Below are 60,948 nucleotides of genomic sequence, written 5' to 3'. Positions count from 1 at the left end.
CGAGCACTTATTCTCTTCTAGCGCTGTTTAGTCCTGTCAGTGTGAATGACGGAACCTGGTGGCTTTGGTGTAGTGAAATAACATATAAAAACTCGACATTGATCACATTTTTTAGAAATAAACCAATGTATAATGCAGTACGATCAACAAATGCCACGGAAATTGGAAAAGACAAAGTTGGATACGTTATGCTGGATAACTAGGGCAACAGTTTTCCAATATGCCCTAAGTACAGGCTCTCAGGCGACAATTTGGTTCAAATTGCAGGTATATTCCACTTAATTCTGGCACATCCAGCCGTCAACCATAGCTTCAGCGCTAAATTGCCTTCCTCGCCACATTGTTGCCACAGCCATTTATAAATCTAGGTTATTCTGGAGTTTATTGAGTATGTAAAACTGTAAAGGCACTGCCTGAAATACCCAACTCAGGGCAAAACAACTATCTGTGACGACATTCTACATCCGCTTGCTGATTTTCGCCCGCTGTCTTGGCGCGAGACTTGTCCGATTTTGTTAGACAGCAGCCTGACACCAACGTTATACTCATAAAGAAACTCTTATTTTAATTCACCACCTGTTAAAGAATACGACACCTGTAGAATAAACACATTTGAACGGTCTGGTAAGTTGTCGGTCAGAATTGTTTTTCTGTTCCTTAAACGAAACTCTGTTACTTAAACGAAAAGTAATTGCGGGACAAGGCTGCTTTAAACTGAAGCTAACTGCCCCAGCTACATAACATTAGCAATATGTGTAAGAAAGCTTCCTGTAAAGAATTGCCAGCTAGGTACCGTGGTTTACATGAACATCAGAAACTTATACATTGTAATGTCTGTTGACAAGTTTGAATTTAATGCAAACAAAAATGTTTGTAAGCGTAGATAACAAGCTATACCTAGAACCCACCAACAGTGCTCATACGTCGTAAAGCCAGGGCGTTAATAGATTGAACAGTTTTAAGACTAAACAGTTTGAGATAATCTCTACAGATGACTCAGATTCAGATACACCGTTCACATCTATGGTTCATATCATGTCATGTGCAGGTGAACGCCCATTAGTAAATATAAGTTAGATTGATCTGGTCCTAAAGAATAGGACACACACATCTGGTTCTCTTATTAAAACTACTGTTAATCTTTATCATCTGCTTTTCCCATATCATTATTTTTGATAAATAGACTGAACCTTCACCTTTAAGCTGTCTGATGGTGCATGGACTTACTCAGAATGAATTGTGAGCTTTTGGCAACGTGCAGCGCTCTTGGCTATCTTGAGGGAGACACCTATCACAAGGAAGCTGATTGCTTAGGTGAGTGTTTTTTTTTTTTTAGAAAGTACACTTATTTAGTTATTACAATAAATCAAGGGTTTTCTTGCATTATCAGAGGAAAGGTTGATACATTGATGCGGTTACATTAGGTCATCCTCTTACTGGTCTGTCTTTGTTCTGCAGAGAGTGTGAAAGACTTGATCAGGTATTTACGCCACGAAGATGACACCCGTGATGTCCGCCAGCAGCTGGGTGCAGGCCAGATTGTGCAGAACGACCTCCTACCTATTATCATTCAGCATGGACAAGACAAGGCTTTATTTGACACCTGCATTAGGTATAAATCCTGTTGAACTTAAAATGTATGCTTATGTGAATTTATATTATGGCTGGAATAAATAATCAGGGGGTCATATACATCACAATGCCAAAACAATGATATATCATCTCAAATCTGGAACCAAGTATCGCTTTATTTAACATTCTCATTAGACTATCCATTAAAATAATTGTACCTTAAAGTTTCTAATAAAGCTGTAGAACTTTGTAAGTAAGATTCACTGTTGCTGATATGACTCCTCTCTTTATTATTGTCAGGCTCATGGTCAACCTTACCCAGCCTGCCATGCTTTGCTTTGGGAAAGTCCCCGATGACCCCGTCTTTAGGCATCACTTTTTGCAAGTGACATCTCATTTACAGGCCTATAAAGAGGTACGGTGAGCTCATTATGATTGCAATATTAACTTGGACGTTAACGTGTACAATAATGTAAGTGTTGGATAAGATTTTCCTTTACTATAGTTACAAAAGTACTTCATGTTCAAAATGTATTGATTGTATAATATTGAATATTTTTTGTGTTCTGCTTCTATTTTTAGGCATTTGCCAGTGAGAGGGTGTTTGGCATTTTAAGTGAGATATTATACAACCTTCTACAACTGGTGAGTGTTTCACTGGTAAAAATTCACCATTAACATGACCTCCCCTGTTTTCTACATGATATCAGTAAACTGTGTTTAATGGTTATGTGTCTCTTTCAGGACTGGGAGCAGAGGCAGGAGGAGGATAACCTGCTGATAGAGAGGATTCTGCTGCTGGTCAGGAATGTACTTCACGTACCGGCAGACCCCTGTGAAGAGAAGGTTTGACTTTAACATGAATATCAGTGTGATCATACAAGTGACAGTGCTGAATATTTCCTATAGTAGAGATATCATACAGGCAGCTTATCTCTTCACTTTGCCTCTCCTGTAGAAAGTGGACGATGACGCCAGCGTCCATGACCGGTTGCTCTGGGCCATTCACATGAGCGGCTTCGATGACCTGGTCAAGTTCCTGGCGTCGGCTCAAAGTGAGCAGCAGTGGAGTATGCATGTGTTGGAGATAATCTCCCTCATGTTCAGAGACCAGGTTAGTGTAAAGAACACCTTTCAGTTACACATATAAATCTTCTGGTGTCTTGTGTCTGAGCCTTTTTTGTTGCCATGCAGACGCCTGAAGCTTTGGTGAGCGCCGGTCAGGCTCGTTCAGCAGAAGAGAAGCAGAGAGACTCTCAGGAGTTGGAGGCTCTGAGGCAGAAGGAGCACGCAGAGAAACGTTCTCGCACATTACAAAGAGGAACAAGGTACAGTCTAGCTGATGTAGAGTCACTGCTTGTACAAATGCTTCAAATAAATGGAATCATACCACGTAATTAATTTTCATTCTATGCCTGTACAACACAAGCAAAGAGCAGACCAGTGTTTAAACTCAGAAACCCTTGATCAGAGTTTCACGACTTACATAATACATAAGAATGTGTATCACATGTGAATCACAAATCTACTGACACCATTTGTTTGACATATTTGTGATATATTGGTGCTTTTTTTAAAACTTTCAGACACTCTCGTTTTGGAGGCTCATATGTTGTTCAAGGCCTCAAGTCTATCGCGGACAAAGATGTGATTTATCACAGAAATATTCATCATGTGAGTAGTGAACTCCTCTCAGCCTAGATTTCAGAGCAAGTAATCTTGGAACAGTTTTATCCGTATGAATCTCACTATTTTTTTTTCCTTTTTGTTTTAGTTCAAAAATTACACTCATGACACCGGCAAAGCAGTGAGACGCGTTCCTAAGAGGAATCGCCAGGCTCAGGAGTGTAAGGACAAGCGCCGCTCCGCCTTAAATGTGCGACTCTTCCTGCGAGAGTTTTGTGTGGACTTCTTAGAGAACTGCTACAATCACCTCATGTACCTTGTCAAGGTCAGCTGCTGTAACATTAATGTCAAATGTTTTTAGCAAAGAGTTACAGACCCAACAGCATTTTTTTCCCGCACTTGTTGAGAGTTACAGACGGAAAAAAAAAGATGCCCTTAACCACTGGTCAACAAATATTTCTCACTGTGATTATTGATTTTTGTATTTATTAAATGTTTTAGTAATAGTTTGAATAAGAAGCAAGAGACAAACTAAGGCTAAGAAAGGCAATCCTGTATGATCCAAATAATTTGGAAGAATAGAAAAAAGTAAAAAACGATTTTGCACATCTGATGTTACGATGCACTGAAGGGGTTACAAATTAAAATCACCTCAGTTCTTTCAAAGAGAATGTCTGATACTGTTCAATACATTCAACCCTTTCTTTGATTCCTCTACAGGAGAATTTAATTCGAGAGCAATCTCAGCAGCATGACGAGACGTACTACCTCTGGGCGCTCAGCTTTTTCATGGCCTTCAACCGTGGCAACGGCTTCCGTGCCGACTTTGTTTCTGAGACCGTGTCGATCCGGGCTTTCCATTTTATTGAGCGCAACATCACCAACTACTATGAGATGATTCTCACTGATCGCAAAGAGGCCACGTCCTGGTCGCGCAGGTAAGAAGGTTGTTGGGATGAGGGTTAATAGAGAATCTGTGTTGGTCACAGACTGATGATCTCTCATGTACTTTAAAGGATGCACCTGGCACTTAAGGCGTACCAGGAACTGCTGCTTACTGTGAATGAGATGGACCGCTCGCAAGATGAAAGCATCCGTCAGAGTTCCAACGTTATTAAAAGTAAGATGCTCATGGCTCTTGTTCAGAAGGAGAGCTTTTTTCAGATATAGAATTTAAATGATGGCCTTTTAAATGTTAAGATCAGATGTATGTGGTTTGCATGTAACTTTATTGCTAGTTGTCATAATCAGTTTACCTTCACTTTCTAGGTAACATATTTTACCTGATGGAGTACAGGGAGATTTTCTTGACCCTGTTGAGGAAGTACGATGAAACCAGACAGCCTCAGTCCTACCTCAAAGATTTGGTGGAGTCAACTCATCTCTACTTACGCATGTTAGAACGCTTCTGCAAAGGGCGCTCAAACTTGATGGTTCAGGTAATTTTTTGTGTCAAATATGTACAGATGCAAAGTGTTGCCAATAGTAGGTTCTTCAAAATTAATGTGTGGCTTTTTTAACTGCAGAAAAAGAAGGTGAGGCGGAAACAGTCGAGAGGTGGAAAAAAGCCGCCAGCTGTAGAAACTAGTCCAGAGGCCCTTGAAGAGACCTGGAAGATAGTGGAGGAAGATCTGAAGGCAATAGGGTTTCAGGTAAGTGTGAAAATCATCCTCTGCTCAGTAGTGTTTGGTTAAAAGTGCGCTATCAGGATTCTCTCTAAAAGATATGAATACCACTTTTCTGTGTGCAGCTGTCGGAGTCTATAACTGAAAGCATCGTGCCATTCGATGCCACATCTGAAACTCCACTCGAGGAGCAGCGGACTGAGGCCGTGGTGCGAGTGCAGGATGCCCTGCTGGCTCGACTGGGACCAGAAGCGCTGGGACTGCTGCGTGCTGCCAGGTCAGCCAGTCTCAACACCCCATCAATCCCCCAGACTAATCACTCACATTTTTTAAGAGTATTTACCATCTCCTTATCTCACTCAGGGAGGTGTGGCCGGAGGGGGATGTGTTTGGTTCAGCCGATGTGGAACCTGACGAGGAACTAGAACTCCTTAAGCAGATCCTGCATGCCGACCTGCCAAGTGAGATTATAAAATGTATATTTACACAACCGTTTTGTGTCACTGCATATGTGCAAGCATCCAAACCATGCCTTTTCATTCCAGGGTCCTCTGCTCCTGAGCCTGTGGTAGAGGAGGAGGATGATGCTGCAGAGTTAGAAGAAGAAGAGTTGGAGACCATCCAGGTTTCTGAAAAAGAGTTCAACTTTCTCGACTTTATCAAGAGGTGAGGTAAACAGTCAGGGGACCTTAAAAAATAACATTCAAGACCTGCTACTGCATGTCAAATAGAACTTTTAAAACCATCCTTATGAGGCATGTAACCCTTCTCCTACCCCTCACAGGTTTGCCAGTCCCGGCATTGTGCGTCCGTACCTTCTCTTATTAAAATCCTACTCAAAAAACACTCCACACACAAACCACTGCATCGCTCGATTGCTGCACCGCTTGGCTGTCGACCTAAAAATGGACGCCCTGCTTTTCCAGCTGTCAGTTTTCAACCTTTTCAACAAAATCCTGAGTGACCCTGCTGCAGCTGCTTACAAGGTACAGCAATGTCACGAGCAAACCTGCCTCTGTTAATACATATCAGTGTAGATTATACAAATGAGCTTCACTTTATTCTCTCGTTCGCAGGAACTGGTGACCTTTGCCAAATTTGTGGTGAGCAGGTTCTTTTCAGTGGCAGCGCAAAACAACAAGGCCTATGTTGAACTGCTGTTCTGGAAGAATGTGGGAGCTGTACGAGAGATGACTGAAGGCTACAGCAGAGACGGGTTGGTGCTTGTTTGTGTGTGTCATGTTAGGCTGACTATTGTCACCAAGTTACAGGCATCAGATGCACTACAGGCATTATCATTTATGGTGTTATATAACAGAATCTTGTTCTGAGTTCTGCAGTGTGAAATTGTATGTTACATTGTCCTTAATATTTCAGAGAGGGAAAGAAACCAACATGGACTGAAGAGGAGGAAGAGGAGTTGCGCAAGCTCTATGAGGAGCACCGTCACTCTGAAGGTCTGCTTTCTTTTGCTCTCATCTTTTCCGTTTCTTGTTTTATACGTTACAAGATTCCGTTACACATCATGTACTCAGATCAAGCTTATTTCTTTTAATGTTGATTCTTATTTTTAGTGCCAGATATAGTGGAGACCCTGCTGCCGTTACTGAGCAACAGCACCCGCACACGTCGCCAGGTAGTGACGCAGCTGGTGCACATGGGTCTGGTGGACAACGCTAAAGAGCTGAAGAAACAGAAGTACGTACTCATGGCAGAATGATTAATATTTTGACGTTGCGGAATGAATCTATAAACTGCAAACTTTAAAAGAAAACTAATTATATATATTTTTTAACAGGATAGGTACTCGGATTGTGCTTTGGACCGAGGAGCAGGAGCAGGAGCTGCAGATGCTCTACGAGGAGTACAAAGACTCTGATGGTACTGGACTCAAAATTGTCATGGTGTAGCCTTTCATTGTACCTCTGACCTCAGCTCCAGTCCATTTAGTATCAGGAACGCATGGTTGTGTGATGACTCTCTTTGATGATAAAACTGTATTCTCACAGATGTGCTGGGTAACATCCTGAAGAAGCTAACCGCTAAGCGCTCCCGTGCACGTGTGGTTGATAAGCTGCTCAGTCTGGGCCTGGTGTCTGAGAGACGAGAGCTTTATAAGAAGAGGAGTCGCAGCGCTCACAGGAAGAGCTCTGGGAATGGAATGGTAAAGTTCATTCAGATGTACCTTCATCTTTTGCAATAACCCTCTGGGTAAGATTGTGGGTTGGGAAATAAAAACAATTCAGGTAATAAAAGAATAAGTAAACATAATATCCAAGTAATGTTAATTTATACATTTTACGTTTATATAAGAACGGTTTAACCTTTTCTGCCACAGACCGAAGAAGAGTTCCTCGAAGGTCTAACACAAGGTTTCCAAGATGATCCTGTGGACAGAGATGATGAAGATGGTGGAGAGGATGAATCTGATGCGAGTGAGGAAGAAGATGAAGAAGAGGAAAGGGAAAAATCACAAAGTGGAGGAAGGCGGAGCCAAAGCCTGCAATCCCCAGTGGAGAAGAGAGCTGATGTGGGCACCATGGTGTGGGCTCTACAACAGGAAGGTGGATATTTTCAATATTAATAAGTCAGACGTAATATTCTAAATATATTATTACCAATACAACAATAAATCTTCTTCCAGTATGTTTCATGCTGCTGTCTTTTTAAACAGGCATGTCTGGACCCCTGTTGTGGCTACAGAATTGTCTGAACAGAACAGCAGATCACCGTAAAGAAGATGGTAAGTGCAATTGCCAAAAAAATCAAACAACAATCATGTTGCATGCAATTTTTTTAATTCTGTTGGAAGTGGTTTAAGCTCTGTGGCAAGTTATGGTTTGTGTAAAGAACACATCTTAATAAATATTTGCTCTGTGAATGAAACTATAAATAATCCATTCACCAGGTTTGTCCCAGGCTGTGCCTCTTGTTCCTCTCACTGAGGCAAATGAAGAAGCCATGGACAACAAGAGTTTCCGGAGGCTGTTGCGCAAACTGGGAATGCGAGCACCTGCAAATGAACAGGTGTGTGTGGGGGGTTTTTTCACACCAGTGACAGAAATGGCTGAAGACATTTTCCATTTGCGTTTGAATTTTCTCGGCCCCATTCATTCTCCAAGAGGGAATACGTTGGGATTGTCCACAAGGATTAAACAATGAACTGACAAGAATTTAGTAATCAAAGGTAAAGGTCATCTAGATAGTACATACGACACAATTTTACGCCAATGTCTAACAGAATAAAATTGTGATGGGACATCACAAACATTTTCTAGCCATTTCCCGCCCACTCTCTAGAATGCCATATCTAATGAAGTTTTTGAAGGAATATTTTCAAATTTAAACTGATTTGATTTTGGTGATAAAGGGTTCAGGTGAAAAGATGAATTTTAACTACTATTTGTTGTTTTCTTGTGTGCTTTAATCCATCTGAGAGGACTATGCTACCAGTGATTTTTATTGCAAAAATAAAGATTTAAATTGATTGAACGCCCTTTCGTAAAATATTCTACAACTGTTAGTTTACATAGACATTAGTAGTAGTTATTTTTTTTCCTCTTCTGTCACTAGGAGTCTTTTTGGAGGATCCCAGCAGAGATAAGTGTGTCCCAGCTGCGGAGTGCAGCTGGAGCTCTCAGTCCAAGAGAGGAAGAACCCAAAGGAGAAGAGGAGCAAAACGGTTTGATAACTCCAACTGAAGAAAATCTGGAGAAGGAGGGGGTGGTGGTGGAGGAGGAGGAAGAGGTCTCTGGTGAACAGAGAGCTCAGGCTCTGAGAGCTCTGCTGCTCACACGCAAGAGGAAACACCACACCTCAGGGCAGACAGGTAAGTGTGGGAGTTCTCTATTCTTGTCTCAGATTACAGCAGGTAATTACAGCTCTGTCCTAAAGGTAAGCCTTAAGTTACATAGTGCACATGAAACATGCCTCCATAGCCTGTTGTGGCTAAACTAGTGGCCAAGAATTCATGTTTAGTCTTCAGTTTCTGGATAATTTCTAGCAATTTTATTACATCAAATCTGTTAGTTTGGCCGGGAAAAGCAGCAAAGTTATTTTAATTTGCGTCTTAAAATGCTGGGCAGAAGGAACGATAAAAAGCACTTATACGTAGCCAGAAGCTAAGATTGGAAATTGAAAATCACTCCTATAATAAGATTTCTCTGTTATGCCAGTTTAAAAAACATTTCCACTGCCTTAGAAGTGAGACGGGAAGCTACTACAGGACTGAAACTGCTGATACACATTCACTTTTTTAGGCTTTGGTGAAACACCAAAGGTGCAGCATTTTACAGCCGTTGCCATCTGATGGTTTAAAGCTGAGGCTAATGAAAGATGGGTCAAGGATTAAGACAACCTTGTTTTTCTTTGTTTTATTTTTAGCTCCTGTGCCAGAATCCACTCCTGTTGAGGATACAGAAAGTACACCTGAGAGGTGAGAGATTGCCACATGTTTTTGTTAATCCAAGCCCCAGCAGAGAAATGTCTGAGTGCTCTAAATGCTTAATCTATTTCTGTTCACATCAGGTCGCGGGGGAAGATCTCAACTAAAAGAAGCCGAGTTTTGGACGATGATGAGGAGAATGGTATTACATTTCTTTAGTGTGTTAGTTTTTAAATGACTAGGTGGGCAGCCATTTAGAAAGCATGTAAAAATATAGGTTTATAAAGGAGGTTTAGGTAAAGGAGGTACAGTAACAAAACTCTGATAATGGAGGTGTTTAAGTTTGACTGAACTGCAGCATTCCTGTCTTTACAGAGGATGAGTCCACTAATGCAATGGATGTGGAGACCAACGGTGATGCGGATTCAGACGGGGAGGATGTCTCTGCTCCTGTGAAGCGCAGACGGAAGATGGTCTTAATCGATGAAGAGGAAGATGAGGATTAGTGAATTTCATTAATGGACTGTGAAAACTTAAGACAGGGGAGACATAAAAGGTGGATGCAGCCCTCTGGAGGTCAGCAGTCTGAGAGTCTGTTAATGGAACACCAAAACAACCCAAAGAAATACACCTTAGACCTGTCCCTGTGGATACATAGGTCCTGTTAAGGAATTTCCTTTTGACATCTCTTTAGTGAGCAATAGATTTGTGTTTTCGTCTAGTTATGATAAAAAAAGCTCTGCCTTTCTTCCCTTTGCATTTCCAGCATGAACATCATACAGATATTTCTGCCTGAGAAAGTTTTACATCAGATCAAATAATTTCATCTTAGATCTGAAACCTGTTGGCTAATTGTGTGATTGTTTTGATAAAATTATATTCATACAAAAGTTTTGTACTTAATCATTTAAAAGTTTCCAGGTTGACTGGATTTCACAGTATAGTTTGTGGCTTCTCATTGATAAAAAAGCACTGTTGTCAAAATATGGGCTCAGCTGTGGCTTTTGTTTGGTCGCTTTATTGCACTGTCTTGCTTTAAACACAAGGGGGCACATCGGTGTTAAACTAATATCTTTATGGGTTATTTAAAACATTTGAATATGTAGAATTATATTTGATCTCCAGTATATATTAAAAAGCAAAAATAGCATTTTTCTAAACACAACTTAAATGGTATTCTACCTCTATTGTGAGTGAGATCAGGCTTAATGAAAACAAGAACAGATCTTTGTACTTCTCTAACACTATTAACTGAACAATCTTTTTATTGACCGTCACAGAGATCCTATTTGTGTCTGCAGTCGCTGCCTGTAGAGTCGACCATGTTGTGCAGCTGTGTCGGAGGTGGTCTCTCGTCCCTACATCTGGACCATGTTAGTAACTTCCTGTCACAGCATCTGCTCTGCCCCCATCCCACACAGCCAGAAACAAACCTGACAATCCACAGATACTGCTGTGAGTGAAGCATGTGAGCACAATGGTGGGTTAGAGTAGTGCATGAATCTAAAAAGGTTAGAGGTGTATCACTTTCTCATCACAAAAAAAGACTGTCTCCATGTATCAACTTAAAGCAGGCTTGGACTGTCTGGCTATTACATATACAGTGATGACTCATTGTTTTGTAACCACAACTTGAAAGCAGACGCCTGGAGGCTGCATTGCATAAATGTTAGGAACAGATGCATTATACAGGCATTAAATTGAAGCCATGCATGTGTTGGTGAAAATAAAGAGCCAACTTTACATTTAAAAGCCAAAGAAAGCACTCTTGACTGGTATATTTTTATGGGTTGAAAGAATTGGCAAGGCATAAGAAATGTGATGTTTCAAGCATATCTAAACATCGCAGAAGCTCAGCAATGAACAGAACTAATGTCATTGGTTTTCCACATTAATAGTTAAATCCAGTACAACTTGAAAAAGGCCTGGGCAGCGTTTCTCCTGCTGTAGGTCACTTTAGGTCACTGTATAATCCTTAGGTAAATTCTCTGGATGGTGTACTCGTCTGTGTATTTGTTGGGGGTTGGAAAAACTACCCGATTTGTTTGTGACGTAGTTTCTTTTCCAAGAACACGATTGGATTGGAGCTTACCTTTGAGTCACAACATAACAATTTCATGACAGCCTTTTATCTTTACTTGATTTTCCTTTATTTATTTATGGGCAGGTTTTTACCATGTCATAATCAATAATGTGCACAAACTGCACAGTCGAATCGAACCTGACTAAACAGATCATAAAATGCTCTCCATATGTTCTACATATATAAATGTGGACTGTGAACACCTGTATGTAGCAGTTGAACTGCTAAATGGCTTTAAATTAAAAAAAAGTCCATGTCCATGCCACACACACACACACACGCACACACACACACACACACACACACACAACCACCTCTTCCTCTGGTAGACCCTGTGGTGAGAATAAAGTGCTCCTACAGTCTCAGCACTCACAGCTGTAGCTCATTCCCTCTGAATGTATCAACACAAGCCACAGGGTCCTGTGTCACCAGTTGTGTCACCATCACTCTCTGGACACAGCAAATTGCCAATTCCCTCTTCAGAGAGTAACTGTATAAATACAAGTGTCTTTGGTTAGAAATATTTTAAAATTTGTGATTAATTGCTATCTGGTTCCTTTTTGTACTATAGATCAATTATAAGCCATTTAATAGAACCAAGGTTGGGTTTTTCATGTTGTAAAAAGTCATTATTAGAAGATGATCTAAGCCAATATTTTAATATCAGTGACCTTTTACTGTCTGTGTTTGTTTTTGTTATGTGTAAGTTTACCCAAGACTCATTGGAAAGTAATATTAACACTGATTAAATAAGCCTGGCGTAGTAAATACATTGAACTGATTTAATCTAAAGTTGTACATCTGAACTACTTTTAAATAAATGGATATTGGCTTAGATGTTCTGTAACTCTTTCCCAGAAGTCAGGTCCTTTTGAGTGGTTTAGGTAATTGATACACTAAAGAGAAATGACCACAAATGTATCCTGCTGAATAGAGAAAAATGGCAACCCAAAATAAGTGGTACTGTTGTAGCTTGTTAGCACCACAAGTTATCCTTAAGCTTTATCAAACATAATCTCTTGAACAGCCGCTACAGTTACTTAAGAGTTGGCCAATTAGCTAACCTATGTTGTGCTTTCATATGGGAGGTTTGGGGGGTGCAAACATGGGCCAATATCATTGTTTGTGCAACACTACAGTTAGCCTGTTAGCATGGAGGAGATTCGACTTGTGCTGTTTTTGACTGTGCTTTATTACATTGCAATAAAGGTGTTCTTCTCCGACTCCATCTCAAAGCACGGTGATAAACAATCACGACGCACGTTGATAACAGTGAGGTTGCAGCTGCAGTCTTTCAAACATGGCGGGTGAAATAAAACGCTGCGAGTACTCGCTCAATCACAAACGATCAGCACTGCACGCCCCCCCCTGAAAGTTCCTGGACCTGTACTGACAGGGGGTAAATCAATTACCGCGGAACTAAATTGAGTCCCTGGTTTCTGCTATTGAGTTCCCCAAATGGTTCCTAGTTCCTGGGGAATGTTCCTGCTGTCGAAAAGCACTTACAGAATTATATTACAAGGTTTGCTGTAAATGGGCTGCTGTGACTGATATCATTTTATAATTCACTTTTATGTCCAACTGAGCACACCAATTTAAGGTAACCCCCACATATTGTAGTAGTTTATAGCCCTTTGAGCTCAGGTATAGCTAGCTAGCTCATTAAAGCAGTGGCCTCATCTGTTGCTGTGCCCCCTCACCCCTCCCCTCTCTACTCCCTCCCAACGGTCCAACTGACGACGCTGCTGGATGGAGATAGAGAAAGGATTGCCTCGGAGGAAGAGAGGGGAAAACTTTTCCTCCTTTGTGTTTTTAAGTGCCATTTACTCCAGCGGAGAGAAAGGGAGAGGGGAGGCGTTTGAGGAGGGTGGTTAAGATTTTCCAGAGAGGTGGAAGTTTTTTTGGTGTACAGTCACATACGAGAACTTTAACTGTTAACTGAAGTTAAGAGAGTGACCCGCGGAGAATGGAAACTAGCTAACTCTCCTCACATCTGTGGTCAGTCAGAGCTAGCTTCGTTTTCTAAACATTTGCATTGGAGATGTTTAAGTGAAAAAACGATGGACTTGTTGTCGCTGTAATTTAGTGCCGCCTTTGAGTTGAAAAAGGGACAAGTTGGGAGAAAACCGGTTTTCCCTGGTACCCTAGCGGCGCTTTTGTGTTTGTGAATGGTGGGGTGTTTTTCCTGTTTGACAGGGCCGATTGTCGATGAGACGTTAACATTACAACCGCCGAACGCACGCGCTCATCGGTAAGTCCTTCAATCACTTTTATTAAATGAAAAACATCTTGTGTTACGAATGTCTAGATCTCTTGAATAGTTTTTGTTTCTGACCCCGATGTTTGGTTGTCTGTTTGCTATTCTCTGCCAGTGAACATTTGAGTTAACATAAGTCTATCACTGTATTTATTACACTGTACTGATTATATTGATCATTGGTGATTGATTCTATTTGAGCGATTCCACCTCAGATCCTGACTGATCAGTGCCAAACTCCACAGCTGGAAATGTTTGTAATAACACGTAGCAACCCAGTCTGCCTCAATGGCTGCTCCCTTTTAAAGCATTTTACACTGTAGACTGTAGACACATAATGCAACTTTTCCCTCAGCCTTTGAGGACAAAGACATAATCATCCAGGACAATAAAGGCTTTATTTGTGTGCACTGAACCAAACATTTTCCCCAGAGCTGGCTTATAACTTCAGGTTTTAAGTTAATTCTTTCAAGAGTTGTGCTTGTAGAAGATGGAAGGTAGCCCACAGCTCTTAACATAAAAAAAAAATCAACAATTATTTGTGATTTCTTTCATTTTTATTTTATGTGTTTTGCACATTTCACAGGTTGTTTGACAAATCTGAGGAACAGAACTCTGACTTATTTTGTTATCATACATAGTAGTCCATAAGAACTATCCATATGTTATCATACTTTATCTTGTGAAGTAAACATTTCATGTCCCTCTATGGCCCACGTAGCGTGCAAAAAGCCCTGCGGTTCTGCTGTGTGATCCAGGGTGGGAGTGCCTCTTGGTTCTTTGGGCAGTGTGATGACAGCCTACAGGTCCTGTCTTTACTGGGGAGTGCACTATGTAGTTACACCCCCTCAATGCACCCCCCATCTACTTGACCTATACTCTGTCAGACTGCACCAGATGGTTTTGCCTCTTTGAAAAAGCAGAGAGAGGAAGCCCTTCCCAGCTTTGGGGAAAAAAAGAGGGCAGGAAAGAAAGCATGAAGAGCAGAGGGTGATGAAAGTTAGATTGCACATGTTGTTTTGCTGGTACCTTTTCATTTGCACACACAGGCAAGGGTCTCATTTTTTCTTTTCTCTGTTATTAGAGTATACTAACATCACAGTGACTTATCTTCAACAATGAAACACATGCAGATTTAAAAGTTGCACAAACATTTAGTATTGTAAAACATTGTAAGCAGCTTTCAGGAGATTTTTTGGGGAGGGAGTGAGCATGGTAAGAGCAGAGTCACACAGCAGAGTCAGACTTCCCATTTTTAGAGGATAACCTTTCATTTGAAGTTAGGGCAATCATTGTGTAAGATCTTCTTTCCTCTTTTAAAACAAGCAGTCTTTTTGATCTCAGATGGCCACATTGGTTACTCTGTTGTAGTAGTAATGAACAAGAATATAATACACAAGTCTTACTTTGTAGTCATTTTAAAAATAGTTCTGTCAAAAGTGCATATAGACATCTTGGGAATTATTTGATTTACCTTCTGCTTTTGCACCAGCTGAAAAGAGATGTTTAAATGAGTAGTACTGTATGGTCTACGTCGGAGTACTCACTATGAATCAATGAGACAATCATGTTTACTAAGCTTCTCCTCTGTTGTCAATCGTTGTCTCATATTGGGACATTTAAAGATGTGAAGAATTTAAGCTGTCACAATCGCTCGTTATTGTTGAGTTAGCGTTCCAGCTCTGTAGGGCCACATGCTCAGGCCTCCTGCATCTGTCCATATGCACGGCACATGGTACAAATCTGTACACAGTGGAGTGGCTCTAAGCTTGTCATTATGAATAACAGCAGTGTTAAAGAAGAGATGTGCTGTTGTAATCTTTACAAGACTCATAGCTGGGGTTCATCTATTCAGGAGACCACTGTGCCCTGTGCCTGTGACTCTCTCCACTCAAAGGGCCTAATTGTTTGGTTAATTCAGTCAGCTCTGGGAGGCAAATCCTTTAATACTTTAACTGCATAAAATCAAAGGTTTGGGTACTGCAGGATTAAAAATATGTGGATGATGTAGACACCTCATGTTAACCTTTTAAAGTAGGGACTAAAAACTTAGAGGACTATTCAAAATGCGCCAGATGTAATGTTTTATGTCTGTTGTTTAAAGGTAAGTAACTGAATACATTTTATTTGCCAACCATAGGTGCAATCACTTTGGTCATCTAATGCAAAAAGGAGTACTGACACTGGTGACAGGCCACCGAAGTTTGTTTTTAACTCCGAGACAGAAGGTTCTCCAGGGTGCAAGAAAAGCCCCATTGTCACACGGAGACCACATAAAAACTGTCATTTTGAAACATCCATCCATAGGCTACTTATAGCACTTTAAACACTGGTTATAGTTGTGACATGAGAGCGCCTTTCAGTTGACTTCGAAAGCGAAGCACAAGCGTGATATTTTAGGATCGTGAGATCGCTGTAGGAGGTACAATTATTGTCGACTGGAATTTGACAAAGAGGGTTAAACGGCTGCTCGAAATGACAGAGCTGCAGACATATATAGGAACTACACGGAGGTCTGAACCACCACTGTGTTCTTACTCCCCTTCTGCCACTAAAGCAATCCTATCTAAAAATTATCCCAATTTAATCACTGGCCTATGTGACTTTACTTTGGCAGGCTGCCTAAACAGCTCTATTACTGCTACACCCGTTTGATTAGAGATTAGCAACGTTCTAATAATAAGATCATACCAGGCTGAAGTTTCATACAGAGGTCAGGACAGCCCTTGGGACTGGTCAGGCGTTGGCGTCTTGCTCAAGGACACTTCTGCACAATGGGTGGTTACATTTAGGTTCTCCACGCCAACGTAGTGTTTATCAGCAGCATATATTATCTCATACACAGGGCCATACTGTCATGCTCTCACTAGCATATGGACATCAGACTCCTCCACACCGCCTACCAAACCCTGCTCTCCACCACAAACCCCTAATAGAGGGTTGTGGGACTGCCCCTCCTTGCTGCACATACTGTAAACTCTTTCCTCTGCTGCTGGATCAAAACTCCCGACTTACTGCAGCACACACTTTGAACTTTGAGTATGGATAGTAGTCCTTAGCATGGATTTTATCATGTTAATGACCATGAGTTTTTCTTGATGTACTTTATGCACGCATGCACAATTGACATGTGACTCTCTTCAAAAGGCTCCACATTGTGTTTCTGATCTTTGCGTGCCTCTCTATAAGAGGATCTCTGCGGTCTTAAGTTTGAAGGCCTCTATTGTTTACACTTAAGTCAGGCAGGAATGAGAGAATTGAGAGATTATGAGGGCAAAAGAAGTATGATGCTGCTAATAGAATATTAGATTGTGAAGGGGTTTTGTGGCGAGAGGGCAAAACATTTAGCAGTGAAATGATAAACTTTGACATATAAGTGATCTTTAATTGGAAATAAAGAGATTGCTGCTGAAGTTTCACAACTGGTAGTGAGATTGCTGCTGTCATATTGTTGCTTGAACAGTTGTCAATCCTGTGTCTGCTTATAAAAAGCTACTGAGAACAGAAAAATATTAAATTGATTTGAATTTGAACAATATGATAGTAAGCATTATCTTGGAAAATCCTATATATGCTGGAAATAGTTTTTAGTCAGGCAGTTGATAGCAAGGGAAAGACCATGTGAAACCCTGCAACGGCAGCTTTACAAGAGACTAGACCTGTTTATAACTACAATAAAAGCAATAGTTACATCCTAGATCTGAACAGGCGTAAATAAGTCCTGTTGATGTTCCCGATTACACGTGACCCCGAAATTACACTTTAGTGATGTAATGGGATGTGACGAAAGCTGTTTATACGAGTCATGAATGCAAGCCACGTGCAAAGAAGGTTGCCAGAGACACACGTCCATGTGAGTTTTGTGCATGCAAAACACTCCCATGTGTCGCTTATAGTCATCTTTTGAAAATACACAATCTGTGTTGAGTTTTTCAGCTGTATGACAGTGAGTGTAGGAACATAAAGCTTGATGAAAAAAAAGGTGTAGACGTGTTTGAGACCGGACCCACTGGCAGTGTATTGATTGACCTTCCAGGATAAAGTCTTCAGTGCTCAATGGCTTTAAAGGAGTTCAGACCCACAGCGAATGAATAAGAATTAGAAAACAACACAGCGCATTCAACGTCTGTAAAAACATGTAAACAATACAGCACGGCCATGCTGTAAACATTACTAATCACGCAGAGGCACATGTTGACACAATGGAAAGTGTTATATGTGGATTAACCTGCAAGCCAGACGGAGTACAAGCTGATTTTCATCTCACTTTAAGTCTCATATTCCTGCTTTTTCTTTTGCTTGGCCAGATTGTTCAGTTGTTTGTATTGCCTAAGCTCAATCATTCAGCAGTGCAGAGTCAGAGCAAGCGGCCTCGTGTTTTCCAGCCTGGAAGTTGAAATCTTTGGAGTGGTGTTGAGCGATGGTTAAGTGTGGATGATCCAACTTTTTGTTCGTGTCTCTGCTTTCTTGCCACAAACACAGGAGTCAGTTCCTGCTGAAACATGATGTTCCACTTCCTCATCTGGTCCTAAGCGTCCTCTTCCTGTTACGGAGGGGCAGGATGCTCAATATTAGCCCATATGATGTCTTGCTCAGTATGATCCAGAGTGAAAGCAGATGTTATTGTTATGATGAGAATGCATTCATCCATGTTTATCTAATTTTATCCTTAGCACAATATTGCATCCGTTACTAACCCCCCCTGTGGCAGTTAGCATTATCACCATGGTGCCGCTTGTCTGGACTTGATCAGTCTTTCAGCTGGTCGGGGTGTTCAGCTGAAGGTGGTTGACATTATTTATGGCTACAACTGCACAGCGCAGACCCTGATGCATCTCATTCTTGGTAGACTCTTCCAGTTGAAGTTGTCAGAATGCCAAGTCATAATAACACTGCAGGTTTTCAGCCTCTCAGCTGTCCATGGTCATCAAGTCTAAGGAGAATGAAGAATCCTTGGCTGGGATCACGCACTTCCACCCATACTTTAAACACACCCAAATTAGCTATGTGGGGAACTCGTAGTCGGCCTGTCCTGTTTCTCAGCAGCTGAGCACTCAAACCTGTGCTGCTCAACCCCCTGCTGTGTTTGTTCAGGGGGAGTATACTCCTGTAAGTTTTTGTTTCAAGGGCAACATGATATTCCAATAGGTCATCTGTGGCTGATGCTTATTGTTTGCTAGCGCTCAGTTTCAAACTGTTGCCTCGTAAGAAATGTAAGTGATACTTCTGGAAACCATTATATCTGCTTTTTCTCATTGTTCAAGTACAATTTCCAGACTAAAAACTTTGGCCTGAGTTGGTCAATCAATTGGTCCATCCAGGACTTTGGTCCAGTCTGAAATACAACAGTTATACAATGGGTTTTATATCTGTTTGATAGACCATTGTGCTTCCCAGAGGATTATTTGCACTGACTCTGAGTTTCTCAAACTGTGGCTCTGGCATTATCATGAAGCTGACCTTTCTGTTTCCGAGTGAAATACTTTGATGGATATGTAAAGTCCCTCGATAACAGAAATCTGATCACTTTGTTAATCCTCTGAGCTTTTAACTACCACTGTGATCAGGTGGGAACTTGAATGATTTTCTTTATCAACCAAAGCCTGAATAACGTAAGACATTCCCATCAGCCTCAGTTGCACTTTATGTCAATGCTAATAAGCTAATTTTAGCGTACAAAGAGGCTTAAGCTTTTGAACCTGTTAAAAATTACTTACCAAACTGTAGCATGTTAGCATCTACCAACAGCTAAGTACAGCCTCGCGTAGCTGCTAGCATGGCTGTGGGCTCTAAAGCTGCTTGCCCACTGGCCAAACACTAACACCCGGCTTTTTTGCTCAATGGGAAAGGTTACAATCGGTATTTAGACTCAGGTCAAATGACTCTGCAGTAGACCCTGGTAATTATTGCCTGGTAATTGGCATTGATGGGAACACAAAACCCATGTCAAAGCGCTAATCTCCTACCCCTTTCCGGCGCGATGCTATGCTCTGTCTGTAACTTCTGCCACTCCTTGTCATCTCGGCTACGAATTCCGCTCATCTCCGTTCAAGCAGCGCTCGAACATCGTTCCAAATTTGTTGGTGCTGAGTTTGATAAATAGACTGAATGAGTAATAGAGTAACAGCAGAAAAGACACCAAAAGGAGTATACTCCACTGTCAGTGGGAACGGAGACAATCGGCATTTATAAGCGGGTCTTCCCGGGTCTGAAAAACCTGTGTCAACACACTAAATTTAGGTGGGAAAGGGGTATAACTCTTGTTGACTTTAGTTGAACTAGTTACCAGGCGACTTTAGCTTGTAGCAAATTCAGCTAGGAACTATTGGGATCTTTTTGGGGCCTCCAGAGAGTTCAGTCATTAAGATAGATAGCTGTGTTTCCAGTTAGGACCCCCTCCCTCCATCACTCACCAACCCCCTGAAGGCAAATACTTGGCACCCATCTAAAAGCAAACACTAGGGGATCTACCAGTTTCCTTGGTGCTCTCAGCCGTCTCTATGTGGTCTCCTTTTCCGTCCGCATGGTTTCCTCTGAGTGCCACTAGAGGTCACAGCATGGGCCTCAGAGTCTTTGTCTGGCCCCATAATGGCTCTATTCTCCCACAGCAGCAAGGACTTCCAAGCCTGATAGACATAGGACACCATTGTGGCTCAGGGAGAGGAAACATGAGGGAGATGCACACATATATGGGAGTGTAAAATGGTGTTAAAATATTAACTAGTTCACATTACAAATGATAGCAACACTGGTTAACCAAAAAAAAAATAGCAGAAGGTCTCCGAGCAAGGAGAAGGTGTTTCATATCCAAACCAACCAGATGGCCTTATTCCTACGGCCAGCTGGGGCAAACCAATTACTCAATAAGAGACGGAAAGTTTAACCTATACTGAAATTCAGGAGTGAAACTGTACCTACCATATTTTTTGGGTTGTAACTCAAACCAACATAGAAGCAGTCACAGTGAGAGATCAAAGAACGAGACAAAAGACCATAACAATGAGGTTGCTGTGTTTGTCAGTCCATTTTCTAACCTCCTTTTCTGGGTCACTTGCAGCTTGAGCCCTGGCTTATTTGGCAAGAGAAGTTAGTCTCTCACAAAACAAAGACAAACACATTAACCCCTTTTAAACAGCCTTTTTAAGGCGGGGATGTAATGCCTTTATTCTGCCTTGCTGTTCTCTATAAAAGGTAGGAAGACAGAATGGTGGGCGATGTTGTTCAACCATTAATCCGGCAGCGTAGGTTTGTGCTTGTTTGAAGTTGCTCATATGAATTTCTGTACACAAAATCGAGGTCTGTGTTAACGGAAGAGATGGCAGGACAGGGCTGTGTGTGTGTGTGTGAGTGAGGCCGAAGCAGTTGTTTATAAGTCATGCAAATTCACAAACTGGGTAAGCAACATGTGGGCGTTGTTTAGTTTAGTGTCAAAAAGCAAAAAGGGCGTTATGGCGGGGCTTCTTTACGGCCTGTAGCAGGATCTCTGCATAAAAAGGACACTCAGTTTTCTAAGAAATTTTACCTGCTTATCTGAAGGTGTAGAGGTAACCCTGACAGATATTAAGAGATTGAAAACAACACAGAAAACCCTCAGCCAGCCAGTCATATTCAAACGTTTCTTACTTGAAGGCGACAGTGCTAACCACTAAGCTGTCACTCTGCCCGGACCCCCTGTGTGTAGTTATATTATCCCCCAATCGTGTTTGGTTTTTCATCTGAAGTTGGCTGGTGTTAATGTGAAGATTATAGTCCTGATTGTAAAATGAGATCTCTCCAGCAGTGCTCATTTTGTCAGAAAAGTTTGGGGTTTTAGGGGGGATCTGTCTCATTCTACCCTGCTCACTTTTTTATGATTAAAAATGTCTGTACAGTTTTCCTCATATTACCTTTAGAGACTTTTCCAGCGTTTTATTTAGCTGAATAGTCATTCTATTAGTGACAATATTAAGCTTGTGTCCCTTAGTGTGTGGAAATATTATATGAAGAGCGATGGCAGTTTGCAGTGTGATGTTTTATTAGATTTTAACCACGTAACTCCACTCACATTGTATATATTTATATGAAAATGTAATCTCAGTGTTAACATTCATTTTATGCTTATCCTGAAGTTTGAATGCTTTTCCTTAAACCTCGTGGCTTCTCTTTCACAAAGAAATGACACAGTACAGCTGTCACTGATGCAAAGCAGAAAGAGAGAGAGATAGGTACGGGAGAAGTGCAAGTGACTAAAGAAGAAAAGAAAACTTTCCACCAGGCTCTCATTTTTTCCATGTAAAGTCATTCATAGGCAGGACAAAATTACAGAGCTCTCTGTCTGAGAGAAAGGCCAAACACATGAGGCACATTTCAGTCAGAGAAAATAGATTGGAGTACAGTTCCAGGTTAAGACGCATAGAAAGGTTGGAAAGAGAAAGATCTGGAAAGGAGGAAAGAGTAAAGGCAGGGCCGACTGTTCCCGACTGTTTGTCTCAAGTAGAAAACGTGAGTTCGCTGTAATCGGATCTCAGCTGTGGTGAGATCATGCAGGAGGCCTGCCAGCAGCCTCCCAGACAGAAGTCCACCCATGAGCCTTTAGCACCGCTGCAGCCCTCTGTGGCTCTCCACAGGCCTGCCAGCTTAAATATCATGTATGATTTTCAAGAGTACAAGTCTGGGAAGAAATTACTAAGACAGTGGTGGTGAAATGTAAAAATTTTGAAGCATAAAGTTCAATAAAAAGATCGATTTGATTCTTTTAGATATGATCTTGCTATCCAGTGAAAAGCATGTATTTCTCCATTTATTACTTTAAACAGGATTACGTGTTTCTTTATGAATAAGGTTCATTTTGTATATACATTTAGTATATGTTTGTATATTATGGAAATGTTTTTAAATAAAAACACAGTTCATTTAACTTGAAACTTGACTGTTTCCTCCTCCCTGTGTAATTCTGATAGGGCATTTAGAATGAGGTTATTTTAACTGTGTTTAAAACCGATAAAGCAAAGCTAATTACTATGACCGACCACTCACGACTGTCAGAGTTAATGAGTGATCCTCATGGACTATAGTCAGTGAATGAGCTGCCTGTGTGTGTGTGCCCGGCACACGAGATTGCACTGAGTTGCATAGCTGTGTGTATGGAGTTAGTGACAGCTGCACACACAGAGCAGCTAAGAAGAAGTCACAGTTGACCTGAAGATTTCACACTTCACCCCTGGAGTATTCAGGTTTTCTTTGTTGATCAGGACAGATATATTTAAATTCTACTTTTCCATGGCTAATCAACATTTTTTCTTCTCTTTCAGTCGCCAAACCTGCCCAGATGGACTTGAGATAAGGCTAAAAGAAGTCCTACCCTTGTCCCGAACTCCAGCCTCCCACATCCACCCAGAATGGCAGATCTCACGGGGCCAAGCTCTGAAGGGGTCGGGGCAGGCGTAGCCGAGGTCGACGCCTGTAGTTTGGAGATAGAGAGGAAGTATGATGTCATCCCCGCCGTCATCTGCTCCATGTGTTGCCTGTTTGGCATCATCTATTGCTTCTTTGGTGAGGAACAGACCTTGACATAAGCAAGCTGATACTTTTTGAACATTACATAACAGATCACTAATTTCTTCTACAAACGAGTTCTAGTGGACGTCTTCTGTTTGTTGTTAAAAGTTTGACATTGTGTCTCCTCTTGTAGGTTACCGCTGTTTCAAGGCCGTCATGTTCCTGTCTGGTCTGATGTTCGGCTCGGTCATCATCTTCCTGCTCTGTCACAAGGAGCACGTGTTGGACACACAGCTGAGCGTTGAGGCCAGCGCGGGCATCGGCCTCGGTATAGGCTTGCTGTGCGGTCTGGTCACCATGCTGGTGCGAAGCGTCGGCCTCTTCATGACCGGCCTGCTGCTGGGCCTCCTCCTGGCTCTCGCTGCCCTGCTGGTCACTCACCAGTTCTACACTCCCACCACGGTCTGGGTCCCCCTGGGTGCTCTTCTGGGGACGGGCATGCTGTTTGCAGTGCTGACACTGCAATGGCAGAAAATCTTCACCATGGTCTCCACGGCCGTGTTCGGGGCAGCCATCATGACAGTGTGTGCTGATTACTTTGTGGAGATGCTGGCTTTGGCCGCGCATGTGTATGACTGCCTGCGACTCACACCCGGACCTCCTCTCTGCTGGTACAGCTGGGTCATACTGGGCATCTGGCCCGCCCTCAGCCTCATAGGAGTGCTGGTTCAGTGGAAACTGACAGATGACAGCTTCTCACACACTGAGGGTAAGAAGAAGATGTCATGAAGCTTTAATTCTGAGTCATGTAAAGGTGTATGAATCTGAAAGATTTAAAAAAAGTTATCCTCACTCAAAAAGCAACCTAAGTCTTTTCGGAGTAATTTCTACTTCTTCTATATCTCATAGTCTGACCAGAATAACTGTAACTCATTAAATGATGACTTGAATTTATTTTAAAAGCTTCCCATGGCTTTTTCCTCTCTCCTCATAGTCGTTCTTAGTCGAAGACAGAAGAGAGTCCAGCTGATGCGGATTCGCGAGAAGGACGCCAAGAAGCGACAGCAGGCAGGTGGGCAGGAAGGCACGTACCGCCGTAAACCCACCCCAGTGAAACGTTACGCTGGGGATCTACTGGCACCGGTCAGTGTCACCCAACATGGCGTGTGCTGTGAAACTGATGCCACAAAAGTCTTTATAACCCCTCTTCTATGCACCTCACTCATCTCTCTTTATGTGTTGTTGTCCTCAGAGCTACCTGCAAAGTCTGCGGGACAGACAGATGGGCACCGGCACTTCCCTTAGCAGCCTGGGAACAGCCAACCACACCATGATCGACATGGACTTTGACACCGGGTCCACTGCGCCCCTCACAGCTACGACCCCGGTCATCAGGGTCTGAGCAACAAATGGATTAGAAGGGACAACTTGGTGCTCTCTGGTTCTCCAGCTGTGTCTTCCTAGCGTAGAACAAATAAACTGCTTCGCTCAGCTAAGGATTTTATTCAGCCTTCAAATGGACCTGGAGCGACGACGTGTGTTCGCCTCGATGTTCAATGAAAGAGGATGCTGCTTTGTGGGAAGCACCATGTGTGAAGCTCCTGATTGGTGAAAGCTATAACCACTGAAACCCTGTGTTTCTTAAAGAAACACTTACGAACAGAACTTAATACAGTAGGGTCCTCCATTTCCTCTCATGTATTAAATACAAAACAAGCAAGTACGAGCCTCAAGAACGGATGTGTTTCTGTTTTAGTTGTGAATATGACAAAGCATTTTGTTTGACATTACATGTACTGTACTTAAAAAGTTTGTCATTGCCATGAAGTGTTGTGTTATTATACCTGTCGGACGTTTTAACTGCGTGGTCGTAGAGTTTGGAAGGTTAATCATTAGAATGACTTTAATTTGTGTTTTTTTAAGTGAGTGTGGTTCGAGCGTACAATATGACATGTGGAAGTATGAAAAGTGAAGCAAAAACTAGATGATGCAATAGAAATAACAGTTAGTATTTAAGAGCTCTTTCTCTGAGCTTTAAGCAGGATCCTCTCCAGCAGCACTCTAAATTCTGTGACCTTGTGTGTTTTTGTGTGTCAGATACAGTAGGTGAAGACTTGTGTATGCTTGTGGAGTACACTTTTTATAATTTAATTTATAATATGAGCAAGTACATGGTAGTGCTGAAAAAGGACAAAAAAACGAGCATGTTTGTTGGTAATTTGTAGATTTTTAAATAATTATCCGTTCTGTGGTTCGCGGGGACTCCTTGTTACCTGAATCTGTACATACCTGTTGATAGAAATTTCACAGATAAATAAATTTGTTTGATACAAAACAAGTTTTGTGCTCTTGGTTGAGTTTGTCTCTTTGGGCTCTCAGCAACACTGGCAGGATTACTCCTCAGATTTTAGTGGGCAAGAAGGAGGTCATGGGGAGGATTTCCTACTCTGTGACTGTTTGGGGTTGCCATGGCACTTCAATGTTTTTTTTCTCTGCAGACAGTTCAGGACAGACTGGCCTTTCATCACAGTGATTTTGGCTGGTTTTTAAATAAAAAAAAGATGCTTTAACACAATTTTCTGTCTTGTTTTATTGTAGAAAACGTTTCACTTAAAAACGTGATTTGTCACAGACCAGTGTGAGTCATGAGATAATGGTTCAGTAACATTTAAAAGTGTTGCATAATAAAGGCTGAACAGAAAGTGCACACTCCCACCATCATATTACATCTTACAGAAAGTATTAAGACATAATCCAACACATATGTGAGAGAAAAACTGAAGGCCTCCTTTGATTTCTCCCTGAGATCATTCATAAACTTATATAACACACATGCTCACAAAAACATACACACACACTTCAGCTCAGGAAAAAAAAAGCTGCCTGCTCTGGAAGGCAGGGAGTCGCTTATTTAAATCAAATCCAGTGAAATTAAATCAATTCTATGAATCACTGCTGTTGAGGTTGCATGGTTGTCAATGCCCCTGGAGTGGAACCAGCACCCCCTGCTGGCTGTACACCTCTCGGTCCCTGATGCCCCCTGGTGGTGGACCCCTAGCATTGCATCCAGCGCTCCTTCTTGCTCAGTGGGTATCCTCTGTCGGCCCGCAGCAGCTCGTTCATGCGCCAGTACTCGTCTCCCTTAAAGAAGAACACCTTCCCGTTGGTCCAGGTGAAGGCTGCGTCCGGACTGGAGGGGACCCCGGAGAAGAGCATGGAGAGCGGTTTGGGGTAGTGAGATAAGTTGTTGTACTTCATCTCATCCCACTGCCAGTGCTCTGAACCCTAAGCACAGCAACGAGAGGGGGATAAAAAAAAAAAAATACGTTAAAAGGAATTTTATTGTATTTTTGTGTGTTTTGTGTTAAGATGCTGTTTCTTCCTCATGTTTTGATCATAAATACCTTGATGAAGACCAGCTTCTTGTTCTTCTCCAGGTACAAGGCTGCATCGATGTTATGAGCGATCCGCTTGACCTCTTTGGGGTAGCCCCAGTCCAGACTGAATCTGGTGTACCTCCACACTTTACTGCCTGCCACCAGAAACAGCACGAACATTTAGGTGGAGAAAAGAAGGTGAACCCAAGACAGGAAGTAAAGGAGGACAACAAGTGTACCTTTGAAAAAGTAGGTCTTGTTGGTTCTTGGAGAGTGAACAGCAGTATCCAGGTTCCCTGGGAGAGTCGTCCACAGCCGGTTGATCTTTATCGGCGCGTTGTATCCCAGATCAGAGATGGTCCACACGTAATCACCGCTGAAGGCAAAGGTTTTCCTCCATGGACCTGGTTTAACAAACACTAAGCTACTAAACTGTTTGGGACACATTTTATTATCCTGCTGTTGTCCTAAAAATAAAGTCTTTGTGCGGTGGTATGGAGAAATATTGATATCTTGATGCCTTGATTAACACAATCATGCATAATAATGTCCACATGTTATTAGTATGCACTTATCCATATATGTAACAGAATTATTAGTTAGTGTGTTGTGATCTAACCTAAAGTCAGGTTACAGTGCAATCAGATGGAGCTTATCCAGTAATAACTTAAACATAACTCACCCAACATGATGGCGTCCAGGTTAGCAGTGCAGGGGTCAGGCTTACTCTCAGTCACTGTGCTCTCTGTGGGAATCAGACTGTCCGAGTTTGTCGGACCCGCTAGAGAGCCGCTCATGCGTTTGCCTGTAAGTTACAGCGTTTTAGGATTCAATGATTTATGTTTTAATGCAGACCATAAATGTGCACTTATCAGATACACTGTGGATCAAAGAGTGGTACTAAAACACTCAACAGTAGTGGGCCACAGAACAGATAATGAGGAACAATAGAAATATTTCTATATATAAAGTCTTTGATGATATATTTAAAGCATACTCTAACATCAGACATCATTGTGAATTAATGATAAAGAATATGTTTGTCGCTGACAGCTCGATGTTGGAGTTTTTGCAGCCGATATCAGGGTCAATATCTGAGTTATAAAAAGTGCACTCACAATGTATCTACATGTATGTATTTGATTACTATGTAATGTCATCATTGTTTTTAAAACTACCCTTATACATATCTTTCTCTTATGTGAAATGCTATATCTAATATGTATCGATTGACATATGTATACAGTATCAGTTATTCCGATAGAGAGGCTCACATCAACCAGCTGTCGGACTCTAGTCACAAACCACCATACTACGAACAACACCAAATGTACGGCTCTGATCCTGCCTCACTCATGCACTCACCGTATAACGCCTGGATGCCTTTAACGTCATCGAAATGCAGCCTGAAGTTTGCTTGGTAGCCAGTGTAGACGGGAGCCATCAGAGCTCTTCTGTACTCAGAGTGAGCGAGGCCGAGGGCGTGTCCGATTTCATGAGCAGCTACAATACGCAGATTAGAGCCATAATACGTCCCCTCAGTCCAGAACTCATCGTCATCAAAGTGGACAATACCAGATTCTGGTGACTCAGCATGGGCCAGCACACGACCTGTATGTGGTAAAAAAAAAAACATTTAAAGCTACAGTCGTTTTTATTTCACATTGAAAAATGTTTTTTAAGAAAACCTCCTAACCAGGGCCATCGAATGGGACCGGGCAGCCGTCTCTCTTGTGGAAGGAGATTTTAATGTCAGCTCGGCCGTAGTGGACCTCTCTGAAGGTCAAAGGGGTCAGGTCACTCCAGTACCTGAAGGCAGAGCGGATGGCTGCGTCCACATCTGCCTTCTTCATGTCAGGTGTGTAGTTGTAGATGAGGTAAGTCAGACTCTTCTTCCTCCAACGACCTGGAGGAGAAGAAAAACTCGTCTGACATCTGACAGTAAGAACACATCTTGTGAAGAAAACATTTGTACAATTAAAATTTCCTCCTAACACACAAAAATCCTGGTTTATCTGAGGCTTAGATGAGGCTACAGGCATCACATTCACAGTAAAAAGTTTTGGTCTTAATAAGTTGTGATTTTAATTTGATACATTCATATTGTAAGAGTCTCAAAAATTTTCATTGCTTTAGAAAGGGGTCTGTTGGCCAGTTTGACCTTGAGGAATGAATACACAGAGAAAAAAACTGACTGAAAAACTGAAAAAAAATTACTTATAGACTACTACTATTTTAGTTGTTTTATAATCTCAGGTGGCAAAGGTCATTGCCTTCAGATATAAAACTATTTCTGTTAAGCTTTAGAAAAGTCTAAAAAATGTATAGAACATAAAATATAACAGATAAATTCTGGTTATTGATCCAGACTTTCCCCTTTTGTGTCTGCAGTAGTCAAAGCTGACAGTTTGGTTGACTTGTGCTGTTTAGCTCTATTACAGCATCAAAGTTAATGGCAAATAAACACTTTGTTGATCGTCTTTTAAGAGAGAAAATTACCATTTCTTCCTTGACTCACCGTTCACTCTGTATTTGTGATGTTTCTTGTTGAAGTCGTCCTCCAGGCCACAGCGCGGCTGTCTCATCACACTCAGAGTAGCTTCATCTAACTCTCCAGTAGGTGGCAGATCGTTCACCCTCTGGAAAACCCTGCAGACAAAAAAAAAAGGAACATCTGCAACCTGATTTTGAAACACAAGGCGGGCTGCTCATCTCCTCCTCCTTTGAGTTACAACAGGCGGCATACAAACTTAACACGTGCTTTGAATTCAACTCATTGTCTGTCTTTCTTCTTGTTAACACAGCTGTGAATTTACCTGAGAGCTTCAATGACCTGCTCCAGGTTATCAGGGCCCTGTGAGTCAGCGGCGTCACTCAGGTAGCCAAACTGCCTCAAGTAGGCCTGTGAATGAAGAGGCAGATGATGAAGCTCTGACTGTAAGCTGATCTATATTGACACTAAACATTTTGAAAAGCATCACCTTACCTTTGCTTGATTTAATTCGGCCCACTGCACCGCCGCACACATAGCTCCACTCAGGTTGAGCAGCAGCAGCAGCAGCCCTGTGGTCTCCATGCTGAAGTTTTCACAAAGAGTTTTCTGTCAGTATTTTCCAGGGCAGATGTTCACAGTCTGAGAAGTGTTCGGAGGACTCACACAGCAGACTCTGTTTGTTCTCTGAGTCTGCAGCAGCTTTAAACTCAGCCCGGGGCGTATGAGTCAGTCCTGTGGCTATGATGATCCACCTCTAAAGAATGAGGATGACAAGAACAGCCAGCTGACCACAAGCCAAAACGTCTGCTGTTAAACTGTACAGCTGCTCTGAGGGAAGAGGAGCTCCAGCAGGGGTCTACACATTGCTACTGTAAACTCTTGAAAAGGAGGTCAGTCACCCTGAACCAAACTATCCCTATCAGATCAACATTGAACTCCCTCAGGCTGAAAGACTATTATTGTTGTTGAAACAGTCCTGCATGTCCTTAAGTCTGTGTTACGGTTCAATTATGGGCCTAAACCACCAATCTCACCTGGGACAAATATTTATTACTCAAACACAACTTAATCCACGATTAGACCTATCCTTGCCTACAGGTAACAAAGGAAGGATGAGACATAGGTTTGGTATGTTGTCAACAACATAGATCTCATTTTGTGTGATAAAAAATGTGCTTTCAATAGTAAACAAAATTATGAACTCACCACCAAAGTACATAATACAGAAGAAGAATGACGTGGCATCTAGCATCAGTTAGCAGGATGAAACCAACTGAGCCCCTAACCCTCCATTTCCAAGCGTAGAGATCATACAGATAGCTAGATAGATAGCTATCTATCTTTATCTATCTATCTATCTATCTATCTATCTATCTATCTATCTATCGATTATCTGTATGATCAGTGACCACTTAACAAGCAAAAAATGCTCAAGGCCATCTTTAGAGCCAGCTTTTTTATTTGTCCCTGCTGGGCTCCTGTTGAGACAGCTGATCTACTTGGCAGACTCCATGGATGGGGACTGTTCCCTCTGTAGATAAAAACAGTCCATTCTAAGGTAGAGACTTATTTTTGTCAGGTACATGCATGCATACGTCTCCCTAAATCTTACAAACTGGTCCTTAAAGCCCCTTTGAGCTCACTGCTTTGGATTTAAATCCATTAATTTACTGTAATTTAGTCTTAAAAACCCAGTTTCCATCAGCTGCAGCCCTAGCTAGCACCACCTAACGCTAGCTGCCTAGCATTAAAGACGGACTAGCAACTACCTTTAAATATGACGGACACCAGAAGTGAGTGATTGTGTGAGTTATGTTTATCAAGAGGCTAGACACATGAGTCCAATAAGAAGTTTCCGCTGGAGGTGTAAATAACTCTGGACTATTGTGTTGTTAAAGCGTTAGCTGTTGTGATCGGGGTGGGGAACAGAGAGGGGCTAAGAAATATACAAGCAGCCTTAATAAATACATGAAGCAGTAGAATTAAAAGATAAAAAGTTAAAAAATAACTAAAGTTATAATTCTTTTGTAAACATGTAACTGCTTTCAGCTAAATGGTGATGTTTTCTGGACCAGAAGAGTCCGCTGAGTGCGTTTGGTTTTCATGTCTGTATGGCTTTAAGTTTGAGCACAGGTGCAGATTAAAAAGGTGTTTTCAAACGGTTTATTCATGAAATGTCTCGTCTCATTAAACATTTGGAGCAGAAGGGGCAGTTGGCGGGTGCTCCTGTTGCTTTGAAGCTCTTCATTCCGAAACTGTAAATCTATTTTGCTTCAAAATCACATGTCTGCTGGCAGAGATATTTTCCTACATTTTGAGGGAATCATGAGTGTGGAGTGAGAATTACGGGCTAGAGGAGAATGTTTAGAAGGTTTTAAAGCTCCTCTCCACTCTAGCGATGACATCACCCACCCTAGACACAAACAGAGCTCATGACCAGAGGTGAGGGTTGGAACAAGGATTGACTGGTTCGCCTTCCAGCTCAGCTCCCTCCTAACCACGACAGTCCGGTACAATACCCTCAGCTGACACTGCACCAATCCTTCTGCCAATCTTGCGATCCATTTTAGTTTCATTCTTTGAGATGCTTGAACTCCTTCATTTGGGACAGTTACTCACTCCCCATCTGGATGGAGCAATCCACCCTTTTCCGGCAGGGAACCATGGCCTCAGACTCTGCGGTGCTGACTCTCATCCCAGCCGCTTCACACTCCGCTGTAAACTGCCCCAGTGCCTGCTGGAGCTAACAGTTTGATGAGGCCAACAGAACCACATCATCTGCAAAAAGCAGAGATGCAATTCTGAGGTCCCCAGATTGGACACTCTCCTCCCCCCGGTTATGCCTTGATATCCTGTCCATGAAAATCACAAACAGGATTGTGACAAGGGGCAGCCTTGGCAGAGGCCAACACCCACTGGGATTGTGTTTCACTTTGAACTAAGGATGCGGACAAAGCAAAGTTATACAGGTACCCCATATTCCTGCAGCACCCCCAATATGACTCCTCGGGGGAAAATGTTAGTAGGCCTTTTTCAAGTCCATAAAACACATGCAGACCAGATGAGCATACTTCTGTGACCTCCCTTGCAAGCTGCCCCTCCAAGAAATGCCACCTTAATATTGAGTTGATGATCATCATTTTTTCCCTTCTCAGATGAATAATATAAATTCAGATTAGTTTGCAGTTGTGTCGACTGAAATGTTGCTTTAAACCCAAAGAAATGTAAGAATCTACTAACTGAATGACGTTGTCGTAAAAGGTAACTAATAAAACTTGATTGCAACAGGATCACTGCAGACTGTTCTGGAAAGTCCTGGCATAAATGTTTCACTAGAATTATGTGAGAAAACAGCTGGTGTCAAGATGTATGGTGGAAACTTCAATAAAAACTTTCAAGTAAGGAGAGAAGTTACCTTTTATATACTGTCTATAATACAGCAGCCCGAATCAAAACCTGAAGACTTACACATACAGATGTTTTTTATTTTAAATACTTCTTTACTCCTTTAATTATTTTCAGACAGTCCTCTAACAGACATCGCCTGGCCATCCACATGCTGCACATTCCTCACTGCATCACAACAGAGATTAAAGCAAAGCTTTGCACTGCTTTGCATTTAGCACCAATGTGACACGATTCTCTGTCTTTGCTCACAAAGAAAGGCATGAAACCAAGAGTCAGCTTCATCTTCTTCCTTCGTACTGTGTATGTCATTTCTGTGACACAATCTTTGTTACTGACAATAAAATAAGGAACAGAAAGAAGGAACAACTTAGAAGTGGAATTAGTAAAGTCTATTTTTATGAGGTTGTTTCCGGCGTGTGACCAGCTCTCTGTATCCCAAACATCAAACCACTCTGAGCTTTAAATTGTCCGGTTTGACTCCACAAATGTTGTTTCTAAAGAGATTTTTGTTTTTTCCCTTTGCTTCTCGTCATTCCCTGCAGACACATTTACTCAAAGACGCATCGCCTAAAACCAACAGAATACATCAATTCTCTAAAAAGTCTGGGTCTACTCTGGGACCATATAAAATGTGTTTTCTGTGTCTGTTTGACGCATTTCTGCTCACCGCACTTTTAGTCATTTGTGACTCAAACATGGATCAGAAAGAAAAGCTTATAACAAACATGATTTCCAATAACTCCCAAACTGGGTCAGTGCCTGGATATAATAAACAAATGAATCCCAGTGCATCCATCATGCACCAATAACTCATAGACTTTATATTTAATCCCACTTCCTGTTGCATTCTGCTTTATCTGCAAACATTATTTGTCTTGTCATGGAACGACCCCTCCTCCTTAACACTAACTCGTCCTCCCTTCTTGCTCTCCTGGTCATCTTCCTGGCAGCTGCAACATCTTTGTTCACAGGATGCTGTCTGAGTCACTTCATATCCTGTTTCCTCTGTGACCAAAATGAGGTATCACAAACTAAAAGTAGGACAAGATGAGCGAAAACCTTCAGACAGCTTTTATAACTTAAATTGACTTAAATGCTGCAGAGGGCAAAATGACAAAATCCAGCAGAGGAGCCATGAAGCTGTTTATTATATGTTTTGAGCTGGTTTGCTTTTGATACGTTACACCTGCAACATTTATCAAATAAAGTGCCTGAACAAATTACTGATCCATTCATTTAGCAGAGAGAAGTTCAGCTTCCAAAAAAACAAGAAAATGCATCACTAACATGTGAGTGCACAGACTGTGTTTGTTGTAACGGAGCAACATCATCTTTTATGTCACCTCATTTATCCTGCGAGTCTTTTGTAATGACTCTTTCCCTTGAACATCGCGTGCACAAAGATCTGTTCCAACAGTAAAAAAAGAAAACAGCTCCTCAGAGACAGAAGTATGTCAGTGTAAAATTAGAGCTCTTTATTAATCATCCTCAACAACACTTAACAGTACATAGTGTAATGCAAGTGTTACTTGGCACGATACAAAGTTAGCAGCTTTGAGAAATTAGACTGTCAATATGACTCGAATGATTTTACATTGATATGACTGAATGTTTCCATGAACATTAGAAGCAAGCTTTTATTGTGGAGAACCTGCATAATTCAAACCAGTTCTAAAGACGGAAGATATTCAGGTAAACACACTTCTTACTACGACTGTGTTTACTTCTTAGAAGCCACAACTCAACTCTTTCAACAAAATTAGTCAGGCCTCTCCTTTCAAAGTGCCCGTCACACATCGCTTCAAAACTGTGGTTGAAAATACTTTAGCAGTGCATGTAAACACAGCCGACTTCAGCTACATCTCCACAGTGAGGCGTGTTGGTGCTTCATACCGCCTTGAAACAGGTCGACAAACTGAATGGCAAACAGAGGGGTCATAGTTCAGCTCTGATGTGCAAACCAAAAACAAGCATTGATGATCTAACCCACTGACAGCTTATCTTCAAACTTAGAAATGTTATCAAGCAGCAGCCACAGCCTCCGATAATCAAATGCTTACAGTGTTTTAAAACTTCAACTCTCTGTAAACCTCAGCTTTTGTCTTTTAAGTACCGTAGATCAAACACTCCATGCAGCTCCAGTACCCTTCATTTGTATTAATGATTCTCTAATAAACTGTTACCAAACCTAGCTTTATAAATCAGGATGCCTGTTAGTCACACAAGTAATCGGATACATTTTATACACTGTGCGCACATCGTCAGCATTGAGAACGTCAACACTGATTACAAAAATAAATCTTCTTTTCCACAAAGTCTCAGATGAACTGAATCACATGTTCCTTTAAGTATCAAGTAGTGTAAGTGAATCCTCACTGTATAAAACTGGACATGTTTTGGTTTGGTCATTTACAGCCTTTAGCTGTGTTGAAGTTGTGCAGCGCTGAAAATCCCTCAAATCTCACACGCAACATGTTTGCATAAATACCTTAAAAAAACCTGCTGTATTTGTTGTGTTTCTTCAAAAGTCTCCTATTTAACTGCTTTGTTCTCTTCATCAGTGATGTATTTAAGACAACGTCCTCTCTGACCACTTAGTGTCAAGAATCAACCTTTGGATTTTTCACTGAGTTTACTCCTCGCTCTAGTCCTCTCTGATCTTCACCGTCACTCTGTGCCAAGCGTTACTCAGCACGCCTCGCAGGTTCCAGATGGGAGGGACCGTGTCCGGCTGCATGTTGTAACTATTGTCCACCGCTTTGCAAACGATCTCCAGCTCCTGAGCCTCCGGAGGAAGAGGAGCCGTCACTTCCCACAGCTTCCACGCCCAGGCTCGTCCCGGTGGGGGCGAGGGTTCGGGTGCCAGTCCCTTCTCACTGCCCCTCAGCTTGGCCACCTGCCACGTCTTCCCTCCGTCCACAGAGACGTCCACACGCACCACCTCCCTGCCCCCGCCGCTCCAGGCGTAACCTTTCACTGTCACCTCCTCAGCACTGCGATCCACCACGGCGCCGTCTGCCGGTGTAGTGATCGCTGACTGAATGGGCAGCTCCTGGATGGCCGGAGCCGACTTGAAGTCCACCGTGTCCCAGTCAGTCCCGGGGGAGAAGCCTTTGTAGTCGTTCTGCTGCCAGTGGCTGCTGCTCTCATCTGCACTTACGATGATCTTCCCCAGCCATTTAACGTTACGTGCACCCACTGTGCCGGGCACCACAATGCGGACAGGGTAACCATGGTCGGCAGGGAGATCCTCGCCGTTCATTTCATAAGCTAGGAGCACATCCCCTTCCTCGCTCACGGCCTTGTTCAGAGGGATGGAAGCGCCGTACGTCGTCCCTGTCACGTCTTTGTCCAATCCTTCAAACTGAACGTGACACGCCCACTGAGCCACATCAGGTGCATAACCAGCCGCCAGCAGCACGTCCCTGAGCCTCGCTCCACTCCATGTAGCGTTACTGATGGCAGCGATGCCCCAGTTCAGTCCTTTCACCTGCTTCACCTTGTTCATCTCTGAGCGCCGGTTACCTGCACACTGCAGCGTGGCTGTGACGGTGTGTTTAGGGAACCGAGACTTCAGTTCTTCTAAAGATAGCGTCAGCACTCCTCCAGGTAGTCCCTCCACCTGCAGCTGATAGGAAGCCGGGTCCACCTGAGGAACTGGCAGGTGGTTTCTTTTGAAGAAGATAGCAGACGGGGTGATGTAGCTGTCTGAGAGGATTTCAGGAGGCGGCTCGGCGTTGAAAGGTTTAAGGCTGTTGATGCGCAGAACAGGGTGACGCTTAGGGTCCGAAGAGTAAGGGTCAGATGATTTAACAGTCTGCTGCTTCTTTTGGTCCTCTGCACTCAGCTCACCAACCTTCAACCACAGACACAAAACTTTCATGCTTACTTTAATCGAAAAATGTTCTGTTTCTATTACTCGTAGATTAAGCAAGTTGTTTAATGGGGGAGGTGTTATTAAGTGTAATGTGACTGAGGTTAAAGAACTTACAAGAAATGTTTATTTTTTTTATAACTTGGGTTATAATTCCACAGCTCCACGCCATAAGTTTTTATCAGTACGCAACAAAGCCGCCTCTAAATCATGGGGACAATTCTAAATCAGGTCCAAGTGCGCAATAAACAGGATCACTGTGTGCAGAACAACAGATAGTAAAGTTGGTCAATGTTAAACTATAAACTGCGATGGGTGTTAACAACCATCAGACTGAGCAATAGTTAACTTTTGGCTTCAAAATAAGTTTGGGTGGTTTGTTCTTATATTTGTTGTATTTTGCAGCCAGCGTGGAGCTGTGGAAGTTGTGCACTGTGTATGTGGCACTGTTAAGTTTCAAAGGGATTCATGATGGTTGACAGTGGACACAGACTTAAGGTTTGCAGTATGTTTCAACTGCAAACATCTAAACATAACAGGATGCAGTGTTTGGAACATGCAGTGTGTTAAAGGACAGTTCGATGGAACTTGTTGCCCCCTCTGAAAAACCAGCTAAATTATCAACAGAAACCAAAACAGTCGTCGCACCTTATACTCTGAGAGGATTTCAAGCACGTGCTCCTGGCTGTGTACAGCGTACAGCGCCCAGAAGGGTTCAAGAGCTCCTCCTGCCGCCAGCAAGATTTTATCCCCACCCGGATGCATGGCCACAAACTCTGTGATGTCATAGACGCTGCCTTTGTAAGTGACCCACACACCATTTTCCAGCGAGCGGTGACTGGTGACCTCTTCCTGGGTGAAGATGGGGAGAGTTGAGGTCTTCTCTATGGTCTGCACTTGGACGGTGTCTGACTGCTCGGCCTGCAGCGAAGAGAAGATTACATGTACAGGAAAACTGATCAAACCGTATTATAGGAATAATTAAAATTCTCATAGAAATAACAGAGATGACAAAATAAAAATAACCTCCAGATTGTTTTATAAATGGTTTAAGGTGCAGCCCTTCTACTTGCTATGAGGCCTCAATTGTGCAGACAACACATGTTGGTGACCCTGTTTGTCAAAGAGCAACATGTTCCTGACCTGTTAATGATTTTTTTTTAACATTCTTTGAGTTTTTCTTTGAAGTAGAAGAGACGGGAGCAAATTACATGTACAGATGTACAAATACATGTAAATAAATACACCTGGTGACACTACTACTATACTACTAGTTTTACTTTACCAATAAAAGCAGCAACATAGTGTATAAACAGACATTCTGCAGCATAACTGTGTTAATTATTCACACAATGATGTCGAGGAGCTGCACTGCTGCTTGGTTAATGTTTCCAAACTGGACGGTTCTGAACGTAGAATAAGTAGTTCCGGTGAGATGCCAGGGTCATGAAACCAAAAAGTTTTACCCTACAAAAACAACACGTAGGCAATGGTGATCCATTTTCAACACAAAATCCACCTAGGATTTCATTTACTGTGCCGTTCTTTTGGCACTATTTTCTCTCTTGAACAATCCAGTATCACTACGCCTGCTGCAGGCCGGTTTCTCAGGTAAAACAACCTAGTAGCCGTTTCACGTTGATTCTGACGGTTTTGTGTCATCGTTGAAGTAAACATGTCGGACTATGAAAGTGATGAGGAGGATCAAAGGGCACGATCTGTGTTTTTTCCTAACTACTGCCAGGAAAATCACAAATACGCACCGTTTAGACATTTATTTTCCTTAGCTACCAAAAGTTACCAATTCCAGCATGTTCTCTTAGAAACAGCTGATGGATCACGTCACCTGAGAAACAGACCTGCCGCAGGCTTGGTGTTACTGGATTTGACAAGAGAGAAAATGAAATCCTAGGACGATGATTTTCTATAAAAAATAGATCACCATTTCCTGCGTGTTGTTTTTGTAGGGTAAAACTTTTTGGAACTACTTATTCTATGTTCAGGAACCGGACAGAACTCCAACCACGGGACTCGGGGATAAGCTAATAGCTTTGCATCCACTACGCTACGAGCAAGTATTTCATACGACTTAGTGTCCAAAAATCCGAACTATCCCTTTAAAGACATGTTTGCTCTATATTGCTTTCTAAGAAGTGAACTGCAATATCTCTACGTTTGAGTTCTTGAATATAATTAAAATTATAAAATTATAATTTTTAATTTATTATAAAAAGTAATTCTGGGGAGCAGATGTCACAATCTGTTTCAGATTTTTTCACTTTAAACTGTGAGTCACATGAAATGCGGGAATAAAATGAGCTGATGCTGTGAAGACTGTCCTCGCTGCAAATAGCAAAACACCATAAAAGGGTGCCACTGAGAGGGAACACTGCTAAATGTATCTACCTCAAGTTAAATCCAATGACACTGTGCGTCTCTAGATCAACACAGGACTGAAGCAAGTCTAATGTACCCGGCTGCAACTATATTTCTTATAAAATATACTATTGATTATTGTTGTCTCAGATGTTTAAAATTGCCCATCAAACGCCCATCACAACTTGTTAGACAGTCACAGTCATGTCTCTTTATTGTTGGACTACAGTTAAAAAACATGTTTAACTGCCTTAACTTGGTCTTGGCGCTATAAAAGCTAATTAATCATTTATTTTCCCCACTGATTTTATGTGTTGCCGACCTTGTGGTGGTGGAGGCCATAAGCCAGCACAGCACCCGTCCCAGCCAGCAGTCCGGCCACCGCATGTCTCCAGCTGGGCCCGTGAGCTCGCTGGTACGATCTCTGGTCCTCACTGCTGCTGCTCCAGAGACGAACTGCACACGAGGCCACTGCAGGGGCTACTTGATGCCTGTGAAATTAAACAAAATCTTTTACACATCTGTTCACAGCTAGCAGAGATCGTCAGGATTTAAATAAACCTGTATGTTTAAGAATAACTACACGACTGGTGTATTCACAACGTATAAAATAAAGGATACAACAGGGATGAACACCATTTGTCAGATTATGTTGTCAACAAAAATGTATCAGAGAATGTTTGAAATATCAGATTGTGTTGTCTGTTTAAGTGTCCTACGTTTACCTGTGACCTCTGACCTGTGTGAAACTCAGACAGCACTGAACCAGTCTGTCAGTGGCAGGCACAAAAGAAGCCCATTATGTTTTAATGGATTACCTTTGCGTGTTGAGAGGGCCAAATCGAATCAGGCTGTGGCAGCGTCTGAGAAGCAGCATTGCACTGATGTTCTGGGAGTTGAGTTGAAAAAAGAAAAAAACATCAGTTAAACTTTATAAAGCGTCATTAACATGTTTTCTTTTGCCGAGCAGACTGTGACTAAAAATGATTGTTTTATACCAACAGTGGAAAGTTAAATTCCACACACACCAGCAGTTTATTCACTTATTAAACCTTTACTTAAAATCTTGAGGAAGCATTTTCAGTGAGGTTGAGGTAAAATTAGAAAAACATACACAAAGAATAACATTTCAGACAATTCTGCTGTGAGTTGCAAAATTTCCAAGTGCAACAACGGAAAGAAGTTTTCCCAAATGTCGTGTTTGCGTGTGGGACTTGGAGCATGAGCCAATCAGTTGAACTAGTAATATTAGGACAATAGGGACCAGCTTTATAGGGACGTGATATTAGATGGTAAGATACCAGTAAAGGCTCTAAAAATAAATAGAAACCAATGCCTGTGTCACGTTTTACTGTTAGTGATGCCCGACAAACGTTTTTTCTTTTTAATACAGGAAGCAATGACGAGTATCAGTCATCAGCAATTAATAGGGATGCACGATATTATCGGCATGTTATTGGTATCGGCTGATATTGGCTTAAAAAAATCGGATATCGGCCAACACAGCAATATCCGCCGATATAAATAACCGATAAAATAATGGGCTGTTGCATACTTGATTAAATCCCTGACCTCGGCGCAATGTCCCCGGCGTGAAGAAGACCTGGGCGGCGCAGCGTGATGACGTCACGTGTGTCTACCTGCAGCATGAGAGAGTCAGAAGCCAAAATGTCCGTGGTGTGGAAGTTTTTCAATGTGTCTGAAATAGATAGCAAAACTGCTATTTGCAATGACTGCTCAGCTTCAGTGATGCGAGGAGGAGCCAAGGCAAAGTCTTTCAACACTACAAACTTGATTAACCATCTCAAGACCCGTCACCCCGACCGTTGTAACAAATGTGATGAGAGTATCACCATTATACTGTATGCTAATTCCAATACAGAAGAGAGTTGATGATCTCTGCAATTAGGTGTGTGGGAAAAAAATATCGTTATTGGTATCGGTAATCGGCTAAATGAGTTGTAAAATATCGGCATATCGGATATCGGCAAAAAATCCAATATCGTGCATCCCTAGCAATTAATCTTTATCCAGCTGTTGAAGCGTGGAGGCAGCGGTAGGCCTATGTCTATCAGATCTCTATAATCCAGGACTGACAAGAGGACCACTTCAATTTCCCCGTTCACACAGAGCATAAGGCCAACATGACATGAGAGGGATCTACAATGTGCAAAAACTTTGTTCAATATTGCGATGACGTGATAAATAAACATGTATTTATATGAGCTTTCAGTCCTTATGTCTCTCTGCTGTTCAGCATGTAACACAGTTTCAATGTGTGTCACTCCAGAGTAAAAAAAATATCACAATACAAGTGTAGTTTTTTTCACCAATAGGATATACCACTGTTTGACATCCCAGCACTGTAATGAATACACTTTAAAAAGCAGCAATTTTATATAATTCTCTCTACAGACTGGTACAAGCCAGCTAGCATATCTCGATTATGTTTGGTGTCTTTATGACATGTGTGCTATGAGCATCTCTTCACCTGCATTAAAATGACACCACATGTTCAAGTGACCTCTCGTAACATGAATACTATATCTGAGCGCTGACGGTTTAACTGAAGAATAAACTTTGTTGCTCATCTGAGTCTTTTTAGTGGCCCAACAACGACTATTACTATTCCGTTTTTCAAAATAAAAGCACACAGATTCTACAGGTTGGGGACCACATACAGCATAAACATTTTACTAGCATTTGGCTTTCCCATCTAGATTACTCTACATGTGTGTTTAAGCATTCAGCAGATCATGTGCTTGTACCAGCAGGTAGAGGAATGTGCAAATATAAAAGTTAAGATTAGCTTGCAAATGCCTGTACCAGTACTAGTTAATAATAAAGGCTATATTTGCTAGGACACAGTGAGCAGACATAAAAACAAACCTGCCCCTGTGAGTATGCTTTTCTATTTGAAGGCTAGGTACTGTGTCCACTGAATATTTCAGCATCAATCACCATGCCTGCTTTATCTCTCTTTACAGCCAACATGTGTTTTTGTTAAGATGACCAACTGAACGTTTAAACGGTTCAACTCCTACTAAACTGTCCAACCAGCAGTGACTTCAACCTTCAAAAGGAGCCAACCAGCTCAGGGGGAGTGGACAGACGAGGGCTGAGCTTCAGTGCACTCCTCTGTAACCACAGAGACATTATCATCAAACACAGAGACACCGAGAAACTTACTTAACCTTATTTCTAGATAACTGGAAAGTGTTATTTAACATGACTTTGTCTTCGTCTGTTGGCAATATGTTGGCATTTTGACTTAAAGGAGAAACGTTATGACTCAGTTATAACTCCTGCCTCAATCATGTTTGTGTAGGGCGGCTTTATGAGGATAGATCTGTGGCTGGGCGACCAAAAGCAGAAGCACAAACTTTCCATGAAAAAGAAAATAACACCACTGTGATGTAAAACAGAAATGCTGTAAGCCGTGTGGCGTATGTACTTAAATGTCACACATCAAATGACAGGTAGCATCTGTAGTAGCTCTACTTTATCAATCAATTACAGCTCTGTTGTCACCTTCATTAAGATTACTCTGTGTTATCTTCAACCAGCTTTCACTGAGGCAGCATGCCGGTCAGCAGCCTAGGTACTAATTGAACTCTGAAAGGTCAGAAGGTGAAGAGTAAATCTCTTACTGTTTTTATAGTCTCGCTAATAGTTTACTAAGAGAACCAACTGCTTGACTGCAGGAATAATTAACCTGCTATCACAATAGTCAGAGTAAGACCTGCATGGAGGCTTACAAAGTTAATAGAGTTACAGTCCAGACTTTATAACACGTACAGTGGCAGATAGAGTACATTTTAAATTTAAAAAACTATAATGAGGCATCTTAGTTTATAAATGCTTATATTATAAACAGTATTATATTATAAGCCTCTATTTAAGCTTCTGTTTTTAGTCATGCAGTCATGTTTACCTTGCCCTTTTCATTTAATTTATGACAAACCTGATGTTTGTGGTGCACAACAAGGACAAGGACTTTATGATCAGTTTCACCTTCCTTAGTGCATTAATGAATAACTAAAAATAACGACTTCAGAAATTGAGAAAGTTCCAGCTCCCTAAACTGCAAGTTTATTGACCACCTGCCATTGTTTCTCTTCAGGCTTCAGGCATGATGGATGAACAGTATTTCTAACAAGCATATTTGAAGGAGTGTGTGCACATATGTAAATACTTTACATATGTTACATTTAGAAAAACAATTCCTTGATTTATTTTCATGAATATTTTTTGTAAGTTGATAATATTTTGGCAACAGACATGGTAAAAGTAAACGTTAAGCAATGAATATCCTCTAGTTATCAGTGCCATCTTTTTATATCTGCGGACAATGTTAAACCACCGAGCATTTACCTAGAAAATTCTGAAGGGAAATTTAGTCTTTTAAATGTTAGCTTAACTACATGAAGAGCCATAGGAAATCACGTTTTCTTTTTTACAAGATTCAAATGGTGAAACGTTTAACTGTCGTGCTGCACCATTTAAGGACGAAATGTAACGTTAGCTAGCTGCGTTAAATCAGACATTGAAGGGTTTCATCACCATCAACATCACTGCTAACTAAGTTGGCTAACCTTCAAGTTAGCTAGCCTTCCACTGGTAGCAATCCTGTCACAATCTAACCACTCGTTCACATATGTTCACACGCAGAATACACGTTAATGATTCAGCCCCTTCCTCTTAAATAAACTAAACTACTCACTTCTGTTGTGTCGGTCCCCTGCTTGAACTCACTTACTCCCACGATGTATTATTGAATCAACTACGTTGCACAACTCCAAGCAACCAGCGAGGTGCGTTCAAAAAACCTCGTTCTAATTTGCCTCTGACTCATGTTTTAAGCTTCACAGCCTCTCTACAGGAAAGGCGAGGTCAGTGTTAGCGATTAAAGTACATCACCTGTCCGTGAAAAACATCTCAAGGACGGAAAAAACCGTTTGGATGAGCTGAGCTATAGTGAATAAATAATTAATCAATCTTACGGATAATGAACAAGGCTACTGGAAATCTCTTAAACGCAACACAATAGTTGTCTTGGTAAGGTTAGCAGTTTCAGTCAAGGCATATTTTATTAGGGATTTTTAATTTGTAACTAATTAATTTATCATTATTACCTCTGGAAAACAACTTCAGGGTTACTAGGTTGTGAAAACTCCACTGACCGCCGGTCCATTTAAACTTTTGGCTAACTTCAGTAAAATCTGTCTGAAAATATCTGAAAATTATTAAGCAGTAATGAATGCAGTTAATAATATTTGTTATTTAGCATTTATTATTTCATTATTTTCTCATGGTTAATAACGAATTACTAAGCTCCTTGTTATTCACCGTTAGTTAACAGCGATTGTGTGTTTCATCTTATACTTATTATATACGTTGATACCATAGACTGAATTGATACTTGTGTCCATACGTATGGGTATTTCACAAGTCCATACGTGTCAGTTTCCATCTAGCATTTTGACTAAAATTGTTTGAAACAACAAATTAACCAAAACTGTGTATTTTTGCAATACAGCAATGCCCCATTTTTTTTTTTTATAGCTCTGCGTCTTTTGCAGGTATTAAATTCTCTGAACAAACCCTGAATGCACCATCATATACACGATTTACATACAGTAATTGATCAACGTGCATAGGAAATTTGCTCTAAAGGTTTCGATAAATCACAACGTTGTCAACAGATTGGGGACTATGTGTTAAGTACAAATAGAGTAAAACCAGACCCACTCAGACAGACCTGATCTTCTCTCCTGGAAAAAAGAAACTTAGATTTTTGTATATTATTACGTTTGTTGAGTTAAAGGAGAGCATCAGTGTTCTTTCCGGCTGGCATCAATATTATCAACTTTTTGCTCTGGCTAATTGCAGGTTTATAAAGTAGATAGGTGGGTGGAAATATTGCAATTTCACCATAGATATTTTTGAAAAAAGTGAAACAGTGTTTAATAGATAAAGAATACAAAATCAGCAGCAACAAAAATAAATATGTGCATAACAATATGATAATAACTAAACCTTAATGCAATATATAGTCACAGTGTTTGATTTGTGTTGCTTTGGAGAAAAACATATGAGTAAATCCACGGTCAAAATAAGGCCTACATTTCCCATAAGACCCTGTTTTTAAAACTACCATGGCTGTTGCAAAAGCAAAGCCTCTTCTGCACCTTAAGGACCTGTATGTAGAGAGCAGTACAAGGTAGCCGCAAATCTTTAGTTTCTAGCTTAATTATATGTACGAAACTCATTTGCTCCATTTCCTCCAGAGATAAACAGTGTGTTCTTGTCTAGTGTTATACAGCACTCTTCTTGTTTTTAATTTTACATTGAAGTATATATATATTTAAAAAATGTATGCAGTGAAGATTTATTAACATCAAAATGTTACACAATTTACCTTTAACTTAAACCTACAAAGTCGCTACTGGTGAAGAGGAAGAAATGTAGATAGAATTACACATCTCGAAGATATTTCACACTCAAGCTCTTAGTGTCCTCCCAAATGCCTGTCTTCAGTAGCACTGATGTATCAGAGATGAGGAAAACTTATTTCAAACTTTGAACAAAACAAATGGTTCTTATACTAAGCTAGCCACACAGTTCACTTCGGTGTCTTCTCTTTCAATTTTCACAACATTTTTTTTTGCCTGTGCTGCTTGTCACATATTTGAGAAGTAGAACATTACAGCAGAAGTGTAGTATTTCTACTATATGGAACAGAAAACATGTCATTATGTGGCTTAGGGTTTCCCTTGTTTACATTTTTGCCAGTGTGAGCCGTACCATGTTTGGGGAATTAAGTAAAAGCGCCCTGAGACACATAGTGAGACGGGTTTGTGTTTCTAAAACCACAGATTCACCGGACTGTGCTGTCTGTGCTTTGATTAATATATTTTCAACATTCATGGTTTTTGTATGCAGCAGGTTTTAATGAAAGTTACAGTAAAAAGCAAGTTTTTTTTTCTGGAATGTCCAGCTTTCTAAGTTGTCTTTGTTATGTGTTGGTTTTCTCCTGTGCCCTAGCTGCCTGCTCACACCTTCATGAACATCATGTTGATCATTGAAACATTTCCAGACAAAACAGTCCCTTAGGCTCACAGGTAAGGGGAAGATCTGTCTGACATTTACACATAAAGAAAGCTAACAGGCCAGTAGCAGTCAGACTTTACACACACACACACACACACACACACACACACACACACACACACACACCTTAAATACATATTTGTTTAAGAGAAATGGTATGCAGTTGGGTGCAATCTGTTGATGTAATAGCAGTAAATGTCATGAAAGAAAGTGTTATGAATGTTAAAAAGGATGGATATTTCCCCTTTGTGTAAATGTTTAACACAATCTATATTAGAATCATCATGTACCACTACCAATGTGTAGTTAGTGCATCATGAAAGGATTTCTGTTTGGTTTTGGTAATGTTTAATTGTGTGTAAAGTTCATTGCTCAGGGTGTTGATCAGTGTTTCAGGCTGACCACAAGAAAAACAAAAATAATCCCACAGAAATTCACAGAAGAGAAAGCGAAGGCAGGCCTTTGCAGAGCATGTTAAGTATTTGCTCTTAAAACTAATGTACATGTAAACCCCGTCACTTACTGCGCATGTGCAACGTTAACGCTGCTTCCCACAATGCACCGGTTCAAACTGCCAGTCTCGCGGTACATCCACAACATTACGTTTTGTCAAAGATCGTCTACTCAAAGACCAACTTCGAAGTTGTTTTTGTAAACCAATTTTTAGCTTTTAAGCTTAAACTGCCACACATAATTCTGTTCAAACCAACAGGGACGTCATTAATTTAGATCCTACAAAGAGGTGGATCATAGGCAGCAAATGTGAACAGGAAATGTAATCATTCTACACATTTACTGCTGATTTTACTGCTGTATTTTCTTATTCTTACATCAGTCTCATCAGCTTTCTGTGCACTCTCACTGGACCCAAACTCCACAGGGAGACCTCAGACTCAGCAGAAAACAGCGACGGGGAGGCGTCAGGACAGATCACACAGATGTGGTCATTGTGTAAATATGGTCATATTGGTCTGTTATTTGATAGTTGCCTAGGAAAGATTGGTTGAATAAGCAGTAACCTACAGGGGGGCTAGAGGGAGCGAGAGAGAAAGCGCTGAAGCTCTGATGATGTAAACTCAGATGTTTTCATCAGCTATATTTATGTAGATAGAAAAACATACGTGATGTGACCGTTGCTTGTGGCTTGCATGCACAAATACATGTGTGGACTTTTAAAAGTTGTAGTTGTTATTTCTTTAGTTGATAGCATCATTGTAGTAAATGTAAAATCACACAAACATATTAATATAAGTCTACTACTAAATATAATGTTGATACAGGCATTTGGTTATCTCATCAATTATTTATTGACTCAGATTTTCATCTGAATTTTGTGCAACCAAGTGTTTCCCATTACATAAAATGTTGATCACTGCGGGTTACAATATATGAGGTATTCTGAGGAAAATTGTCATATGAGTGAAGAGAACAGCATCATACAAAATCATACTCATATTCAAGATCATTTTCTCGAGATAATTTACTGTTATCCTGTCCTGTTTTTCCCCTGATCGCACTTTTCATTGAGCTTAACAGTAAAAAAATTTCACACACAATTCAAACAGATATTCATCACAAAGTTAAAAAATATATATATATATGTATTATTAAATAAAAAAATATATCGTAAAATATAAAAGTCCAGTTATCATAAAATACACATCATTATGTACCACAAAACAGTTGTGGCTTCACATTTTTCCCACATTAAAAAAATAATTCAAAACGATATGAAGCATAAAGGTCAGAAACGTAATAAACGTGAAGCTTAAATATGAGCACAACAAAAGAAAGATCTACAGTATAAGTTGTGATAGCCTCATAATTATCAGCAAATTCTGCCAGCTGCTTTTTCTTCTTAATCATGTAAAAAAAAAAAACAAGACAATGCAAAGGTGGTTATCATCTGTACATGTTCTTACCTATATTTGAACCAAATGCTCATTAGACCAGTGGTTATCAACTGGTCTCGCCTCAGGACCCACCACCACCTTCTTAGTGACAAATCACGACCGAAATTTCAGATTTTTCAACCACTTAAATTTATTTAAAGAAAAATGGTGCAGTTTGGATTTGAGACTGAACGTATCAGTCACAGTCTGTCAACTTCACAAAACGAAACAGTATAATAGTCAAGCAGAATGGTGGCAGCGCATGAGGGGAATACATTGCTTCGACAGAAATATGCTTAAAAACTGCAACATAAATGCAACCACTGTGGGACACATCAAAGGAAACCCATGTCCTTCAAAATAAAAGCGCAGCATAGACTTTTTGCCACAACTTTTTTTTTGCAAGCACCCCGTGACCCACTGAAAACAGCTCCGCGACCCACCTTTGGGTCCCTACCCACCAGTTAAGAACCACTGCATTAGACAACGTTTATTCTGAGATTAGAGCACTTTTTTTTTTTCGTGAGCAGCAGGTTACCACACCACTGATGTCTGGCTCACCAGATTTCAAACTGCTTGTTTTTCTTAAAGGGTGTTTGGTCCACAATGTTGTTCCTGAAGAGTCTAGAAAACACCAAAAACAGAGAGAGGAACCATCACTCATTCAGTCAGAATAATTCAGTGAAACTTAAACAAGCTATAATTATGAATGATTTATCTGTAAGAATATGACTAGAAATGTCTTTACTAACGAATGGTGCACTTATTTATGCTCACCTCACGGTTTCAATGGAGGGGTTATTAGAGACCAACTGGAGCAAATTGGATGTTGAAGCATCAGTGATCTTACCGTGACTCAGGCTGTGAAATGCAAACAAACAAACTCATGAATGTGCACTGTATCAGTCTCCAATTTTGCACTGCTGGGTCGTACCTTACTTCATTATTAAAGTTTACTGGCACTGTGGTTTAACTGACTGTCAAGTTAATACAGTGAAATCATTCTCACAGCAGCAGCTCAAGATGCATTATGATCTCTACCCATGACCTGAAGTAATAATCTTAAAGATTTTCAAGTAAATAAATGTCTGTTAAGTCACTATCTATCGCCGAATGAGGTAACACGATGGTGACTGAGCCTGTGGCCATCTGATGAAAGCCTTTGCATTTGCAGTATATAGTATTATTACAGACTGGGTGTCTGTGGTGACATTCACAGAAAAAAATCACAAGCGGCGCCCAGTTAGTGACGTGTTTTCCATCAGCCAGCAGTGATTAGTCTGCCAGAGAGGGTAGGCGGAGCTAAGCGGTTGCTTTTCCGGTCTCTGCAAGTGTTGCGAGTAAACAGTAATCTACTATGGCTGAACAAACAAAGAAAAGATCGATGACTACAGATATTACTTCAAAAATAAGTGAAAATCCAAAGAAAAAGAAACAAATTCAACGCTCAGATGAAGGCAAACAGTCTAAAAAGGAAAGCGACCGTCAGCGAGGAAAATCAAGAGTTACAACCGGAGCCAACCGTGGACGTCACACATGCAACACTGTCTGGATATCTGGGAAGTGTGCCCCCGCAAGTACCGTTTATCACCATAGGTGCCGCCAAAGATAACGAAACTGAGATCTTTGAGATTATCACTTTGAGTTCATAAATCAACATGCCCAATTTAATAACTGCTGATGTGTTTTACTGTTTTTACTTGTAATGGTCAGCCTTTGTCTCACATTGGGTCAGACTTGATTCTGAAAACGCCATGAAAACACGCTTGTATGATTCATTATTTAGAAACTCTGAATTTTATATTTCAGAAAACAAAATAAGGAGGGACAATCTTCCAGAAACTAATATTTTGTTTACTTTACTTTCTGGTTTTCCAGCAAATGTTTCTCTGAAAACAAGTAAAGCAGTTTGCTGTCTGTCCAACTCTTTACACTGTGAGGTGCTGACATCACTGGCTCTTTTCTTTAACCTTACACCAACTCCCCCGGTTGTAGGCAATATTCTTTAGACATCATCACCTCCATCACCCTGTCAGGATACAGATGACATTGCATTATATACATTTTTGTCTCGTGAACTCACTCCAGGACTGTTACTTTGTGCAGATATGGGATGAGTGTGTGCAGCAGCTGGTCAGTTAGCTGACAGTGACTGAGGTCCAGCTCTGTCAGCTCGTCAGAGAAGTCCAGCATTAGGGCCAAAGCTCGACAGTCCCTCTGATCCACTTTAGAGTGACTGAGATCCAGCTCTCCACCCAGGGCTTTAGACAGGGACACTGCACATCTCACCGAGTAACATTCAACCAGTGACAACAGCTGAAGGAGGACAACTTTACTCGCTCTAAACAGAGAGTCAGAGAAAAGGGCAGACCGTAACGATACATAAACATGAACAAAACAAGCAAAACAAGCTCAAGCTGTGGTTTTGGTCTTTCTGTGGTCTCCCCACCTGAGGCGGACTCTGTCTAGGACAGGAAACAGCAGATCCAGTCCGCTGTCCTCCACCTTACAGTCCTGCAGGTGGAGCTGTGTGTACCGGCTGCTGCTGCATCTCAAGACGGTGGATATGGCCCTGCAGTCATCCACAGTCAGACTGAGAGGCTCACCCTGACCCTCCTCTGACAGCTCCACACAGGAGGAGCAGGACAGATCTAGCCTGTGCTGCAGAGTCCTAAGCAGACTGTCTGCTGCCACCTGCTGGACGTCAGACGCAGCACAGCAGTGGACAAACCTCAGCAGCAGATTCCTGTCAACACTGGAAGAAGATTTGATTAAAAAACACAAAGCGAACATAAATACAACCATATCTGTGAGGAAAACACACTAATGTCTGACCTGAGTTGAGAAACACTGTCCAGTCTAAAGAGGATGGAGTTAATTTCCTCTGTAGGTATGGAGGTCCACAGGAGGTTCAGTTTAACTCCTACACTGTGTTTGAGGGTGAAGAGCAGAGCAGCACAGTCCACCGAGTCCATCTGTCTGCAGGTCAGGTTGATCACATCATCAAGTGACCTCAGTAAACTGGGTATAATGGAACTGGCCCGAGTTGTATAGACCTCTCTGATGGCGGTCAACACAAAGCTGGTACAGGGCCTGAAAGCATGAAGTGCATTCACAGGGGTCTCATTAATAAAACACTTTGTAGGGACCATGCTAAAGTGTACATAAGCACAAAAGCTACTAACAGTTTAGACTTATAAAACCTTGCATATTACGCAGGCAATGCTCCCTTTATGGGTCATGGTCATTCTGAAAATGTACGCACATGGATCAGCCTCTAATTCACCCACTTTCAACCACACATGGTCAACACAATGAACCTCATGCATGTTGATGCATTCAAATGAGACTGCCGATCAAAGGTTCTTTATGGTGAATCATGGCGGCAAATGAGAGAAAGATGAAGAACATGAATTTCTCTGACACAGACATGGAGGTACTTGTTAGTGAGGTGGTACAAGGGGTGGGTTGGTAGGGCACAAACAAGAAAAATGTATGGCAACACACTGCTGCTGCAATCACATAATCCTCCAGCAGGGCCAGCACATTCATCATGCAGCATCACTGCACTGTTTTATGTGCACAGAAACCACAGTGATTACTTCACTACAAGCCAGAATGTACCCTGGGAAATCAGGAGGTTTGAAAGGGTTAACACATTTTTATTCATGCTAGTTTTGCTATTGTGAACTGCATTATGGCTGCAACTTAGCATGCGGATACGGAGTGTTATGATTGAGCGCGAGCGGTCACTACCTTAAGACCCCCTCCAGTGAACATCAACTGTTTAACCTTGTAAACGTCTCCATGTGGTGTTCTTCATGTGCTACAAGACATATGAGGGACAACATCAGCAGTCATCTCCATGGCTGGGCCTGTCTGCTTTTAAACTGCAGTGTACCAAGGACAGGCTGAACAACACGTTTTCAGATTGGCAGGTTTGAGACGTCACAAAGCTAAGGAGCCAATCCTGTTAATGGACGTGGTGACGCTATGCATATCATTATGTGCAATCTGTGGCAACCATGTTAATGTTACTACTACTAATAACTACATTTCAAGCTAGCTAAGTTTCAACAAGTTGCCACAAAACGATGGCAGAGACGTGTTTTGTTTTGGGCTGTAATTTTACGAAAGGAGAAACGTAGTACATAGTGGGCGGGGACAAGGAGGAGATGCCTGGGAGGATTTTTACAAGGTTTTTAAACATATTTTGTAGAAAAATCATATCAAACACAAATTATTATTTCAAGCAGAGTATTTTATATGTCTAAAAAAACAGACTTTGATCATTTAAACAGTCTAGCAGGTGCTGAAGATACGCTGAGTTAGCCGACTGGTGAACACAGTTATTTGCTATTTGATGTGCTTATTTCTACAACAGATGATAATAATATCAGTTAGTCACCGTACAGTTAAAGCTGGCTTCTCAGATTAAAAGGTGCTCACACTCAAGTAATACTGCTGGTTGTATGTTTGTGGATCTGTCATTAACATTTGATATTAAATGAAATTTCATATACAATCTGAAACACATCACAACCTACGGAAGAGGATTAGGGCCACTGGAAAAAAAAAAAAATTAAGGTCCAATAATTTTTTTTTTTAAATTTTATTCGGAGAAATAATTATAATTATAATTAATTAATTATAATAATTATAATCTCATAATTCTGAATTAAAGTCAGAATTCTGACTTTAAGTATTGCCCCTTATTATTTTTTTTCCAGTGGCCCTAATCCTCTGTGTCTCCAATTTCCTCTGCCGCTATGTTCTGTCTGCAGAACGTAGGCTGCGTGAATGCACAAGCTAATGAACAGACAGGATAAACTGCATGTCTGTATTTGGTACAAGGTAAAAAAACAAACAAACCTTTTAAACACGATCCTGTCCAGAAAGGGAAGCAGGCGTGCGATGCATTCCTGTAGGAAGCTGTTTTTTCTCAGGTTCACAGTGAAAGTCTGAAATGACGACTGCTGCAGAAGATAGTGCAGAAGCTCCAAGTCGAGACAGAAGGGGGTCAGGTCTCCGTTAAACTTACTCAGGAAGGACCAGGTCAAGTCCTGGTCCTGAATTTCATGAAGGAGGACAAGTAGCTGCTGGGTCATGCTCTCACTCAGTCTGTAGAAGAAAATGTGTCAATATATCTTATAAAGTAAATGATTATTACATCTTTATTGAATAGTCAGTGTTGATAAGGTTCAGGAAAGACATTTACCTGATTGTTAGAGGGCCATCGTGAAGCAGCAGTGGAATGAGACCCTGAACAGGGATCCAAAACTTAGTCAGGTCTAACTGCCCGACTCCCCAGAATCGCAGCAGGGATGCCAAACCACTCACAACCCTCAACAATACTCTCTCTGAAGACTGGGCTGTCTGAGAGGCAAGAGACAGCTCCTCAGTAACTGACAGACGAGCCACTCTCTCTTTTCTTACCCACCCAGACAGAAGCAAGACCATGTTGTTGGAAAGCCTGAAAAGCAAAGACAGAGTGAGAAGCCTTGGTGGCATATACACAAACATTCTGGACATTTAAGCATGACAAGACGGTGTTTTAAGAAAAAAAGGCAGTAATTAAATAGCACAAACCTCAGACTGTGTAGCTGTGTTGTGTGTCTAAATAGGAGGGAGGCTCCTCCGACAGACATCTTTCTGGGTGTGAGGGTGAGATCCACATTAGAGCCACAAAGCCCGAGAACTCGCCCCACAGACCTGCAGGTTTTGCTGAGTACCTCTCCTTTTAAAAGAAGGGAGAACCCGAGAAGCTGCAGCAGAGACGCCAGCTGCTTGGCCTCCTCTCTGGATCTTACAGAGATGGATGTACACACACGCTGGAAAAACTCTGGACCACAGCTAAAACAGAATATCATGGATTAAAACAACAAAGTACAACACATACAAAGGTACAAACATTCTTGTGTCCTTCATCAAAGGAGAAACCAAGAGAAACCCCATCAAGTCAGACTAAACAGTCTAATTGTGCAATAAAAACGATGTATTGCTAAATAATTACTGAAAAGACAAATTGACTTTATGGTAAGATCTACATTGTTGTTATTTGTAAATGACAAAACAGATTATGGTGCGATATGAGCCATATTTAATCAATGTAGTCATTTTAAATGTACAATATCCATCTGACTCACCTGAGCTGTGAGATATAAGGCAGACACTGTAGGAGACTCCTCACTTCCCTCTCTTCATCTGAGCAGTCTGTCAGCTCCACTCGTTTCTTCTCTGATTGGAGTTTCAGCACTTCCAGGAGGATGGAGGTCTTTCTCTCTGAGAGGTTTATGGACCAGACTGCAGGAGCTGACTGGAAAACTGACTGTAGTGATGGAAGGACACTCAAGCCTGTTTTAGTCTCATAGTCCTTCATGTGGGAGTACAGATCCAGCAGGAAACCACATCGATATCCATTATTATGACCATCCATGTATCTCAGAGGGAATGTTTCATATGTGCACACTGACGATAACAGCTCCAGTATCTTCTCTCCTGTCTGCTGTTCTCTCTCTGCTGCTGCACACAACAGATTCCCACAGAACTTGACTCCACTTTTAGGCCAGTGAGAGAAACTGGAACGAGAATTAAACATTTTGTTATCACATGATGTCAACAGCAGAAGAAGAGCCATGCATTACTGATATAGAGTTTATCTATTTAACACCTACAAATACCCCCTCATGAGCACAAGACTGAAAAACAATCAATCTACAACTCAATTAAAATGCATTAAAGAGGATAATATGCAGATTTTTCATGATGTTTTAATAAATTAAATCCTTAACATAAAGTTTGAGAACCGGAAAAGTCAGACTACAAAGGTGTATCCTCTCCTCTCTATAAAGAGACTGTATGTTACACTGGAATACAGCTCCTGAAACAACAGGGTGGCTGAAAGGAAAACTTTACCCAAATGATTTATTGATCAATCAGATCCAAACACTGGAATACTGGACCACAAGTTTTAACATCCAACATTCAGTAACACTCTATGAAACTCCATCAATACCAGTGCAGTATAATAAGGATTTATAATAGTTCACTTATCACATCCTGCTGACATTGTGTTATCAAGTTTGTTTATCATTCTGTTTATTGATCAGTTTTCATTTCAGATCAAATTCTATATTTTAGCTCTTTTGTGTAATTTACTTGTTGTCAGTATGTCTCTGTGTTTTTATGTTTCTGTGTACAAGCTGCTCCAAACCAATCGCCCTCTGTGGGATTAAACATCTGATTGATTGATTGACTGATTGATTGATGGAGATTCTTTTCAAAGCTGCTAATAGACACATGAACTAAATCCTCTCATTTACTCCTCTGAATCATTCTTTGATCAAACATCCTGCCCTGTCACTGCTCAGTGATTGGCTCTCCTGGATCAGGGCAGCCAATGACTGATCGCCCCATGCAGCATCAATGACCAATCACATTAAATGACTATTCATGTTTTGATTAAGTCCTCAAAATGTGAACCACATTAGGAATGTGATAATAACAAACTTGGTTCTCCGTGGAATAAACACGGATCAGATCATAGAACATGATCAAGACTCTGTGGGAGCTTTGTTAGGTGTGTTTTATCTGCTAAGAACTCTGGGTAATTTAGCAATAAACACATTGGGCTGAGTGGAATAGAACAGCATGCCATCTTTAGAGCTATACACAGCTATGTAACGTTTGTGTTAACAGATTACCTTCACCTTAAAACCAACAGTGAGCTGCTGTAGATGGAAGGAAACAAGTGAACAGAAGGACACTAAAGTCTTGTCAGGAACAATTCATTTACCTGAGCTGTGAGATATAAGGCAGACACTGTAGGAAACTCCTCACTTCACTCTCTTCGTATGAGCAGCCTGTCAGCTCCACTCGTTTCTTCTCTGATTGGAGTTTCAGCACTTCCAGGAGGATGGAGGTCTTTCTCTCTGAGAGGTTTATGGACCAGACTGCAGGAGCTGACTGGAAAACTGACTGGAGTGATGGAAGGACACTCAAGCCTGTTTTAGTCTCATAGTCCTTCATGTGGGAGTACAGATCCAGCAGGAAGCCACTCTGATATTCTTTATTATGACCATCCATGGATCTCAGAGGGAATGTTTCATATGTGCACACTGATGATAACAGCTCCAGTGTCTTCTCTCCTGTCTGCTGTTCTCTCTCTGCTGCTGCACACAACAGATTCCCACAGAACTTGACTCCACTTTCAAACCAGGGAGAGAAACTGGAACGAGAATTAAACATTTTGTTATCACATGATGTCAACAGCAGAAGAAGAGCCATGCATTACTGATATAGAGTTTATCTATTTAACACCTACAAATACCCCCTCATGAGCACAATGCTGAAAAACAATCAATCTACAACTCAATTAAAATGCATTAAAGAGGATAATATGCAGATTTTTCATGATGTTTTAATAAATTAAATTCTTAACATAAAGTTTGAGAACCAGAAAAGTCAGACTACAAAGGTGTATCCTCTCCTCTGTATAAAGAGACTGTATGTTACACTGGAATACAGCTCCTGAAACAACAGGGTGGCTGAAAGGAAAACTTTACCCAAATGATTTATTGATCAATCAGATCCAAACACTGGAATACTGGACCACAAGTTTTAACATCCAACATTCAGTAACACTCTATGAAACTCCATCAATACCAGTGCAGTATAATAAGGATTTATAATAGTTCACTTATCACATCCTGCTGACATTGTGTTATCAAGTTTGTTTATCATCCTGTTTATTGATCAGTTTTCATTTCAGATCAAATTCTATATTTTAGCTCTTTTGTGTAATTTACTTGTTGTCAGTATGTCTCTGTGTTTTTATGTTTCTGTGTACAAGCTGCTCCAAACCAATCGCCCTCTGTGGGATTAAACATCTGATTGATTGATTGATTGATTGATTGATTGATGGAGATTCTTTTCAAAGCTGCTAATAGACACATGAACTAAATCCTCTTATTTACTCCTCTGAATCATTCTTTGATCAAACATCCTGCCCTGTCACTGCTCACTGATTGGCTCTCCTGGATCAGGGCAGCCAATGACTGATCGCCCCATGCAGCATCAATGACCAATCACATTAAATGACTATTTATGTTTTGATTAAGTCCTCAAAATGTGAACCACATCAGGAATGTGATAATAACAAACTTGTCTCTCTGTGGAATAAACACGGATCAGATCATAGAACATGATCAGGACTCTGTGGGAGCTTTGTTAGGGGTGTTTTTATCTGCTAAGAACTCTGGGTAATTTAGCAATAAACACATTGGGCTGAGTGGAATAGAACAGCATGCCATCTTTAGAGCTATACACAGCTATGTAACGTTTGAGTAAACAGATTAAGTGAACACATTACCTTCACATTAAAACCAACAGTGAGCTGCTGTAGATGGAGGTAAACAAGTGAACAGAAGGACACTAAAGTCTTGTCAGGAACAATTCATTTACCTGAGCTGTGAGATATAAGGCAGACACTGTAGGAAACTCCTCACTTCACTCTCTTCATATGAGCAGCATCTCAGCTCCACTTGTTTCTTCTCTGATTGGAGTTTCAGCACTTCCAGGAGGATGGAGGTCTTTCTCTCTGAGAGGTTTATGGACCAGACTGCAGGAGCTGACTGGAAAACTGACTGTAGTGATGGAAGGACACTCAAGCCTGTTTTAGTCTCATAGTCCTTCATGTGGGAGTACAGATCCAGCAGCAAACCACTCTGATATTCTTTATCATGACCATCTAAGGATCTCAGAGGGAATGTTTCATATGTGCACACTGATGATAACAGCTCCAGTATCTTCTCTCCTGTCTGCTGTTCTCTCTTTGCTGCTGCACAGAACAGATTCCCACACAACTTGACTCCACTTTTAGACCAGTGAGAGAAACTGGAACGAGAATTAAACATTTTGTTATTACATGATGTCAACAGCAGAAGAAGAGCCATGCATTACTGATATAGAGTTTATCTATTTAACACCTACAAATACCCCCTCATGAGCACAATGCTGAAAAACAATCAATCTACAACTCAATTAAAATGCATTAAAGAGGATAATATGCAGATTTTTCATCATGTTTTAATAAATTAAATTCTGAACATAAAGTTTGAGAACCAGAAAAGTCAGACTACAAAGGTGTATCCTCTCCTCTGTATAAAGAGACTGTATGTTACACTGGAATACAGCTCCTGAAACAACAGGGTGGCTGAAAGGAAAACTTTACCCAAATGATTTATTGATCAATCAGATCCAAACACTGGAATACTGGACCACAAGTTTTAACATCCAACATTCAGTAACACTCTATGAAACTCCATCAATACCAGTGCAGTATAATAAGGATTTATAATAGTTAACTTATCACATCCTGCTGACATTGTGTTATCAAGTTTGTTTATCATTCTGTTTATTGATCAGTTTTCATTTCAGATCAAATTCTATATTTTAGCTCTTTTGTGTAATTTACTTGTTGTCTGTATGTCTCTGTGTTTTTATGTTTCTGTGTACAAGCTGCTCCAAACCAATCGCCCTCTGTGGGATTAAACATCTGATTGATTGATTGATTGATTGATTGATTGATGGAGATTCTTTTCAAAGCTGCTAATAGACACATGAACTAAATCCTCTTATTTACTCCTCTGAATCATTCTTTGATCAAACATCCTGCCCTGTCACTGCTCACTGATTGGCTCTCCTGGATCAGGGCAGCCAATGACTGATCGCCCCATGCAGCATCAATGACCAATCACATTAAATGACTATTTATGTTTTGATTAAGTCCTCAAAATGTGAACCACATCAGGAATGTGATAATAACAAACTTGTCTCTCTGTGGAATAAACACGGATCAGATCATAGAACATGATCAGGACTCTGTGGGAGCTTTGTTAGGGGTGTTTTTATCTGCTAAGAACTCTGGGTAATTTAGCAATAAACACATTGGGCTGAGTGGAATAGAACAGCATGCCATCTTTAGAGCTATACACAGCTATGTAACGTTTGAGTAAACAGATTAAGTGAACACATTACCTTCACATTAAAACCAACAGTGAGCTGCTGTAGATGGAAGAAAACAAGTGAACAGAAGGACACTAAAGTCTTGTCAGGAACAATTCATTTACCTGAGCTGTGAGATATAAGGCAGACACTGTAGGAAACTCCTCACTTCACTCTGTTTATATGAGCAGCATCTCAGCTCCACTTGTTTCTTCTCTGATTGGAGTTTCAGCACTTCCAGGAGGATGGAGGTCTTTCTCTCTGAGAGGTTTATGGACCAGACTGCAGGAGCTGACTGGAAAACTGACTGTAGTGATGGAAGGACACTCAAGCCTGTTTTAGTCTCATAGTCCTTCATGTGGGAGTACAGATCCAGCAGGAAACCACTCTGATATTCATTATCATCATCATCATCATCATCATCATCATCGTAACCATCCATGTATCTCAGAGGGAATGTTTCATATGTGCACACTGATGATAACAGCTCCAGTATCTTCTCTCCTGTCTGCTGTTCTCTCTCTGCTGCTGCACAGAACAGATTCCCACAGAACTTGACTTCACTTTTAGACCTGCGAGAGAAACTGGAACGAGAATTAAACATTTTGTTATCACATGATGTCAACAGCAGAAGAAGAGCCATGCACTACTGATATAGAGTTTATCTATTTAACACCTACAAATACCCCCTCATGAGCACAATGCTGAAAAACAATCAATCTACAACTCAATTAAAATGCATTAAAGAGGATAATATGCAGATTTTTCATGATGTTTTAATAAATTAAATTCTTAACATAAAGTTTGAGAACCAGAAAAGTCAGACTACAAAGGTGTATCCTCTCCTCTGTATAAAGAGACTGTATGTTACACTGGAATACAGCTCCTGAAACAACAGGGTGGCTGAAAGGAAAACTTTACCCAAATGATTTATTGATCAATCAGATCCAAACACTGGAATACTGGACCACAAGTTTTAACATCCAACATTCAGTAACACTCTATGAAACTCCATCAATACCAGTGCAGTATAATAAGGATTTATAATAGTTAACTTATCACATCCTGCTGACATTGTGTTATCAAGTTTGTTTATCATTCTGTTTATTGATCAGTTTTCATTTCAGATCAAATTCTATATTTTAGCTCTTTTGTGTAATTTACTTGTTGTCTGTATGTCTCTGTGTTTTTATGTTTCTGTGTACAAGCTGCTCCAAACCAATCGCCCTCTGTGGGATTAAACTTCTGATTGATTGATTGATTGATTGATGGAGATTCTTTTCAAAGCTGCTAATAGACACATGAACTAAATCCTCTTATTTACTCCTCTGAATCATTCTTTGATCAAACATCCTGCCCTGTCACTGCTCACTGATTGGCTCTCCTGGATCAGGGCAGCCAATGACTGATCGCCCCATGCAGCATCAATGACCAATCACATTAAATGACTATTTATGTTTTGATTAAGTCCTCAAAATGTGAACCACATCAGGAATGTGATAATAACAAACTTGTCTCTCTGTGGAATAAACACGGATCAGATCATAGAACATGATCAGGACTCTGTGGGAGCTTTGTTAGGGGTGTTTTTATCTGCTAAGAACTCTGGGTAATTTAGCAATAAACACATTGGGCTGAGTGGAATAGAACAGCATGCCGTCTTTAGAGCTATACACAGCTATGTAACATTTGAGTAAACAGATTAAGTGAACACATTACCTTCACATTAAAACCAACAGTGAGCTGCTGTAGATGGAAGAAAACAAGTGAACAGAAGGACACTAAAGTCTTGTCAGGAACAATTCATTTACCTGAGCTGTGAGATATAAGGCAGACACTGTAGGAAACTCCTCACTTCACTCTGTTTATATGAGCAGCATCTCAGCTCCACTTGTTTCTTCTCTGATTGGAGTTTCAGCACTTCCAGGAGGATGGAGGTCTTTCTCTCTGAGAGGTTTATGGACCAGACTGCAGGAGCTGACTGGAAAACTGACTGTAGTGATGGAAGGACACTCAAGCCTGTTTTAGTCTCATAGTCCTTCATGTGGGAGTACAGATCCAGCAGGAAACCACTCTGATATTCATTATCATCATCATCATCATCATCATCATCGTAACCATCCATGTATCTCAGAGGGAATGTTTCATATGTGCACACTGATGATAACAGCTCCAGTATCTTCTCTCCTGTCTGCTGTTCTCTCTCTGCTGCTGCACAGAACAGATTCCCACAGAACTTGACTCCACTTTCAAACCTGCGAGAGAAACTGGAACGAGAATTAAACATTTTGTTATCACATGATGTCAACAGCAGAAGAAGAGCCATGCACTACTGATATAGAGTTTATCTATTTAACACCTACAAATACCCCCTCATGAGCACAAT

The 60,948-nt window shown here is 41.1% G+C and overlaps 4 protein-coding genes across 8 annotated transcripts; 2 read left to right on the top strand and 2 right to left on the bottom strand.

The window, feature by feature from the left end:
* The first annotated feature begins 1,217 nt into the window (after window positions 1-1,217).
* On the top strand, window positions 1,218-10,044 carry timeless (timeless circadian clock). Of its 3 annotated transcripts, none has more exons than XM_069678518.1 (29): window positions 1,218-1,314; window positions 1,459-1,612; window positions 1,873-1,987; window positions 2,155-2,217; window positions 2,317-2,418; window positions 2,531-2,686; window positions 2,767-2,900; window positions 3,159-3,246; window positions 3,347-3,523; window positions 3,919-4,136; window positions 4,215-4,318; window positions 4,468-4,637; window positions 4,725-4,850; window positions 4,949-5,100; window positions 5,187-5,284; window positions 5,369-5,489; window positions 5,608-5,809; window positions 5,900-6,039; window positions 6,201-6,280; window positions 6,398-6,521; window positions 6,622-6,704; window positions 6,833-6,987; window positions 7,162-7,387; window positions 7,498-7,566; window positions 7,732-7,850; window positions 8,397-8,652; window positions 9,219-9,258; window positions 9,351-9,409; window positions 9,583-10,044. In XM_069678518.1, the coding sequence occupies exons 1-29, from the start codon at window positions 1,218-1,220 to the stop codon at window positions 9,711-9,713; spliced, it is 3,759 nt and encodes a 1,252-aa protein (XP_069534619.1). In that variant the 3' UTR covers window positions 9,714-10,044. The 3 variants fall into 3 exon arrangements, with proteins under 3 accessions (XP_069534619.1, XP_069534617.1, XP_069534618.1); XM_069678516.1 differs by having other exon boundaries at window positions 9,207-9,258; XM_069678517.1 differs by having other exon boundaries at window positions 8,397-8,658; window positions 9,207-9,258.
* Window positions 10,045-13,082: 3,038 nt separating this feature from the next.
* LOC138605559 (transmembrane protein 198-like) lies at window positions 13,083-25,578 on the top strand. 2 transcript variants are annotated; one of them, XM_069677899.1, is made up of 5 exons: window positions 13,083-13,541; window positions 22,838-23,078; window positions 23,218-23,793; window positions 24,019-24,167; window positions 24,277-25,578. In XM_069677899.1, exons 2-5 carry the CDS (start codon window positions 22,925-22,927, stop codon window positions 24,424-24,426), a joined length of 1,029 nt encoding a protein of 342 aa, XP_069534000.1. In that variant the 5' UTR covers window positions 13,083-13,541; window positions 22,838-22,924; the 3' UTR covers window positions 24,427-25,578. The 2 variants fall into 2 exon arrangements, with proteins under 2 accessions (XP_069534000.1, XP_069534002.1); XM_069677901.1 differs by having other exon boundaries at window positions 24,019-24,096; window positions 24,277-24,407.
* Window positions 25,579-25,625: 47 nt separating this feature from the next.
* On the bottom strand, window positions 25,626-29,477 carry mmp19 (matrix metallopeptidase 19). Its single transcript, XM_069677898.1, has 9 exons — window positions 29,388-29,477; window positions 29,218-29,303; window positions 28,920-29,050; window positions 28,098-28,307; window positions 27,767-28,012; window positions 27,084-27,206; window positions 26,641-26,805; window positions 26,429-26,556; window positions 25,626-26,309 (listed from the first exon to the last, which is right to left on the bottom strand). The coding sequence occupies exons 1-9, from the start codon at window positions 29,475-29,477 to the stop codon at window positions 26,079-26,081; spliced, it is 1,410 nt and encodes a 469-aa protein (XP_069533999.1). The 3' UTR covers window positions 25,626-26,078.
* Window positions 29,478-33,473: 3,996 nt separating this feature from the next.
* On the bottom strand, window positions 33,474-48,179 carry suox (sulfite oxidase). Of its 2 annotated transcripts, none has more exons than XM_069678945.1 (5): window positions 48,120-48,179; window positions 39,372-39,442; window positions 38,876-39,044; window positions 36,826-37,098; window positions 33,474-36,159 (listed from the first exon to the last, which is right to left on the bottom strand). In XM_069678945.1, exons 2-5 carry the CDS (start codon window positions 39,428-39,430, stop codon window positions 34,948-34,950), a joined length of 1,713 nt encoding a protein of 570 aa, XP_069535046.1. In that variant the 5' UTR covers window positions 39,431-39,442; window positions 48,120-48,179; the 3' UTR covers window positions 33,474-34,947. The 2 variants fall into 2 exon arrangements, with proteins under 2 accessions (XP_069535046.1, XP_069535045.1); XM_069678944.1 differs by lacking the exon at window positions 48,120-48,179 and adding an exon at window positions 43,277-43,337.
* Between the last annotated feature and the right edge of the window lie 12,769 nt (window positions 48,180-60,948).

The sequence above is a fragment of the Semicossyphus pulcher genome, unplaced genomic scaffold, assembly GCF_022749685.1.
Source record: "Semicossyphus pulcher isolate SPU_LCO1_2020_fin unplaced genomic scaffold, fSemPul1.0.p SCAF_3, whole genome shotgun sequence".
NCBI classification, from domain to species: Eukaryota; Metazoa; Chordata; class Actinopteri; order Labriformes; family Labridae; genus Semicossyphus; species Semicossyphus pulcher.
This window is presented reverse-complemented; position numbering and strand designations above follow the sequence as displayed.

Excerpts from the sequence above, each read along its gene's own strand:
- timeless (XM_069678517.1), top strand. The coding sequence starts at position 1,218 with ATGGACTTACTCAGAATGAATTGTGAGCTTTTGGCAACGTGCAGCGCT. Across the intron at positions 5,101-5,186 it reads GGACTGCTGCGTGCTGCCAG|GGAGGTGTGGCCGGAGGGGG; the intron begins GTCAGCCAGTCT and ends TATCTCACTCAG. Across the intron at positions 6,040-6,200 it reads GAAGGCTACAGCAGAGACGG|AGAGGGAAAGAAACCAACAT; the intron begins GTTGGTGCTTGT and ends TTAATATTTCAG.
- LOC138605559 (XM_069677899.1), top strand. The coding sequence starts at position 22,925 with ATGGCAGATCTCACGGGGCCAAGCTCTGAAGGGGTCGGGGCAGGCGTA. Across the intron at positions 23,079-23,217 it reads CATCATCTATTGCTTCTTTG|GTTACCGCTGTTTCAAGGCC; the intron begins GTGAGGAACAGA and ends CTCCTCTTGTAG. Across the intron at positions 24,168-24,276 it reads CTGGGGATCTACTGGCACCG|AGCTACCTGCAAAGTCTGCG; the intron begins GTCAGTGTCACC and ends TGTTGTCCTCAG.
- mmp19 (XM_069677898.1), bottom strand. The coding sequence starts at position 29,477 with ATGGAGACCACAGGGCTGCTGCTGCTGCTGCTCAACCTGAGTGGAGCT. Across the intron at positions 28,013-28,097 it reads GGTCCCATTCGATGGCCCTG|GTCGTGTGCTGGCCCATGCT; the intron begins GTTAGGAGGTTT and ends TACCACATACAG. Across the intron at positions 26,806-27,083 it reads CCTGGACGCCATCATGTTGG|GTCCATGGAGGAAAACCTTT; the intron begins GTGAGTTATGTT and ends TTGTTAAACCAG.
- suox (XM_069678945.1), bottom strand. The coding sequence starts at position 39,430 with ATGCTGCTTCTCAGACGCTGCCACAGCCTGATTCGATTTGGCCCTCTC. Across the intron at positions 39,045-39,371 it reads GGCCCTCTCAACACGCAAAG|GCATCAAGTAGCCCCTGCAG; the intron begins GTAATCCATTAA and ends TTAATTTCACAG. Across the intron at positions 36,160-36,825 it reads AAATCCTCTCAGAGTATAAG|GTTGGTGAGCTGAGTGCAGA; the intron begins GTGCGACGACTG and ends CTGTGGTTGAAG.